The sequence below is a fragment of the Carya illinoinensis genome, chromosome 5, assembly GCF_018687715.1.
Source record: "Carya illinoinensis cultivar Pawnee chromosome 5, C.illinoinensisPawnee_v1, whole genome shotgun sequence".
NCBI classification, from domain to species: Eukaryota; Viridiplantae; Streptophyta; class Magnoliopsida; order Fagales; family Juglandaceae; genus Carya; species Carya illinoinensis.
This window is the reverse complement of record NC_056756.1, coordinates 34,217,616-34,289,704: the sequence shown is the minus strand read 5'-3', so window position 1 is coordinate 34,289,704 and position 72,089 is coordinate 34,217,616. Positions and strand designations below refer to the sequence as shown.

General features: G+C 37.0%; 2 protein-coding genes across 3 annotated transcripts; one reads left to right on the top strand and one right to left on the bottom strand.

The window, feature by feature from the left end:
* The first annotated feature begins 38,095 nt into the window (after positions 1 to 38,095).
* LOC122309877 (ankyrin repeat-containing protein At2g01680-like) lies at positions 38,096 to 42,437 on the top strand. The gene is made up of 3 exons (XM_043123618.1): positions 38,096 to 38,578; positions 39,631 to 40,040; positions 41,358 to 42,437. The coding sequence occupies exons 1-3, from the start codon at positions 38,269 to 38,271 to the stop codon at positions 42,234 to 42,236; spliced, it is 1,599 nt and encodes a 532-aa protein (XP_042979552.1). The 5' UTR covers positions 38,096 to 38,268; the 3' UTR covers positions 42,237 to 42,437.
* A 646-nt stretch (positions 42,438 to 43,083) lies between these two features.
* On the bottom strand, positions 43,084 to 71,002 carry LOC122309876 (protein VAC14 homolog). 2 transcript variants are annotated; one of them, XM_043123616.1, is made up of 20 exons: positions 70,590 to 71,001; positions 70,313 to 70,426; positions 70,099 to 70,164; positions 62,279 to 62,368; positions 62,066 to 62,185; positions 61,919 to 61,947; positions 61,644 to 61,786; positions 61,453 to 61,547; positions 61,109 to 61,195; positions 60,821 to 60,928; positions 60,555 to 60,646; positions 60,268 to 60,349; positions 53,942 to 54,007; positions 47,795 to 47,910; positions 47,548 to 47,668; positions 47,058 to 47,219; positions 46,761 to 46,889; positions 44,966 to 45,034; positions 44,025 to 44,400; positions 43,084 to 43,528 (listed from the first exon to the last, which is right to left on the bottom strand). In XM_043123616.1, the coding sequence occupies exons 1-20, from the start codon at positions 70,677 to 70,679 to the stop codon at positions 43,512 to 43,514; spliced, it is 2,172 nt and encodes a 723-aa protein (XP_042979550.1). In that variant the 5' UTR covers positions 70,680 to 71,001; the 3' UTR covers positions 43,084 to 43,511. The 2 variants fall into 2 exon arrangements, with proteins under 2 accessions (XP_042979550.1, XP_042979551.1); XM_043123617.1 differs by lacking the exon at positions 44,025 to 44,400 and having other exon boundaries at positions 70,590 to 71,002.
* Positions 71,003 to 72,089: the final 1,087 nt, after the last annotated feature.

The following is a 72,089-nucleotide window of genomic DNA, read 5'->3' as shown; positions in this document are numbered from 1 at the left end:
ACCCAACCAAAAGGTATTATGCAATGGTTGAGAAACATCTAATTCAACACATGTGCGCGTTGCCTCAGAACGAGTCACACACGCCATTGCATTGTCTCTCTGCAAGTAGTGCCCAAAACCATTGCCAATACTACGCAACATCGATTCCTAAAAATAATAAGGAGGCAATCCCGACAAAGTGAGCCGTACAGGAACCCAAGGGGAGTCCTTGTCTTCCATATATTCTGGAGACCAATGAGAAACCTGAAAAGGAACCCCAAGAACCTCTGAATTTCATCTCACCATCACACTAATAAAATCCTCCTCCTTTGCCATCCGAACCAACACATTACGCGGATTGCACAATTGACCAACCACTGTTACCGATTTCAAGCCCCATCGATTTTTTTATAAAACCACGTATATGATTGAGTGTAGGCCTATGATGAAGGAATTTTAGAACCACTGAGAATTGAAAAGGCTTTGTAGACTGTTGAATCTCAGCCTTCAAAAATAGGAAGAACATCTTTCCAACCTGAAAATGAGGTTCACACAGAGGTATGTCAACCTCTAGAAGCAGTTACAGTTTCGCAGCCACCACATCAGCGAAAACAAGCATAGACGACGCTCCTGCAATGTGCATAAGTAGTGTCTTAGTCCTCCCCTGCTCTGTTAGATTTGAAGTCATCTCTCCAGCGCCTTGCCCTACCGTCTGAGGCAAGGGGCCTATAGCTTGCGCAATGCAAGCCCTAGTTGCCACTCCAAAAGTTAAGAGAAAATTTCACCCATGCCATGTCCAAGTTATGAGTGGATTCAAAGCATGTTAGTATTTTTATAAAAATATTTTGCATGATTACAAAGTTTTGGAAACCGATTGGCTCAAAACAGTTTCTCTTTTGGCTTAGGTTGTGATTTTGGTTCTAAAAATTTGATCCTATGGCTTTGATTTTCATATATGTTGTTCTTGAGGCTTTGATATATGGATTAAGAGTTTAATTTTTGAGAGTTATGTTTTAGATCTTTATTAGAATGATGTTAAACATGCAAGATTTTGGTTTGAACTAATTCTAGAGGTGATCACGCCCAAAGAATAATGCGGTAGTTGTAGCACATCTTTGAGGTGTCGATTCCATAGAGAGATAAATTAAAAGAATAGTAGAAGGAACAAAGAAACTAAAAATTTAAGAAAAAAATCAAAGTAGCAATGTAAGACAAATTCTTTCTAAAAAGAAATAAACTGAAGAGCCAAAATGTAATAATGAAAATGTCTGACTAGAATTAATAGCAATGAAGCATTGGGAATCCCTTACTTGAACTTGATAATTCTATCCATATCAGATTCATTGGATGCTCAATTAGAGATCATAGCACCAGACTCTCTAATTGGAAAATGTATCTTTATAACCAATTTGTTCAAATGTAATTCTTAAAAACCACTCTTCTTTTGAAAGCATAGATTGCTATCCTATTAGACTTATATTCAAAGATGACAATATACTTAATAGCAATATTGCAGCAGAGAATCACACCAATAAGATCGACAACCAGATCATAAATACCTCAATAATCCCATAAAAAAAGCATGACTGAATATATGAAAAGTATTGGTAGTGAAATTATCCAAATATAAGGAAGACTAATAAGAGATGATAAATAAGAATTGTGTCAACAAGAAAGTTTATTAAATGAATTAGATAGAATTGAAATCATCATTATTCAAGCAAGTTCATTCCTAGCCTCACCAAAGAATTAGCTCCACATTCGAAAGAAGAAGAATTCTTTTTCTGGAAGATGAGTTTCTCCAAACCCTAGCATCCTGTCTCCCACAAACCAGAAGGAAACTTTTTTTCTGCCTCTTGTACCTCTCCTCATCCTCAATTTCATACTAATGATATACTTATATAGGATAGGAAAGAAACCATAATGTCTTCATGATTCCCGCATAAAAAAATCGCCTAAGATTTTGGACTAATCTTGGCAGCCACATACATATTTCAGGTGTTCGAATTTGAAAATCATTATTAGAGACAAATTTATAGCCCTTTAATATAGCTTTCCAACTCATCATGAATCTTATCAATCCAATATGTGAGTGGAAAGTTATTATTAAAATACTAAAATATGTTCAGACTATCTCCTAGCGAATTTCAGACTTGAACTTCTTGTAGTTTCTTTTTGTAATTTTTTTTTATTTATTTATCCAAATTACTCTCAAACTCCATGAAAGTACTCCTTTGAATTTGACTGGGCTTTGCCTTGCTCTTTTATAAACTCTGAAATTAAACATAAAAATCTGCTTAGGAGTATCCCAAAGTAAATAGAAACTCAATTTAAGAATACACACTAATTCCTATTATTTCTATTCATATTTTAGCACTTTAATCTAATAATAGGGTATTTAGAGTGCACTTTCAAGCACTCATCAAGAGGCTATTGAGTTTGATGATTTTTTTTTTTAATGAAATTGTTTCCATGACATGAAAGATTTAATACTTATATCAAGTTAGAACTTGAATGTGAGGTATATTATTTTTTTATTTGATGATTTATTGCATAAAAAATCAACAATCTAGTCACTTTATTTCAAGTCCAAAGAATGTTATACTTGATTTTATGGTTTTTTGTACAAACTGATTGTTATAAGTGTATTTGTTGATTTTTGATTGTCTATTCAAGCAAGATACTACTTAGGTTTGAATGGTGAACATCTTAGGAGGGTATTTATGGACTTTTGGAGTTCTTGGAGCTAATTTGAGAGTATTTGACCTTGTCTTGATGTTTTGGCATTTTTTATGATGTAGTGAGTTTAAGGTTTTATGAAATGTGTAAATTAGTGCCTTAGCATGATTTTAGAACTAAGGATTTGATTTTTAAGAGTTGCTAAAACTGGTTTAACTATGTTAGTATGTTAGAAGTCAAGTAGCAACAAAATCATGTTTTTGGCCTAATTTATGAATTGACCTAAGTATGTTTCTCATAGTTGTGATTAGTTTTAATTTTTTTTTTTTTTTAGGTCTTTTCTGGATTTAGAACAAAATTTACATTCCTAAATTTACATGAGGAATGTAAATTTTGATAAGTTTTGAAGTTTGTTTGCAAAATCTTTATTTTAGGGGTAAAGTTATAATTTCCCACAAGTTGAGGGGGTAACTTTGCAAATTTAGCCCTAAGATAGTAAGTTTTGTGTTTATAAGAACTTATTGTGAATTTTTAATCCTAGAAAATATCTCATTTTAGCTCACGCACTATTTACGCTCACTTTACGTTACGCTATATCACTGTAAGTTAGTCCTCTAACTTACTCTAGATATATTTATGTATGTATGGTGGTTAGACTGTGAATGTTTATATTTATTTCATTCTTGCTTATTGTAATTTTTATAATATACTATGCCATATCGCCAATTATTTGTTAGACATTTATATATTACACGAATGTCTATCTATTACTGTTGCACAATTATCTATTACATGTTTATCCATTACATGAATGCCATGTCACTGCCACATACCACGAATGCCAGTCATGTATTACATGTTTATCTATTATATGCTACGAATGCCATGTCATTTGTTACATGAGTATGCCATGAGTTACGTCTAAGTCATGCATAAGTCTTTACCGTATCACAACCCCAAGTGTAAGGACGGGTAATTATCCTAGTGGAATTCCCTTGTCCATGCTGTAGTGTTTAAATTTGATGTGAATCCCTTGGGTTGACAAAGTATAGTCAATAGATTTTAAATGAGACCTAACTAACTAGTTACTGGAGTGAAGTCAGACACCCAGCACTAGGGGTGCCAACTACACATTTAATAGTTTTATCAGATCTGCACAGTGCATGTAACACCCCGCTTAAAAATCATTTTAAGACATGAGTTTAGCACCTAAGATCCTAACTAGTTTAAGATGTGATTATTTTATTTTATTTTTTTAGAATTTAAGTTGGCATGAGATTCACGCATTGGGGTTTAGTTAGAATTATTGGAAGAATTTTGTATTTGTATTTTTATTTTTAGGGTAATTACCAACAGTGGTATGACACATGGCATATTGATGGGCTACTAAAAGGCTTAGTGTGGATGTATTTAGAAGTAGCCCAAGCATGTTTTATTTAGGGTCCTAATTCACTAAGAATGAGATAGGCTAAGAATAGGTACCATTAGCCCTAGACCCATTTTGAAATTATAATGTTCTAGGCCTTTCTTGAAGATAGGACAAAGAGCTGATGAAATCTGCTAGCCTTTGAAGACCCCTACCCGACGACATCTAGCATGACCTCACTTGCCTTCCATTTCATTTTGTTTTTATTTTTTGAACCATGGTAGCACCTGCAACCTTACACACAATGCAACATCTGAAAATATAGAAATGATGGGAGTTTGAACACTATTCATCTGCACAAAGATGTCCCAAACTGAATTTTTGCACTTCCACACTCCACCGCCCATTTCTACCAATCCCAAGTCTCTTCTTCATCCAAAAAAATTTCCTCTCTGCATAGAGGTTCTCTCCCCTGTCCCAGTGCAGGTTTTTTCTTTTGTCTCCTGTCTCAATGGCAAATGAGATTGAATCCTTATACCAACATTTGTCTCTATCTGAGAGAGAGAGAAGTGAAATTCATGTGGATCCTAATATTTTGGAACCAAATATTCTACGTGGTGATCGTTGTCTGGTGATGTCCTTGTTGTCGGATCGGTATTATAATCGTGAAGCCCTCAAGAGCATGATGAGGAAAGTATGGCAACCTGTTCATAAAGTGAGTTTCAAGGATTTGGGGCCCAAACTTATTCTGGTGGAGTTTGTGGACGAGCGTGATAAGCAACGTGTTCTTCATGAGGGACCTTGGTCGTTTGATCGAAACTTGGTTCTGTTGCAATGTCTGGAAGGTCATCGACAGGTAACAAAAATTAGAATTTCAAAAGCTTCTTTCTGGATTAGATTATATGAGATGCCGTTAAATGCTATGAATGAGGAGGTGGGACGCCTTATTGGTAACAAGATAGGAACTGTGGAGGAGGTTGATGGTGAATAAGGAGAGGCTGCATGGGGAGAATTCATGAGAATTAGAGTCAAGATGGATATATCACAGCCCCTTATGCGTGGTGTCAGAGTCAATCTGGGACAGTATGGCATATGCTGGATCCGTTTTGTCTATGAACGCTTGCCAAACTTTTGCTACTGGTGTGGCAAACTTGGCCATCAACTTAAAGACTATGAGGTTACTGGCCCTCAAGAGACACGGGTTGCTGATCAATTACCATTTGGGCCTTGGCTACGTGCTGGAGCATTGCAATGCAGAGGGAAGGAAAGTACCGAACCTCAGACTTCAGCTCATCGGAAGTCTACACCGAAAGTTTCATCAGGGAGTGAACGATAGGCCACTGGTGTCCAGCTGGGAGGTATGGAATCGACAGATAAGAGAGACGAAAACCAGGAGACGTTACAAGAGAATGAGTTATTTGATGTTTCTGTTATGCATGCATTACGGGAGGAGGAGTTAATGGGCGATAACGTAGCATGTCATAATATGGCTATGATGACTCCGGCTATTATAACTGATATGCCAACTCAGCAGGATTCCTCTAAGCATGACAGAGAGGAAAGGGTTCAGTATCCATCATATGAAGATACTAATATAGTGGATGAACAAATGATGATTAATACAAGTGCGCTTCAGCCCATTGGAGAGGAGGCTATGGTCGAAACACAACCAAAATCAAAGAGGGGCAGGCCTATTAGAAAGTGGGTCAGAATGTGTCATGCAGCTCATGAAGATACTGAAGTGTCTCTGGTAACAGAAGTGAAAGGTAAAAGGAAGGCTTCTTCTACTCAAAAACAAGGTAGGAGAGTAATGGTTGAAAGTGAGGATCTCAGCTTAAACCCAACAGTGGTGGCTGTTCAGCAGCCCCGCCGAGAACAATGAAAACTATAAGCTGGAACTCTCGTGGGCTTGGGAACCCACGAGGAGTTAGAACTCTCTATGACTTAGTCAGGAGAGAAGATCCTGTTGTTTTATTTTTAATGGAAACAAAGTTGACTAGTAGACAGATGGAAAGAGTTCGTGTGAGAGTTGGGTTTGAATGCTGTTTTGCAGTGGATAGTGATGGAAGGAAAGGTGGTGTGGCATTATTATGGAGGAAGGAAATAAAGTTATCTATAACAAGTTACTCTTTGTTTCACATTGATGCCAAAATTAGTGAGAATGATGGAGGGATGGCGTGGAAACTCACTGGTTTGTATGGACACCCAGAAACTGAAAAAAGAGAGGAAACATGGAGTTTACTTAGAACACTGACGGTAGAAGGAAATATACCATGGTTGGTATGTGGTGATTTTAATGAAGTACTCAGCCAACAAGAAAAGTTGGGGGGCAGGTCATGACCAGAGAGGTTAATGCAAGCTTTCAGAAGTGTTCTTGATGATTGCAATTTGATTGATTTGGGGTTTGAGGGCCAGAAATATACATGGTGTAACAGAAGATATGAAGATGGGGTGGTTAGTGAAATACTGGACAGGTTTATTGCTACTCCTTCTTGGAAAGCATGTTTTCCCCATTTTCGAGTTGTGCATGGTGTTGCTGCATCTTCTGACCATGTGCCTATCATTCTTATACCAAGCTCTGCTGAGAATGAATATAGACACAAGCTTTTTAGATTTGAGGCAATGTGGGTGGAGGATGATGAATGTGGAGATGTTATATCAAGATGTTGGCAAGGAATTCATGCAAATAGGCCTACTGGTTCTATCATTGACAGATTGAGCATATGTAGAAGGGGCTGGAGGCATGGAACAGACAGAAGTTTGGGCATGTGAAACAGCAGATCAAAAGGGCTCGAGAGTCTCTTCAAAGACTTCAGTTAGCTGCACCAAGTAGTATAACAAGAGATGAAATGAAGAAGGCTCAGGATCAACTTCAGGTTTGGTTAGAAAGAGAAGAGATACTGTGGAGCCAAAGAGCAAAAGCTTTATGGCTCAAAGGTGGTGACAGTAACTCTAAGTTCTTTCATCATAAAGCATCACAAAGAAAAAATAAAAACTGGATTACAAGCCTGAAAAATGAAGATGGGATTTGGCAGCATGGTGAGGACAAAAATCAACTAATTCTTTCCTACTTCCAAAACTTGTTTCAATCAGAGCAACAAAGTAGCAATTCGAATGAGGACCTGAATTTCCTAGCAGGGCTGAGAGGAAGAGTAACTGAGGATATGAATGTGGAGCTATTAAAAGATTTTACAAGAGAGGAAGTCAAAGCTGCCTTAAACCATATGCACCCTACAAAATCACCAGGACCTGATGGTATGCCACCACTTTTTTTCCAACACTACTGGCATATTGTAGGAAATGAAGTCACCTCTGCTGTTCTACAGGCCCTCAAAACTGGTACAATTCTCTCTTCTCTAAATCATACTTTTATAACCCTGATACCAAAGAAAAGCAAGCCTGAAATGATTTCTGAATTTAGGCCTATTAGCCTTTGTAATGTAGTGTATAAGTTGATTTCTAAAGTTCTAGCAAATAGGCTTAAACAAGTGCTGGATGTGGTTATTTCTACTTCACAATGTGCTTTTGTACCTGGCCGAATCATTTCAGATAATATTCTTATAGCCTATGAAGTTATGCATTACTTGAGACAAAAAAGAAAAGGAAAAGAGGGTTATATGTCCATTAAGTTGGATATGGGAAAAGCTTATGATAGAGTGGAATGGTCTTTTATTGAAAGTGTAATGTCTAGGATGGGTTTTAATACTCAATGGATTGATCTTGTGATGATGTGTGTCAAAACTGTATCTTTCTTAGTTTTGATTAATGGTGAGCCAAAAGGTCCTATCATTCCTTCTAGAGGACTTCGACAAGGGGACCCCCTATCCCCCTATTTGTTCCTTCTTTGCACAGAAGGTCTTGTATCTTTGCTCAAGCAGACAGAAAGGACTGGTGAGATCACACCTGTAAGAATATGCAGAGGTGCTCCTAGACTATCACACTTGCTTTTTGCTGATGATAGTATCTTATTTTGTAAGGCAAATGTGTATGAAAACCAGAGAATTCAACATCTTTTGCACTGTTATGAAATTGCCTCAGGTCAAATGATCAATAGAGTAAAAACAGGTATTATTTTCAGTACAAATGTTCTACCTGCAACAAGAAATGAAATCCTTGAGCTTTAGGGAGTGCAAAACAACCAGCAATTGGAGAAATATTTGGGGTTGCCACCTTTGGTTGGGAGAGCAAAATATAGGGCTTTTTCTGATATTAAGCATAAAGTTTGGAAGAAGTTACAAGGCTGGAAAGAGAAGATGCTCTCAGCTGGAGGGAAAGAAATACTTATAAAAGCTGTGGCATTGTCAATTCCAACCTATGCAATGAGTTGTTTTAAATTACCTTCCTCTTTGTGCTATGATCTTGAACAATTGATGGCAAAATTCTGGTGGGGTCAAAGAAAAGAAGAGCAAAAAATACATTGGATGAGTTGGGCTAAGATGTGTGATACAAAACAGAATGGGGGAATGGGATTTAAGGATTTAAGAGTGTTTAATGATGCTCTTTTGGCAAAAAATGGTTGGAGAATAATGCAGAATACAGATTCTTTACTTCACAAGATCTTCAAAGCTAGATATTTCCCCACAACACATTTTTTTGATGCTGCTTTGGGTCCTAATCCCTCTTTTGTATGGAGAGGTATTTGGGGAACAAAGAATAAAATGCAAGAGGGATGTCAGTGGAGGATTGGCTCGAGAAACAAAGTCAGGATATGGAAAGACTCATGGGTTCCTGGTTTTAAAACTGTTCTAAGACAGCAGAATAGGCCCTTCATAAGTGAGAATGCAGATGGGCTTAGTGAGGAGGATGCTACTGTCAATTCTTTATTTGTTGCTAATCAAAGAGTATGGGATGTGGGAAAGATTAATTCTTTGTTTACACCACCTATAGCTCTTCAAATCTTGAAGATTGTGCTTACTCAAGATGGGGAGGATCAAGTCTGTTGTAAGAATGAAGCTACTGGTATTTATACTGTCAAAAGTGCTTATAGGATGTTTCATTCTTTATATGCAAATAGATAGAATGGTGAATCCTCTAATGCTATGGTGTTGAGAAGGGTATGGAAATCTATATGGAATATGAAGCTCCCTTCAAAGGTGAGAATTTTTGCTTGGAAAGCTGCCAAAGGGATTCTACCAACTAAATCCAATTTACTGAAGAAGAAGGTGTTAACAGAGGAGGGTTGTGATTTCTGTAATGCAGAAACAGAAAATATAGTACATTCACTTTGTTCCTGCCCTTCCATCAAAGAGGTATGGTCTCTCTATTTCCCTTCACGGGTAGCTATAAGAGAGTATGATACTTTTCTTGACTTAGTTCAGAGACTGCAACTGAATATGGGACCTGATATGCTTGAGCTGTTTTTTCTGATATGCTGGAGCTGCTGGTATAAAAGAAATATGAAGAAGTTTGAGGCAAAGGATGTTAATGTCAAGACCATTGTTGGAAATGCATTAGCAATGCAAAAATCTTATAAGGAACTCAGAACTAAATCTGTTTCTGTAATTAGACAGCAGTGTAGATGGGAAGCCCCACCAGTTGGTGTGTTTAAACTCAATATAGATGGTGCTTTTTCTTCTACGGGTTCAATGGCTAGAATTGGAGCTATTGTCAGGGATTCAAAAGGTGAGGTAATAATGTCTGCTGCAAAGAAAGAAGTTTCTGTTATGACTACTGTTGAAGTGGAGGCTTTAGCTATTCTTAGAGGTTTACAGTTCTGCATTCATCTTGGTATTCAAAATCTTGTGATTGAAAGTGACTCATTGCTGGTGGTTAAAGAGTTCAATATGCAAGGATCTTCAAAGGCTACTTTTGGTAATGTTGTTAGAGAAGCTAAGGAGTTGATGACACGCTTTGGTACCTGTCAAGTACAACATGTTATTAGAAGCTGCAATTCAGCAGCACATTCACTTGCCAAGTTTGGTTTAAGTGTGCAGAATATTAGTTTATGGTGGGGAGCATATCACGATGTAATTTCTAATATTCTTTGGACTGATTCAAGTACTTTGTAAGTTTTTATTTAATGAAGCATGTTTTCCTATCAAAAAAAAAAAAAAGTCTCTTCTTCATCCAAACCCACGCCCCTCACCCTCCATGAAGCCATATAAATAACTCCTTCACCTCCTCATTTCCTTACACAACTCCTCAAAGCTTTCTCTTGAGTTCTTAAGAGCCATCCCCTCTTAGTGCGAAGAAAGAGTGAAACCAAGTGTGTTTGAGAGAGTTCTTGAAGAGAGGTTGTGTTGGGAGCTCAAGGGCCATGATTTTTGTAAGTAACCTTGCCCTATCCTTTATTTAGTGTTATCATAGAATGTTAGGCTTTAATTTATGGCATGAGAATGAAATTTTAGTTGAGTTTTATTGAGGATTACCATGCTAAATGCAAACCGGGTCAATGTGGGAATATTGAATGAATAAATTACTTTCGGTTGAATATTTAGCCATGGCATGACTTAATATGATTTTATATGATTCACTGATGTCTTGGAATAAATTTTGAAGGTTTAAATTTGAGGTTGAAAGCATGGCATGATAGGTTATAAATTCATATCATGTGTTGATCATCTAGCATGCATCTATTTTACTTGATTTAAGTTTAATTTGTGGAGTTTTGCTTAAATTTCCTAGGCTTGACTAATGAGAATTTAGAAAATCCTTGTGATTGGGATAAGAATGGAAATGCATGATTTAGTTAGGTTTTAAAAAATTTATTGGTAAAAAAAAAAAAAAAAAAAAAAGCAAAAACATCATGCATATGCTTAACGAATGATATAATGATGTTTCGGCCTTAATCAAGTGCTTAAGGGTTGGGATGAATTTGTATGACCCGAATCTAAGTTTTTAAGGTTAAAATCATGGTTTCCACTTGATAATTTGAACACATGCATCCGTAGAGGTTTTAAGCTTAAAATCACATATAGGCCTTAAGAGATACATGCCACAGGTTGGGTATGTTTGGCAGAGTTGTAACTTGTATCTTGCATTTCTAAGGGTATGGATGATTTTAGAAAATAGAAAATATGATATTTGTGAATTTTGGTCAAGTTTGGGACCGATTACAAATAGTGAGAATTCAGGGCTTTAATGGCAATTACGGAAAGTTTAAGGGTATTTTTATAAATTCCAATTTTTTGAACCATTTTGATTATGACCATCTTCTTTAGTGGTTCAAATCCTAATTTAGAATAACTTTGATTGCAGCCACATTTATTCTATAACTTCTGAAAATTTGTAAGTTAGCCTCTAACTTACACTTTGATAACTTATTTATGATTTATTAATAAATGCCAAATTCATGATATAAATGTCATTTTGAGAATGAAATATCATGTTATATGATACATTGAGTATTGGTTACTTACTTATATGACATTTAGAATTTCCACCATTTAAGCATGTCATATGAAATTGTCATTTTCACATAAAGCATACTTTACTTGTCATGAAAAACATTTTCAAGCATAGCATGGAAATATAAATTTTTGTCACAACTCCAAAGGCTAGGATGGAAAATTATTTTAATGAAACTCCTTTGTCTACTCTAGAGTGAGTAAAAATGGAGTGGTAACCATAGGTTGATGAAGAACAAACAATGAGCTTCGAGTGGATTTATTTTAAAGAAAACCGGAGTAAAGTCAAATTTATGGCATCTAAGGTTGGTGGGTGCATATATATGATGAAATGTTATGCTATCAATGCATTAAGAATGAGTCTACAGACAATGTAGTTTCAACATGAGTTGTACCATGGCCACTAATAGGTACTCACAATGCATTTGGGGAGTTGTGATGATATTGTACATTATGATGTTAATGTTAATGATCATGGCTTTAATGATGATAAAATTTTATATTTTTGACAGATGAATTGGAAAATATTCTCTGTCAGAAAATGTGCATCAAAATGTTTTTTGTATGACTTGAAAGAATTTTTGAGAAAAGTTGGATGGAAGAATAATACAGATTTCCCTTCGTGCATACATGTCATATTTATTATTTGTCATGCATAATTTATCTTTATACATGCTGGTTGTTAACTTACTGAGATTTCAAGAAATCTCATTGTAGTAGTCACACTAGTATTCCCCCTGGAATGGTAGAAGTTGTATCAGGACTGGAGGAGTACCTTAGAGCGTATGAAATAGTTGATCTAACTGTTGAGACTTGGTTTTAAGTACTTGTATTAAGGATGTGCTATCTTTAAGTGTGATGCCCTCGACTCCCATATACAGAAATGCGGGAATTGTGACATTGAGCTGCTGACAACACGAGTCACGCAACCCAACGACAAGTGCTAAGTATGTGCACATGCGACAAGTGTAAAACAAAAGTCGCAGCAGATAAATTAAATTTAGTCGACTAAGTACCAGAATTTTAAATACAAGTCTCCCAAAATAAAATGCTTTCAAAAGTTATATAGTAATCCAATAAAAATATAATACAAACCAAAAGTACATAGCAAAATAGGTAACAAATCTCCAAACCACGAAGAAGCAACCACAGGTCACTCCTCTGGCATAGCCAAAGCCTTAGGCTCGACATCCTCATCTGCATCAAAATCTATGGTACCATAAAACAGTACCACAGAGTATCAAATACCATGTGAGATTGTGAATCTTAGTAAGTAATCAACCAAATAACCCACGAGATAAAAACACATTTAAACAACCAACATGTATATATGCACATACTGAAATGTGTATGAGATCAAAAACATCATTTTTTGCAAAAATGATTATTTTTCAACACACACCAAAATCTCATTTGGTCCAAAACAAGTCCATTAAAAACAACCAACCACCATTTTCCCAGAAAACAACCAAATTATAAAACTACCATTTTCCCAGAAAATGGTCAACATATTCATTTATCAAAATTTTCCATTTTTTCAAAAAATGGCCCATTATCCAATTATTTAATATGTACCATGATCTCCCCTAAGAACCATCCATACACCCTGGCTCCCTTTGTCACACTACAAGTAAAACCCGAGCGTGTGACTTCGTAATGAGCGATGCCCAATTCTATGCCTAGCACGTTCATGGCCAAACATCCTTTAGCCCCCGCTAGTAGGGGGCCACGGAGTCGGCACAAGAGTGTTATCATCCCGTCTGATTTAGTTGTTGCCTGGTGACAACCCAGGGAACGTCATTCAGTATATTATGGTCCCGAGTGACTAGAGGAACTCTATCAAGATAATACCTCATCTCGGCTTGGGGTTGTTATACGCACGCACCCAAAAATCATTTCTCACATAAAAATCCAGTTTTCATTTTTAACAGATGAGCATGCATGTAATAATGCAATAAATAGCATGACACCAAACATAACATATAACAACGCAAACAAAATCCAAGTTCATAGACAAACCCGTCCTCCAATCTAATTAAACCCATGTACTCCTCAGACACAAGGCTTGACATAACCAACCAAACTGTAGAAAATTGTTAGTGTAAAAATATATTTAAATCTCAAAATTTTTTTGAAAAAATACTTACAATGATGAAAGGCAACTCTGGAAGTGAAAGGTCATGCCAAAACTAGCAGAGCAGTGGTGGACAATGTTTTCCAAGTAATAGTTGTGGGTCTCAAAATGGGAAATGGAGAGGAGAGCTTGGAGAAGCTTGGGTTAGGCAATGAGGAGCTAAGGGAGGCTGCTGGAGCTGGTGGTGGTGGTTGGAGGCCATGGATGGTGGTGTGGGCAGGGGAACTCATTTTAAGTTATGCTCGTGTGTGGGGGGGGGGGGGGGAGGGGGGGGACCTATTTTAGGTTATGCTCATATGAGGGGGGGACCCATTTTAGGTTATGCTAGTGTGGGGGGAAAGGGGCTGTCGTAAGGGGTTGGTGAAGGGGGAGGCAGTTGGCGGCATGAGGCTGCACCACGGCGGCGCTAGGAGTTGTGGAGAGAGAGAGAGAGAGAGAGAGGCATTTCTGGAAAGAAAGGGGAAGAGGGGAGCTATGGCGGCTGAGTCTTGTGAAGGGAAGGGTCACTGGCATGCTGGGGTAGTGTCGCAGTGGAGAATGGGGAAGAAGGCAGAGATCAGGGCTATGGGTTGGGTGCTGCGATGAGAGAGACGGAGAGGTCGCGAGGGAGGAGATCATTGGTGGGGGAAAGGTGACTAGAGTGAGGGTGAATCGGTGAGGTGGGTGGCGGCGAGGTTGGGCGGCACATGGCGGGGCAGTGTTGAGAGAAGGGTTTTGGTGACGAGAAGGGGGTCATGAGGGAGAAGCAGGGGAGGGGAGAAAAGGAAGCAAGAAAAGGAAAGAAGAAAAAGAAAGAAGGAAAAAGAAAAAGGAAAAGAAAAATGAAGCAAAAGAAAGGAAATCCAGTCTTTTCAACTCGAGGTCTCAAAACTGATATAACGAAAAGGATTTCAAAATAGCAATTTAAATAAAATAATTTAAACACAATAACTAAGTAAAATAAAATAGCAGAATCCAACAATAAAATAATTTAAAATAAAGAGCAATGTAAATAATGAACAATATTTAATAACAAGAAACACATGAAATTAAATTTCACAACTAGAAGTCATAACATAATACCACGTAAATCATCTAAATTTAAAACAAGAAAGTCCATAATCTTAACAAATGAAATGATTATTTAATTAAAAATATACGTAAATACGGGGTATCACATTAAGTTTGAACTTATGATGGTTATTAATGCAATTGTGATGTTTAGTTTATTTTGGCTTGAGTTTTATTTTAGTCACCCTTATTCTGTTGCGATTATTGCATACTATTAGTTGCATATTAGGATGCATTACATATTAATTGTCATGAACAGGGGTATGTAACCATGTGTTGCATGTCTTGCGCTCCAAGTCTCCTTTACATTCCAAGCAGTGACTCGGGGGCGTCACAAGGCATGAATATCAATATTTTATATTTCGTTCTAGTGATTATTTGAATTTAAGCACTGAAACTGTATATTTCAGTAATGGTGTGTTCTAATAAATTTTTTCTTGATTAGCTATATATATATCTATATATAAATATAGACTGATAATTAATAAGATAAATACATATATATGTATGTATCATGTATATATATGCGTTTGTGTGTGGTTGGTTGTATCTATATATATATTTGGAAGAATTGAAAATTTATAAAATAATTATATGTTGAAAAAATTAGAAAAATGTAGAGATATTGGTGTTAAAATATAATATCAAAAAAATAAAAATTGAATTGAGATACAAATAAAACAAAAGAAGAAAAATAAAAGAGTCGAGAAATTATTAAAAATAATGAGATTTTAAGAAAATAGAATGAGAGAACATATCTAAAAGCACAAAAAAAATGAAATCATTTAAATGCCTTTTAGATTTTAAAATCACATGAATGTTATTTAGATTTGGAATTTACAAGAATACTATCCAAACTCAAGAAAGTTACAAAATTGTAAGTTAAATAGTCCGAAACAAAATGTAGTTTGGAATAGCTAGAATCAAATGGAACTTGGAATGAAATGGAATGAGGATGTACTACCAGATACTACACTGAACAAAAACTCCTAGCCTGAACGAGACAGAATTCAAAATTATGATAAGTACAATATATACGGGTGAAGCTAAAATATGAAAATTGATCAAAAAGTGAAGGCACTTGTAATTATATATAAAATGCTATGTTCAAATTATTTCAATTGATTTTTTTTTTTTTTTGGAAACAGAAACTAGAATGGAGAGGGAACAAATGAAGCAAGCATCACGAAAATTTGATTCTCATTGATAAACCCAATTATACAAAGATCACTAATATATATCTTACAAAAAGAGAGCTTTTTGGCATAGTGAGATACCTGACACGGCGTAGGGCTTCTTTTCTCTCTATGGTTGGAGGTGATTAAGGATCCCCTATGGCTATAGCCGCTGACCTTTTGCCTCCCACGGCAGGGCTGGAGGTTGGAGAACCCATGGTCTAGGGGAGGACGTCTGGAACGCTGCAGTGTGTTGAATGTGCGCTTGGAGTTGGTGCAGCATTTGTGGACACGGTGGCTGTGAAGCCTCAGCTTTTGCCTGAGTTGCTTCTACCCCCTTAGGAATCTTGATTTCACGATGGAACAATGTTTTTCATGTTTTTGAAAGCGAAGATTCAGCAATCTGTATAGCCTTTTCGGTTCTTGGTGGTTCAGAAATTCCTTCGTTGACGACCGTCCCTAGATAATATTCGGGCATTTATAACAAATCGTTGGGGTTTGAAATCGATTCCGGTGGTTGGGCAATTGCGGAATCCACGGAATGTGTTGGTCGGATGGCACAAGAGCAAGATTTTATTAGTGTGATGGCGAGAGGGAACTCCAAGATACATGGTCTCTTGTTTTGGGTTTTTCATTGGAATACGGATTTTGTTGAAGACGAGGATTCCCTATGGGTTCCTGTTTGGATTACTTTACCGGGTTTGCCTCCTAACTATTTTCAAGAATCGATGTTACAGAGTATGGGGAATGGCATTGGTCGATATCTAAAGAGGGACAACGCTACAACGTGTGTAACTTGTCCAGAGGCTGCAAGAATTTGTGTTGAAGTAGATGTTTCATGGCCTCTGCGTAAATCAATTTGGTTGGGTCCCCAGGGCCTTACGACAAGCCATTTTCAAGAGGTCTTTTTTGAATTCACCCCAGCGTATTGTACTCTTTGTAGAAGACATGGGCATGTTGAAAGTCGATGCTCCAAGTGTGAACATCCTATGGAGGGGAAGAAGATTATCTCTAAAGGGTTGCTGCAGGAGGACGGGAAGAAAAAGGCTAAAATAAACATGTGGAAGGTAGTGGGTAATCGGAAGACTGATAATGTACTGGAAAAGTTGGTGGGTGAACCTTCGAAATCCAGAAGAGATGTCATTCTAGAGTCCATTAGGGCACGAAGGGAAGGGCTCCACAGATGGGTCTCTGGTGTCTGGTATGTATCGACGGAGGGGAAATTATTTGAGGAATGTGTGGAGTTGGACAGTGATAATTCGTCAAAGGCGTTAAATTTAGAGGCAGGGGCGATTAAGGCTACCGATGTCCTTTGATTGTGGAGGCAGGAGTGGAGCATGGTATTGAGCAGGGGATGCCATATAAGCACCTGGAAAATTGGTTTGAGATTACAGAGGTAGATTGTGAGGGGGAAGAACAGGAAACTCTGCAAAATCTAGAGCCAAGAAGTAATTCGTGACTAGTGGATGAAGCTTTGGAGTTTGAGTTAGGTGGGCTGGGCAAAAAGGATTTTTTGGAAGAGGAAGAGTTGATTCACGTGGACATTAGATCCAAGGCTGGGTCTGAAGGTGAATTTGAGGAGGAATTGAATGAGTTAGCCACAAAATCTTTTGATTCCGATTCGGACATGTATGTTCTGCTGAAAAAAGTAAAAGGGATACGAAAGGAAAAGTCGATTGTGGTCTTGGAGCATCGCACTAGCTCCAAAAAATTTCTTTAATTTTTTGATGCAGATACTTACATGGAATATTAGGGAAATTCTTTCGTCGAAGAGTAGACTTCAGCTTATTTTGAATAAAATTCGCCCTTCTGCGTTGGCCATTTTAGAACCTTTTTTAAATTGTAGTAAGTGCAGTACATGGGCATGTTTGATGAAGTTCCCATTTTGTTTGAATAATGTTGAGGTAGGGGGGGAATTTTGGATTTTTTGGGCTGCTGAGGTTGAGTTCGAATTGATTTCTTTGTCGAATCAAGCTATTAGTGGTTGGTTTGTTCATGGGAATTATTGTCGGGTGCTTGCAACCTTTGTTTATGATAGTTGTTTTCGGGCTAAAAGAGTGGAATTATGAGAGTTTCTAAAATCCCAAAATCCGTGTGGGCTTCCATGATTCATTGGGGGGGGGGGAGATTTCAATATTATTCGAGATGGTAGTAAAAAGGTGGGTGGTCTTTTTCAGGCCCCTCAGGCAAAGAGGGAGTTTAATGATTGTATCCAAGAGTATGTGCTTGTGGACCTGCCTTGTGAAGGTAATTGTTTGTTGTGGTGTAATGGTAGGCGAGGGAGTAGAAGAATTTGGGCTAGATTGGATTGAATTCTGGTGAATTTGCCCTTCTCAAATTATTTTGGCGATGTTACAGTTTCGTATCTACCCAGGACTTATTCGAATCATGTGACATTGTTGGTGCAGCAAAACAGAGAAAGGGTGGCTGTTTTGTAGCCTTTCAAGTTTCTTCGCATGTGGGCCCACATGAAAGCTTCCTTCCATTAGTACAAGCGGTGTGAACTGAGGCCCAGTTTGATTACACAGATGAGATGTTTTAAATAGTAATAAATAAAATATTGTTATAATATAATTTTTTAATATTAATTTTGTAGTGAGATTTGAAAAAGTTAAATTGTTTATTATATTTTGTATGGTGATTTGAAAAGGTTATAATGATGAGTTGAGATAAGATGAGATGAGATTTTTGGTTTTGTGTAACCAATTCGGGCCTAAAAGAGTAGAAGGGGTTGCCATGGTCCATATTAGTACAAGATTGAAAAGGCTGAAGCGTGCTTTACGGGGAGGTCTTTGGTCGGGTGGAGGTGGAGTAAAAATGGTAGAGGATCGCATCTTAGAATTGGAAGTACTGTTGTGTAATTCCTATTCGACTCAGATTGAGAATGACTGGTTGAATTGTAAACAAGATCATTTGCAGTGGGTTCATAGAGAGGAAGCGATGGCCTGCCAAAAGTCATGAATTAAGTGGTTGGCTGAAAGGGATGCTAACACAGGATTTTTTCATGCTTCCATGTGGCTCAAGAAACAGAGTGAAAGAATTGTCAAAATGTGGCTTGATGATGGACAGATGTTGGAAATAGAGGAGACGGTGCATGAAGAGGCAATCAAGTTCTTTCAAAATTTGCTTTCAGTGTCACCGATTGAGAGCAGCATGGATGAGTTGGGGCTAATTCAGCCAATAGTTACCATGGAGGACAATAAGGCCCTATGTGCTACACCGACATTGGATGAAATCAAGAGGTCTCTTTGGTCTATCCCGGTTGGTAGTAGTTCTGGTCTGGACGGTTTCTCGGTAGGTTTTTTCATTTTGGTTTGGGACATTGTGAAAGAGGATTTGTTGGAGATGGATGAGGATTTCTTTGCAGGACAGCTGCTTTCTACCTTCTTTGGGGCTACTAATTTAGTCCTCATTCCGAAGGTTGATGAGCCTTTGGGATTTGGTCAGTTTAGCCCAATAAGCCTTTGCTCTGTTGTCTATAAAATTATGTCAAAGATTATGGTCTTTTGACTTGCGCCTATTCTGGATAAAATAATCTCTCCTGAGCAGACAACATTCATTCTAGGTTGAAGCTTTTTTGAAAATATTTCATTGGCTCAGGAATTGGTTCAAGGTATTAATCGGAAGGTAAGGGGGGGGGGGGGGGGGGGCAATGTATTGTTAAAGATTGATATGGCCAAAGCTTACGATAGAGATAATTGGATTTTTCTTCTAGAGATTATTCAACGGTTGGGTTTCTCTAAAAAATGACGAAATATTGTTTTTAATGTTGTGTCCTCCCTTTTTTACTCAGTGATGCTAAATGGATGTTCCAAAGGTTTTTTCAAGCCATCGTGTGGACTACGCCAAGCTGATCCACTCTCTCCTTATCTATTTATTTTGTCGGAGGAGATCCTCTCTCGGATGCTTCAAAAATAATTTGGTTGGGGTCGGATTAAGCCTTTCCATCATGGGGGAGGTACTTTGATTTCTTATTTATTATACGCAGACGGCATTCTGATTTTTGCTAATGGGGGCAAGTCCACTATTCAAAATCTTATGGGAGTTTTGCAAAGGTATGAAGTGATGTCTGGTCAATTGCTTAATCCGAGCAAGTCGTCACTGTATTTTTCATCCTCTATTTCGGCTACCCGGAAAAATGAGTTGAAGAATATTTCGAAATTTGCGTAAGGTGGCTAGCCATGTACATATTTGGGTGTTCCATTAATTGTGAGATGAATGACCATCCGAGTTTTTGATTCGATGTTGATAAAAATTCAAAAGAAGTTGGTTGGCTGGAAGGGTAAGGTGCTTTCACTTGGAAGTAAAATTGTTATTCTCAAACATGTCTTGAATAGTATGCCTATACACATGCTTTTGGTCTTGAATTTACCAAAAGGTGTGATCTTGGGGATAAAGAGGATTTTCTCAAATTTGTTTATTGGGGTTCCTCATAGGAACACAAAAAAAGAAAATGGATTTCTTGGAGTAAAATTTGTATGTCGGTGGATAAGGGGGGACTGGGTATTCAGGATTTGCTCAGGTTCAAGCTTTTTTGCTTATGAAATTCTCGTGGAAGTTAATCAACAATAAGTCGATGTGGTTGCAGTTTTTCACTACCAAGTACGTTGGAAATTCTCATTTATGCTTAGTTATGCACCTTAAAAAAGGGTCTCGTTTTTGGAAAGGGATAATGGAGCTCATGCCACAGGTGTTAAATAACTCACGGTGGATCATTTGGGAACGTCATGTGAATTTTTGGATGGATAATTGGATAGGTGAGAGGCTATTAATTACTTACCTATCTGTTATTGGCAATTTGAACTAGCAGGTGGCGGACGTCGTCATGTGTACAGGGCTGATTATTCATGCAATGCGGGAAAGAGTTCCAGAACATGTTGTTCAGCTGATTTGTGATGCGGGCCTTAAGTTACATCTGGGGTTGGATAGGTGCGTTTGGAAACCAACGATTAATGGAGATTTCACTACCAAGTCTGCTTGGAACTTGACTCGATGGCATGGAGATATATGTTCTTGGAAAAAATGGCTATGGAAGACTTGGTAGCCAAATAAGTGGTCTTTTTTCGTTTGGTGAGCTAAGAGGAAGGCCATCCCGGTAGATAACATTATTCAGCAATTAGGCATTCCTATTGCCTCTAAGTGTGAGTGCTGTGTTCAACCTTAAATGGAGACTTTGAATCATATTTTATGTGATGGTGGAGGAGCTCAAAAAATCTGGAATTTTTTTGCGGATGCATGCCGAATGAGTGTTCCACATATTCGTAATTGGGAGGGGATGATGAGTTTCTGGTGGCAACGTGCTTCCATGTCCACGCAAGTGGGCTAGCTTCGGGGTTTGGGGGGGGGGTGCTTCCGATTGCTATTTCATGGGCGTTGTGGAGAGCTTGATGTGCGGCAAGAATGAAAGGTATGGTTTTTAATTCTGATGGTATTATTCGATCTATTAAAATTCTTATTAGAGATTTGTTGAGCAAGATAAAAGAATTTCGGTCCATCAGCACTCATGAGAGGTCAATCCTAGAGACTTTAGCATGCCCAATTATTCTGATTGTCCCTAAGAACCTAAAACTTATTGCTTGGCATCCACTGGTGAGAGGAAGAGTAAAATTGAATGTTGATGGTGGGTCTTGCGGTAACCTGGGCAGCTCAGGTGGAGGTGGTGTGATTCGAAATTCAAAAGGTGGAGTAGTGGTGGATTTTGCTCATTCATATGGGCATGCTACTAACACCATTGCATAATGTAGAGCGCTACTTGATGGGCTTCCGCTTTGTAAGCAATTGGGCTTGAGAGACATTTTGGTAGAGTCAGATTCCAAGTTCATAGTTGGATAGTTGGCTTTGTAAATATTGGTTTCTTTGAAATTTTTGGGAGGAAATTTTAGCTATTATTGGGAGTTAAATGTTTGTTTCTGCCACATATTCAAAGAAGCGAATATGATAGCTGATTTTTTAGCTAAACAGGGGACACAAGGGATTAATTTACAGTTGCAAAATGACACGTCCATTCAAGGCCCTATCCAGGGAATTATTCGTATGGACAAACTTAGCATACCTTATCTTAGATGTAGATGATGTTTTTGGCTTTGGGGGGTCTCTTGTTGGGTTTCTTGGGATTTTTTACCTATGGGATGCATGAACTCAAGGGATTTTTTTTTTTTTTTATGGTATTCCTCCACCATAAATGAACATTTTTATTAATAAAAATGGGAAGAGGTCACTCTTGTACATGTGACCTCGGCTCTTTAAAAAAAAAAAAATCTTACAAAAAGCCAAAAGTGAAAACTACTGAAACTAACTTTTTGATTTTGTATATAGTTACAAGCAACAATATACACTTTATGCACATCATGGTCTAAGCAGCTTTATACATCAAGTCCCTCATACTTCATTATGTGCAGCCATGTATTTCTTTAGCCGATACTCTTTTTTTTGTGCTACCTTATTTCTTCTTGATAAGTGCACAAAAGTGCACATTAAATTCTCTATTATTGGATTAAAATGCTAAAATATGAATAGAAATTATAGAAATTAATGTGTATTCTTGAATTGAATTTCTATTTACTTTGGGATACTCCGAAATAAATTTTTATGTTTAATTTTAGAGTTTATAAAAAAACAAGTCAAATTCAAAAGAGGAATTTCATGGGGTTTGAGAGCAATTTGGATAAAAAAAAAAAAAAGAAGAAAAAAAATTACAAAAGGAAACTGCAATAAGTCCAAGTCTGAAATTCGCTAGGAGACAGCCTGGACATACTTTAGTATTTATTGTAACTTTCCATTCACATATTGGATTGATGTGATTCTTGATGCATTGGAAAGCTATATCAAGGGATATAAATTAGAATCTAATAAGGATTTCTAAATTTGAAATCCTGAAGCATGTACGTGGTTGCCAAGATGAGTCCAAAAATTTATGCTATTTTTTTTATAAGGGAACTATGAAGACATTAGGGTTTCTTTCCTACCCTATATAAGTATATCATTAGCACGACGTTTAGGGGGATGAGAGGCACATGAGGATGGACTAAAGAATGAAGAGACAAAATTAATTCCCCTGGCTGCCGTTTCTTGATTTTTCTCTTGAGATTTTTGTTGTCTATTATATTTGTGGATAACTACATTCTCAAGTAGAGTTAGGGATGAACTTGCATATTAGATGGTATTTTTAATTTATTTATTTGATTTTCAATTACTAAAAGGCAAATATTCACCTTTGCACAAAAGGACAGTGAGACTTGGTATCAGTCTTGGGAGAGATTTAAAGAGCTGTTGAGTATGTGTCCTCACCATGGGTATGAGAATTGGCGCTTAGTGAGCTATTTTTATAAGGGACTTATACCTAGAAAGTGCCAATTAATGGAGATGATGTGTAAGGGTGAGTTCTTACAGAAAGATCATGATGAGGCCATAGAATACCTTAATAAGCTTGCTAAAAAAACTCACACTTGGACTGGACCTAGTGCTACTGAGAGTACAGATAGGTTACGGCCTGCTGGAATTTACCATCTTAGGAAAGAGGATAACCTAAAAGCTAAGGTTGAGATGCTTACTAGGGAATTAGAGGTGTTAAAAACTAAGGATTTAAAGCCAACACACATGGCTACTCGTGTAGAGTCCTTTGGGCCATGTTTTGTGTGGTGGGTAGATCACTTAGCTCATGAATACCCCATATTTGCTGAAATGAAGGGAATGTACGAGGAACAATGTAATGCCTTAGGTATGTACAAGAAGCCTTATGCACATTTCTCCAATACCTACAATCCTGGATGGCGTAATTACCCCCAATTTCAACTGAAAATCTGAAAACTAGCAGCCTGTACAGCCACCTAGAGATTATCCCGCACTGTATCATGCATCATCTTCTTCTAGGAGCCCCTTAGAAGATACTTTACATGTTTTTATTGAAGCACGAAGTAAAACTAATCAAAAGTTTGAATCTTTGATTTAGCAAGTTGTTGAAGAAAACAAGGAGATAAAGAGCCATGTATCCAAGATGATGAGCTACTTGAGTGTGAGCATGGCAAGTTCCCTTCTCAAGCTCAATCTACACTCCAAGGTCAACATATGGCACAAGAAAAATTGAAGGATGTCAATGCCATTATGACACAAAGTGGCAAATCCTTACACATCCCAATAACTGATAAGTTAGAGGAGGTTGAAGATGATCAAAGCAATAGTAGTGCAGAGCTACCCAAGAAAGCTGAGGTAATAAAGGACCCAATTAAGGTACCATTTCCTTAAGTTTTAAAACTGAATAAACAAACTTTAGATCCTAGCAATGAAATCTTGGAGAACCTCAAGCAGGTAAAATTTAACCTCCCTCTTTTGCATGTTATTAAGCAAGTTTATACTTATGCAAAAGTTCTTAAAGATCTGTGTACAGTTAAAAGGAAGCACCATGTTAAGAAGACAACATTTCTGACAAAGCAAGTTAGTGCTCTAATTGAGCAATGAATTCCTCCCAAGTATAAGGATCCTGGTTTTCCAATGATTGCATGTAATATTGAAAATCATGAGTTCGGCTAAGCCTTGCTAGATTTAGGTGCTAGTGTTAATGTGATACCTTATTCCATTTATTTGCAGCTTGATTTGGGTGAAATTAAGCCTGCTTATGTTGTGCTTCAATTGGCTAATTGTTCAGTTAAGAAATTGAGAAGGATAGTTGACGATGTTTTAATCCAAATTGACAAGTTTTATTATCCTATTGATTTCTTAATTTTGGACACTCAGTCGGTTGTTGAGTCTAACTCTAAGGTTCCTCTCATATTAGGTAAATCTTTTCTTGCCACGGCTAATGCACTTATAAATTGTAGGAATTGGTTGATAAAAATATCTTTTTGAAACATGACCATGGAAGTCAACATTTTTCATATTAGAAACAGCCAATAGATGAAGAGTGTCACCAAACTTACATGATTGACGCACTCATAGATAAGGGAGTTCACACAACTCATGGTTTTGATCTCCTTGAATATTCCCTTGTTAATTCTGAGTTTGATACTATTAGTGATTCATATGATGTTATTGATATTTGTCTTATTTTTTATAAAAATCAGGATTATGGAACACGGGCATGGCAACCGAAATTTGAGAAGTTGCCTAATGAAGGTGAAAAACAGATTCCTTTAAGTATGAGTCTAAAATCTATAAGGTTAAAATGAAAGTGTTTCATGATAAAAGTATTTTTAGCAAGATGTTTAAGCCTAATGACCGAGTACGCTTATATGATTCAAGACTCCATAAATACCCAAGAAAACTTCGGTCTAGGTGGACCGGCCCTTTTATAGTAAAGAATATTTTTGCAAATAGGATAGTAGAAATAGAGGATCCTAAGGATGGTTGGATCTTTAAAGTAAATGGTCAATGCCTTAAAGTATTAATTAATAGGTAAGTTTCGAAAGTGGAAGACATTCTACTTGTGGATCCAATCTATCAACCTTGACCACACACAGGTATATTTTTCTTTATTTGTTTTGTTTTGTTTTTATTTTCTCTTATTTTCTTCCTTTTCCTTTTTTTTTTTTTTTTTTTTGCTATTATTTTCTTTGTTTTTGTTTGCAAGTTAGTTTCATTTTGTCACTATAGGTTACCATCATTGGTGCTTAGCGAGCCACCCACGTCACTCATCAGGTGTATTTTATCCCTTTTAATTACTCCCCATTCAATTTTGATTCTTAAAAATTGAAGACAATGTTTCATTTAAATTGGGGGTGGTGGTGTAAATTCAGTATTTAAAATATTTGTTGGAACTCTGTGGCATATTTTTGTGTGTCAATTACTTTTTTTTTTTTTTTTAGATTTGCATCACACGTGCATCCTTTTCTGTACTCATTCTCATTCATAGCCATCTTCGTGAATTCACCAAACCCACCATAATTATTTTTTGCTAAAGCATTCACAGAACCCCTAATGCACTCATCCAAGCTTTGTGGTAAGATGGTGGTTTGACAAATGTAGGTAGATAACTCTTTTGCTTAAGTATTCATGTAAGTGTTGGAGAGGATTAAGAGCCTACAAATGTAATAAATTGTGATAAGCATTCATTGATCTGCTGAATTGGGCACTTTGTTTGAGAATATCATTATATGGTTTGTGGTAAGATGGTGGATATATTTGGGATATGATGAAGGTCAATTGAGGATCAACGTTTGAGCCTTTCAAGCTAACCCTTTCTATCATAGACTCCTAGTAGTCAACTTTGAGCCAATAAACACATGTAACTTTTTCTTTTCATATGCCCACATCATCCATGCCTTTCCACATTGGAGTATAGCATATATACTGATTTTTTTACCCTTTTTACTTCTAAGTGTATACTAGTTGTGGAATTTACATTTTTTTTCTTTTGTGTTGGGTTCTCGAAGAACAAAAGTCAAGGTTGGGTAGAAATGACAAGAATACCAAGGTGGCGTGTGTTTGTTCATCAAATTGTTGGAAAAAAAAAAAAGAGGGAGGAGAGGGAAAAGCATTATTATTCGATGATCTGAAAAGTTAAGAGTACATCAAGTGAGAAGTGTGGTCTATTGAGATATTTAATAAGATTTCCTTTGTATGTACTTGGAAGTTTTTGAATCATTTTCATCTTTTTCTTTTTTCATTTAGCCCCAAACCCAAGCCATATTACAACCTTTTGTGTTGACCGTTTTGATCCTAAGTAAGCTTCTGGAAAGAGTGGTGGAAGTCTCATTTGTTAGTGTTTCTATCATAAGATCAATGTTTGCTTGTTGCTTGTACATAATTGCCTAATTCCCTATGAGAGTGTGTGTACACCCATTGTCAACTCCTTAGAGAGAATCCTCACATAAAATACTTTTATATCCGTGAGTTATGGAGTTGAACCTTTCGCTTGAGATGTTCTTTATGTTGCATGTATCAGGACTTCTGGTTAGAGGGATATAGTTTGGAACACACACACTCTGTGGATTGCTTGTGATTGGGTTATTGAATTTCTAAGATTGCTTTGATATGTGAATCTGGAAAGTGTGACTTGGTGGCCTTTGTGTGTGATTTTCTTTGGTCTCTTTCGTTATTTTGGCATGAAAATTACTAGGGAATAGCAATGCTAAGTTGGGGATGTGATAAGTGAGCGAAAGTGCACTCTAAATACCCTATTATTGGATTAAAATGTTAAAATATGAATAGAAATTAATGTATATTATTGAATTGAGTTCCTATTTACTTTGTGATACTCCTAAGCATATTTCTATGTTTAATTTAAGAGTTTATAAAATAGCAAGTCAAAACCTAGTCAAATTCAAATGAGGACTTTCATTGGGTTTGAGAGCAATTTAGATCAAGAAAAAAAGAAAAAAAATCACAAAAGGAAATCCCAAGAAGTCTAAGTCTAAAATTCGCTAGGAGACAGCCTGGACATACTTTAGTATTTTAATCGTAACTTTCTATTCACATATTGGATTGATGCGATTCTTGATGCAAATCTATCTTAAAGGGATATAAATTAGTATCTTATGGATTTATAAATTCAAAATCCTGAAGCACGTACATGGCTGCCAAAATGAGTCCAAAAATTTAGGCGATTTTTTTTATAAGGGAATAATGAAAACATTAGGGTTTCTTTCCTACCCTATATAAGTATATCAATAGTACGAAATTGAGGGGGTGAAGAGGCATAAGAGGACGGACTAAATAACGAAGAGACAAAATTAATTCTCATGGCCGCCGTTTGTTTTATTTTTCTCTTGAGATTTTTTTTGTCCATTATATTTATGGGTAACTAAACTCTCAAGTAAGGATAGAGATGAACTTGGACATTAGATAGTATTTTTAGTTTCTGTATTTAATTTTTAATTACTAAATCTCTTTTATTTTATCATTCTCAATTCATTGTTGATGTTTTCATCACCGAATAATCATAGAATTTATTCTGTTTATAGATTCAGTCATGCTTTTTTTATTAAATGGATTATTTATTTGTTTATATTTGGATTAATTATTTATTTATATTAATTTAATTCTTTGCTGGAACATTGCTCTTTGAGTATGTCGTCATCATTGGATTTTCTTCATAGTGATAATAATTTATGTATTTTAAAAATAGTGAATAATTTTTCAAATGGTTATATTTGGTTTAATTTTGGCTTATAATTCTATACTTTCTGATTGAGAATTTTGTCAATTGAGTTCCCAATTGAGTTATTCAATAAATTAAGAATAATTAAAATACCAGATTTGTATAAGGGATTTCCGACGCTTTACTGTTTATCAAATTTGAGTACTTTTTCCATTAGTCACTTTTCTTTACTTTAATTTGTATTTAAAATTAATTTTTATTTTTCATTAATCATTTAATATTTTTCTTTAGTTTCATTATTCCTTCTTCTATTCTTTTAGTTTGTCTCTCTATGGAATGGACACCCCAAAGCTGTACCACAACTACCACATTATTCTTTGAGCGTAATCACTTATCTTTGTTATTGCTGCTGCTGTCTTCTTCTTTTCATGTGTTACAACATTCTTTGCTTGCTTTTGTTGTTGCATGCATTTCTTGAGTATAGCAGGGCTTTTTAGGCCTGCTTTGGCTGCGATCATTGTGTCCTTCTTGCTTGCAATTTATTTTTTTGCATTGCATTCTATAAGACTCCTCCTCAAGATGGTTATAGATATTAAAAATTCCCATCTTGGATAACAAAATATGAAATGTAGAAGTTGTTAAGGCTTTAGTAAAAATATCTGCCAGCTGGAGTTTTGAGAATATGTGCATGGGTGTGATAATACTAGCCTAGACTTTCTCTCTAACAAAATGGCAGCCTTGTTCTATATGCTTGGTTTACTCATGAAAAATTGTGTTCTTTGTAATATGGATGGTTGCGTGGTTATCACATAATCACAGCTTGTAGCAAACTGAGAAGCCACATGATCTCACAGCTTGTAGACTCTAGTGCCTTGTATTCTGCCTCAGCTAAAAACATAGAGACTATCACTTGTTTCTTAGATTTCGAGCTTATAAATGAGTCTCCAATGAATATACAAAAGCCTGTGACAGACCTTCTTGTCTTGGGCAAGCAGCCTAATAAGAGTCACTAGAGGCCTTTAGATGTAGAGATGATTTGGATGACTAAAAAATGCCTTGACCTATAGATCCTTTGATGTACTTGAGAATCCTATAGGTTGAGTGCAAGTGAGATTGTGAGGGTCTGTCCATGAATTGGCTTAGAACATTTACAGCATAGGTGATGTCTGGACTGGTGATGATTAAGTAAATTAACTTTCCAATGAGTCTTCTATAAGCTGTAGGGTCTTGGAAGATTTCATCTGTGATGTGGCTCGATTTATGATTTAGTTCAATAGGTGTAGAAGTTGTCTTTGTGCCAAGTAGACTTGAATCTTCTAATATCTTGAGGGTGTACTTCCTTTGAAAAAGGTTCATTCCAGATGAGAACCTAGCAACTTCCAATCCTAGGAAGTACTTGAGGGGTCCAAGGTCCTTGATTTTGAACTTGCTGTGAAGGTAAGATTTGAGTGAGTCAACTTCTTCTTGAGAGTTACTACCAACTATGATGTCATCTACATAGACTAAGAGTGCTATAAATCCACTGTGACTAACTTTAGTGAATAAGGAGTAGTCAGATTTTGATTGATGAAATCCAATGGCAGTGAGTGAATTTGAAAACTTTGAGAACCATTGCCTAGATGCTTGCTTAAGTCTATAGAGGTACTTATTTAATTTGCACACCAGTTTCTCCCCCTCAATCTACTCACTCTTGATGTGATATCGTGAAGGTAGTTGCATATAAATGCCCTTATCAAGGTTGCCATGTAGAAAAGCATTGTGAACATCGATTTGAGTTAGGGACTAGTTTTGAATGGCTGCTATGGCAAGGAAAACTTGAACTGTGATGAGCTTGGCAACTAGACTAAATGGCCGTTAGAAGTCAAAGCCTTCTTTTTTAGTGTATCTTTTTGTCACAAGTCTGGCTTTGTGCCTTTCAAAAGATCCATCTGATTTGAGTTTGACCTTATAAACATATTTGCAACTAATGGCAGTTTTGTTTGCGGGTAAGGTAGTGACAGTCCAAGTATTGTTTTCCTCTAAAGCATTGAGTTCAGCTTTCATTGTATCTTGCCAATGCTTAAATTTGACATCTTCATTATAGGACTGGGGTTCATAAAGTAATGATAGTGAAACAAAAAATTATTGGTGAGATTGAGAGAGATTCTTGTAAGTTATGTAATCATGAAGGGGGTAGATTGTGGAGGAGGGAGTGTGGGGTTGAGATGCTACAACTTGGCAATGGTATTGATGGAGATAAGTAGGTTGGTTCCTATTTTTTGTAGACCTTCGAAGAGGGAAAGGGTTAGGACCAAGTAAGGGGACAGGTGAGGGAAGTGTGGAAGCAGTAGGTGAGAGAAGTGTGGAGGAAGTAGCAAGTGAGGAAGGTTCTTTAGATTGTGAGGGAGTGAGAGTTTGAGCATTTTGGGGAAATGAAAATATGTCATCTGGTAGTGCAAGAGGTAGGACTAGATTATTTGGAAATGATGATAGATCATTGTCTGAAGGAGGACCAGAGTTGAAAGGGAAAGCAAATTCATGGAAAATGACATTTCGAGAAATGAAGGTGGACTGAGATTCAATGTCACAGAGCTTATAACCTTTGACAATAGCAAGGTATCCCAAGAAAAGGCAAGGTTTAGCTCTATGTTCAAATTTATTTCTATTTTGTTTGAGAGTGCTAGCATAAGATAGACAACCAAAGACCCTAAGGTAAAAATATAAAGGTGGTGATGAGAAAAGCATTTCATATGGGGATTTATTGGAAAGGAGAGGTATGGGAATTCTGTTAATGATATAGGCTGCAGTTAAGATAGAATCTCCCCAAAATTGGATTGGCAATAATGCTTTAAAAAGAAGGGCTCGGGCAACATTCAAGAGATGTTGGTGCTTCCTCTCAAAAACACCATTTTGTTGAGGGGTATATACATGATGTTTGGTGAATGATGCCATGTGCTTTGTAAAAATCAATCATAGCAAACTCAAGTTCATTATCAGTTCTAATTTAATTAATTTTTTTGTTGAATTGGGTTTGTATGAGATGAAAGAAAGACTACAGGAGAGATCTTGTGTCTGATTTCAATGTCATTAGGAAAACCCAAGTAACTCTAGAATAGTCATCAACAATAGTTAAAAAATAATGAAATCCTTGAAGGGAAGCTTGGGAGTATGGGCCCTAGATATCATAATGGATCAAATCAGTGGCTCTGTGTCCATGATCCATGGTGTGTTATGAACGACATCATGTTGATGTTGTGAAAAAGTAGTGAGTTTGTCATGACTTGTGACATTGAAAAGAGAGGGGGTTATGAACTTATGATAGATCTTAGAACTGGAAAAACAATGATGATTACTTGCTAAGTTGGAGTGAGATGTTGTTGGAAGAGCAGGTTCTGAGATAATTGGTGAGGGAGACACATGGGTAGGTAGGAGTGGTTTAGTGCGTCCCAAGGTCAGTTGAGGGAATTGAGCATTGACAAGAGCCATAAGGTGATGTGCTTGTGCTTGAGAGAGGGTCAACTGAGAAGCACTTGGCGCATAAGGTGCATATTCAGAAGCAACATTTTGATCCGCAAAAGAACTACCAAAAGCAACATGATTTGTAGATTAAGTTACAGCATGTATTCCACAACCATTTCCAAACTTAGATTTGGTGAATTTGAAAGTGGGTGGAAACTCTATTAGTTTGTAACACTTATCCTTTGTGTTTCCAACCTTTTTACAATGGCCATAAACTAAATTTGTTTACTCCTTTTTCTTTGAGAAGCTTTGATAAGCAAGTAAGACAGATGGTTCTGTGGTAGGTAAGGCCATGTTCGTGCTTGCCTTTGCCTTTCCTTTTGTAAAATCGGTGAAAAAGTCTTATCTAGAGAGGGTAAGGGACTCAACAAGATAATTTTCCCTTTGACAGCATCATAGCCATCATTTAAACCCATAAAAAACATGAACACATAATCCATTTGTTGAACTTCACCAACATTCTTTAAAGCATCACAGGTACATAAACCACAAGAGCAACAATTAACCACCCCATCAAAAGACTCTTTAAATAAGAGTTTTACATACGTTAGTTTTATGGTGTGTAGAGAAAGTGAACGTACAAACAAAGGCTCTCCTCTCTCTACAATTTCCTAGAGCAGTCATCTTATAGTCTTGATATTAAAGCTTGTAATCCTTTTGGGAGACTTTGATAGACTCCTAACTGATATAGAGGTAACATCACAACAATTTGACGTGAGTTGTAAGATGAGTAAATATCCAAACTTATGGAATTCCGCTTTGCTTGAGGTAAAAATTAACCTTATCTAACACAGTTTAACATTTGCTAAAATAACTATGGTATAGGTTTTTTTTTTTTGTCCTACCATCATTTTCCCCCGCCCTATGTTCTTTTTTCCCTTCTACCATCATTTTCTACGCTAGGTTCATTTTTTTGTTCTACCTTCATTATTTCATCCTACCATAATTTTTCCACTATATGATTATTTTTCCTTTTCTTTCTTTTTTTTTTTTTTGTTCATTTTCCTTCCTACCTATATATTTTTGCCCAGCTTCATTTTTTTGTCCTACATTCATTGTTCCTTCCTACAATAATTTTTCAACCATGTGTTCATTTTCTCTTCTTCCTTCATTTTTCTGTTCAAGTTTCATTTCTCCATCCTAGGTTAATTTTCCTTTCTACCTTCCATTTTACATCTTACCATCATTATCCTTCCTAACTTCATTTTTTAGTTGGAGATTTATTTTTCTGTCCTACCTTCATTCTTTCGTCCTACATTCACTTTCCATGGTGCCCTGCACAAGGATGGTGACCACTTTTGCTCAACATAGTCTGCTCCTAAACCTAGCACTTTTTTCACCATTTTGTTTGCTGGGGGGGGGGGGGGGGGAGATATGTTGCTTGGCTTGAAGTTCGAGCACTTTTGCTCCAGTTCCACAGTGCAGGTACTTCTGAGCGATGTTCTCCGACGAGGGGTACTCAGCCTGCCTTGGGGTGTAGACACACACATACTAGCACTCCTTGCTCACCCTGAATTCAAGCAGTTTTGCTCATACCATGATATGAGCATTGTTTGCTTGTCTCTTGGTCCGAGGACTTGTCTCTCTTTGTATATTGAAAATATTAATTCTTGTTATAAACTTATTTGTATGACCATCATTTAACCATCAATTAAGACTTAAACTATACCTACTCCTTTATACTCCTATATATATGTGTATCATTCATTTGTATATGATCAAGTTTTTGCATTAAATAACAACTCTTTCTCTTGCAATATCCTCTTTTTCTTACAATATCATTTCTCTTTTAGTTTCATAACACGTTATCAGCACGAGGTTCTGTTGATTCTAAAACTAGTGGTCTTCTATTTCAAGTAAGTTTTTCAATATATTATTTGCAATCCCCAAGGTGAGTATTAAAGATTATATTTCTTATTATTACTTGATAAAATTTTATATTTATTCACATAGTTTATATGCAAGTTCTATTTATTTTTTATACTTGTTATGAATTATTGATGATAAGATTCATTTTGGAATAGAAATTGAGTATCCCTGAAGGATCACTCTAAACCAATAATTTTATTGAGTATCTCATAATAAAAATCTATTGATTCTGTGAAATAGTTTAAATGAGTGATACGTGTACCAAAAGCTCATTATGATTACTGTACCTGAAGTTGCAGAATTGAAATTATATAAAGAAAAGCCACTAAAGAATATATGTTTAAAATGAATGCCTTGAATATGCTCTTAAAGTAGCAATATCGAGTGTAAAAATTCACAATATATTCTAAATTTATATCTGGTTTTCTAGTGGCTAAGCAAAATAATTAGTTTTTGTTAAGAAAGTATTAGTCACGTCCTACTAGTTCCACATTATTTCCTAAAATGAATGGTATTAGATTTATATCATTCTTAGAAGAGAATGGAGCATTTTTTTCAAAAAACCAAGAGCTCAGACGTGGTAATAAATATCTTTATAGTACTTCTATGATTTCGAGCCAGAATCTCGTATTGAAAAAACTACCAGCTTTCTCTTTGAGATGATATTATACAACTATTGAATCAAATATTATGATGCATCAAAAGTGATATGATTCAAAATATTTGTATGTTTTTCATGATTAACTTAATCATCCGAAATCAATTACGATAAGTCGAATAATTTTCATATGGATGTATATAAAAGAACCAGAAGATTCTTTTACTATAAGTCTTCCCACCATAAGCGAAAAGAAAAATTTGCTTGAAGCAAATAAAATAAAATAATTCGACGTTATCGTAATTATCATAGGTGAACTGGAAGTTTAAATAATAATTAATTTATGGATACAATAAGATAAAAATGTCTCATATTTTAGCTACTAAAATCCCAGCAAGGATTAAAATCCTCGTAGGACAATTAAGAAATTTAGCAGTCTAATGAATATAAGATATGTCTAAAAGTGTGAGAGACATTGAAACAAAAAATAAAACATCCCGAAAGAGAAAAGTACAAAAAAAATAAATAAATAAATAAATAAATTGGTGCTCTTGAAGAGGCCGTACCCACAAAATGAGAAATAAGATCCATCCAAACTTTTTGAACAAAATTCTCTCATAATAAAAACTCCTGAAGAGTATAATCCTCCTAAATAGTACCTCCTGAAGAGGTTTTTCATGAAATATCTTCCCTTAAAGAGATACAGGTACCTGAAAATACCGAGATCTTGATACATTTCATGAGTATTGGAAAAATTTTGGATAGAAATAAAACTTTTGTTGACAACGTATTTTCATATAAGATGGCACTTCACATTACCAGAAATAATGAAGAAAGTGAGCCAAGAACTGTCGAAGAATACCAATGTAAAAATATTGGCCAAAATAGAAAGAAACAATTCCTGCAGAATTGATATCACTAGTAAAATGTGATACATATGGACTTGTAGTCCAAGCACCTAAGAGGTGATGCTTGTTTAATATTAGTGGGTATTTGTATAAAGGAAATGAAAATGTGATAAATAAATCACGAGTCGGTTTCTCGTAAAAATAATATTGATATGCTTTTGAAGTTAATGAAATTATATTGGGGTTTTTATTAGTTTGATAGTTACCGAAAGTTTGGGTATACATGATTAACTCCATATTTATATGGATCACTAGATATGAAATGCATAAAGCATATAGTCCTGAAGTACTTATTCTATCAAGTTTAAAAAATCCTTATATGATCTAAAACAATCCAAACGCACGTGAAACAAGCTATTTTCCATATATTTTCAGTATCTAGATTAGCTTTTATTGCAGTTTATATAGATGATTTAAATATCATTGAGACTCCAAAAGAGCTCATGAAAAATGTTCATATTTGAAATATAAATCAGAAACCCTTTCAGCTTCGAGGGGGAGATGAATGAAATTATTAGTTCTAAAATATCATCTCTTAAATGCAATTAGTATTTCAGATTTATATTATGGTTTTGTAATAAATGTGCATTATTAAAGGAGAAATAAAATAGAGCATACAGAACATCTACCAGAATATAGAAATATAATATGAATATTTGTGAAATATTATTTTATTATCTTGAAACAAAATTACAGAAATTTGAGGCTCTTCGCCTCATTCTTTAAACGATCTTGCTCTTCAAAAAATTTGCATGACATCTTTATCTAAAAGAGTAGGCAATCGAAAAGAAGAGTCAAGCAAGAATTTTAAATTTCTATTCTCTTGTTTTATTACTCCTATCTTCATGTTAGACTCTAGAAAAAGTTGCTGAAAGATAGAAATTTTCTTGTTGAGTTTGTCAACCTCACAAGTTTTGGATTGTAATCGTTGAGAAAATGCGACAATGGTTGAGGAATATCGGGTACCAAGACTCACAAGCTCGTAAATGGCATCATCATCTAACTTATTAGTCAGATCATTACTGTATTGCATTATAGCACCTACAGTAGAAGTAGAAACAACTGGTGAATGAGGTGTAGAATACCTCATATATTGGTCACAAGAAGATTGCTGGGCCATTGCAGAGTAAGAATGCAGAAAGAGATTGCAGATTAAGAATGCAGACTAATTACAGAAAAGTGAAGAAGATGGGATGCGAATGAATATGAGCTAAATATTTCTTTTATAGAGAAAATTATGAAAGCATGAAAAAATTATATATATTGATAGAGAATACGCTAAACACAGATATCCTACAGTTATTTACTAGGCCGTAAAATTAAAAACAGCTTGCCCCTACTCTATTTGAAGTTGGACTTTTTCAGATATCCACGGCAAGATTAAATGCAGTTTGTCCTTATTCTCTAAGTATTTGTACTTCTTCAAATATCCGTTGCTGTTGATCCTGAAAATCACGGGCATACTGTTTTAGCACCTTATTCTCCTCCTTCAGTTTCTTGTTCTTACGACTCTTCACAGAGAGCTTCTAACGCAATTAAGATATTTGATTATTGAGTTGGTTGACCTCATTCACTTTAGCTGATAACCTCTAAAACATGGTCGTAACAGAGGCAGAATATTGAGCACTAAGAAATCTTAATTCTGAAATGACATCAGAATAACTCCTTCCAGAAAAAAGAATCTATACTCCTATCATAAGAGCAGCATCCTCGGGTGAGTAAAAGGAAGGACAAAACATCTCTATTGCTTCACAGCATCTCTCGTGAAGCATATCTCTACAAGGGACAAGAGATATAACATCATAGCCCTAAGGCATCTGACGGCTCCAGAAAAGCTATAAAATCTTGTGGTACTTGTCTGGTCTAAAAAGGTGGCCATCGTTTTTGTTGAATATAGAGGTTGGTGGCTTAATTTTGATAACTTCTCTACTAACTATGTTATTTACAATAATTTCAGAAGAACACAACTCTAGAATAGTAGTAAATTTAATGTTAAAACGATCTTGAATCAATATGGTGAATTTGTTTACTAAAACATTACCAACTGCATCATTTAAAGAGTTGGTACACAATATTGAGATGCATCAACGTAAAGACCTTTCACTATGAAGTCTTAAAGCAATTTTATATGGACAAAGTTCATCCCTTGAGTACTCCAATGGTTGCTCAATCATTTGATACACAAAAATATCCATTTCGTCCTTGTGAAGACGATGAAAAAATTCTTGGTCCTAAAGTACCTTATCTCAGTGCAGTTGAAACCCTGATGTATCTTGCAAATTGCACTCGGTCTGATATTACATTTTCAGTTAATTTACTTGCAAGATATAGTTTCACACCAACTCGAAGACATTGAAATGATATTAAACATGTCATTCGTTACATCCGAAGTACGATTGATATGTGATTATTTTATCAACATAGATCAAGTCCATAATTAGTTAGATATGCGGATGCAAGTTATCTTTCAGATCTACACAGAGAGATCATTGCAATTTATGAGGAGAAATGTGAAATTAATGTCAAGCAGATACGGTCAAGTGATAATCTGGTAGATTTATTCACTAAAATATTACCAACTGCAACATTTAAAAAGATTGTGCAGAACATTAGAATGCGGAAACTTGAAAACCTATTATCATGTACTTTTCAGGGAGAGTAATGTCTTGAAAACTTGTGTTGATTGTACTATTTTTCCTTCGCTAAGGTTTTATCCCACTGGGTTTTCCTTTGCAAGATTTTAATGAGACAATCTTAAAGCACTTAGCGATATACATAAATATTGTACTCTTTTTCCTTCGCCGTTAGTTTTTTCCCACTAGGTTTTTTCTTGGCAAGCTTTTAACGAGGCATATTTTTTATGTATGGTCATCCAAAGGGGGAGTGTTATAAACTTATTTGTATGACAATCATTTAACCATCAATTAAGACTAATCTTTAACTATTAATTAAGACCATTGAGCTATCAATTAAAACTTAAGCTATACATACTCATTTGTACTCCTATATATATGGATATCATTCACTTATATATAATCAAATTTTTGTATTGAATAATAATTCTTTCTCTTATAATATCTTCTTTCTCTTACAATATCATTTCTCTTTTAATTTCATAATTATTCTTGTTTTATTTTTCTTTAATTTCAAATAATTTTTATACGGGAAGCCACGCATGTGCCTTACATGTGGACTCCTACTAGTAATTAAAAGCATCTTACTTAATTATATAACATATTTAATTAACAAAAATAAATATTAAATACCAAATATTTAGTAGCTGAATTGGTACGGCCAGTCAATCCTTGACAAGCAGAGCGAGTAGGAGGTGGACAACATGGAAGCTGCATGTGATTGTGGGGCTGTATTCTAAAGAAGTCAATCGTTATCGTCTCTGCTCGGATTTCTCCACGTAGACACTTCCATTATTGCTTATTGAAAGAGACAGACCACGACTTCTTTCTCTGCGCACGCACGCACGCACACAAACACGCACTCTCCTCAGTCCTTCCGAATACATTAAACAGAACCTTCGGAGTTTTCACGATACCATCCATTTCCTCCAATTTATTTTCAATTGTTCCGTCTGTCAATGAAAAACTTGGGAACTTGATTTACTGCTTCTCTCTTACGAGATGGACTCCAAGTCTCTGCGCTTCATCACCCACCAGTCGTTCTTTTCTTCTGTCCGATCCGGCGACCTCGACTCTATCAAACAGCTCTTTGATAAGCTTACGGGAGGCGAGTCGTCCGATGGGTTCGCCGTCTCCGGTCTACTGGCTTTGCAAAACGACGCGGGCGAGACCGCCCTGTACGTGGCCGCAGACAATAATATGCCGGAGCTGTTCACCTACTTGCTCAGGTTCTCTGATCTTCAGACTCTAAAGATCAGGTCCAAGTCTGATATGGACGCCTTCCACGTTGCCGCTAAGCGCGGCCACTTGGGTATTGCTCACATAGTCATACCGTGCGCGCCTTTGCTTTGGTTTTCTTTTTTTTCTTTTTTTCTTTTTTTTTTGGGTAGCTAAAATTTTCTTTTTCTTTATATAATTTTTTATTTATTGATCATTATTTCTGGGGTTTACTGCTTTGGCTGCAAGGATGCTAACCTAATTGTTACTCATTGTTACTTTTAAAAGCTAATCTTGAGCTAATAAATTTTTGCTTTCATGTTAGAAGTTTGGAGATTGAAATCTGATTGATAGGATGCATAGCTCTATTATGAACATGGGTGCGAGGAAGTACCTACTGCAGTAACAGGCTTTTCTTCTCCAGGGAAGAGATTAATATTTTGTTTCGTATGAATGAATGTATTGAACCTTCGATCGTCAAACTCATCATGAAATGATTGCATTTATCTAGCTCCAATGAAAAACTGTGGAATCAAATTTTTTATTGCAGCAGAATGCTTTTATCTGCCATTTTGGCAATCTTCATGCCGTTCTAGAGGGAATGCATATTATGATTTTATTTCAGCCTTGAGAGAGAGAGAGAGAGTCTGATTTTAATGATTCTGAAAAGCCTTATGCTGAGCGCTTTTTGGACTCTGAAGGTTGAGACAAAAAATGGTTCTGAAAGATCATAATAGGTGATCATGTAAGTGAAGGCCTGTAGTCCTCCAAAATTATGCATGGATAACAACAGGTGTAGCTGCTAGCAAGCAACAATCGTGAATGGTTGTTTAATTGAAAATCATTTTTTTCTTACTTTGTTATAGAAACGCTGAAGCAACCACAGGTCCACAAGCAGCTACAATAAATCATAGAGATTTATAAGATCCTAGTGGGAAGTGACAAAATGTTGACCATTAACATTTAACATATGCATCTAGGACTTTACCATAGGTAACCTACTAGTCCATCTTGCTCAAGTTATTTTACATTTATCAAGTAGTGTTGGAAGGATTTTACTTTACAGCCTTGGAAGTATTTTCATCTGTTAAAAGAAAGAAAGGATTTCCTTTTTGGGAGTATGGTATTGACTATTATTTTCATTAGGTATTGTGAGGGAACTTTTGGCTATTTGGCCTGAGCTTTGCAAGTCATGTGACTCCTCAAACACTAGCCCCCTTTATTCAGCTGCTGTTAAGGATCATTTGGATGTGGTGAGTGCCATCTTGGATGTTGATGCCACCTCGGTTAGGATGGTAAGGAAAAATGGAAAGACTGCATTGCATACGGCTGCCAGGTATGGCCTCCTTCGTATTGTAAAAGCACTTATTGAGCGTGATTCAGGAATTATCACAATCAAAGATAAGAAGGGCCAAACAGCACTTCATATGGCTGTAAAAGGTCAGTGCCCTTCAGTCGTAGAGGAGTTATTGCTTGCCAATTTTTCTATACTGAATGAACATGACAAGAAGGGTAATGTAGCTGTGCATATAGCAACAAGAAAAGGTCGTTCACAGGTATTCTTCTACTAGTTCTAAGAAAAATATCTAATTGCATTTGTTTTCTTATCAGATTTGTTTACTCAAGAAAGTTTACTTCCATTTTCTCAGCTAATATTGATACTTGGTTTATTAAGATTAGGAGCTTGCCATTTCAATATTGTAAGGACTCACCTTGCAGTATCAGTAGCATTCTCCTGCACTATTTCACCACTGACCTAACAGAATTTTTTAATCACCTCTTATACAAATGTATATTGCCCTGTTAGTAATTTAAGATGAGGAAGAGGGTTAAGAGAACGAATAATATAATCACTTCCTTGACATGTCACGTTGCTTGATGGCAGGATGTGACAATTGGCGAGGCATTAAGTCATAAGTGAAAAGACTACCTCTTACATTTGTTAGCATTTACCATTTTCCTACTTATTAAAAAAAAAAAAAAAAACGAATTTAACATTAACCATGAAAGTGGATATAAATCCGTAGATGTACCATGTGCAGTCTTGTTGGGTGCTTATCGTCTTTTGTCATTGCCTGTTCTTCTTCTGGCTGTTATCGTGGCTGCAGTTGAAGAGATTGGAAACACTTTTCTCTTATTATATCAATGAAAGAAAATGACATCAAAATTATGACAAAAACTGTTAGCAATTCTAATGGATCTCATCCTGTGGGTTTTCACACCAACTAGTCCACACGCATGCTCTATCTGCAGGAAAAACTCCCTAAATTCGTAATAAGAAAAGAAAAAATAAAAAGATTTTGACTTTTGTGGTACATACGATTGCAGTAGAACCGGAAGGATCTTATGGGAAGTGAAAATTGAAAGGTTCCATGGGAATTGAAAATAGAAGAATCGTTTATGCAACAAATGATCATTTAAATGGTAGAGAAGTGTTAGAGATGGATAAGTGAATAATCAGAATGGGTGAAGTGGAAAGTTTAGTGTTGTAATTAAGACTAATAAAATTAAGGAACCACTAAATAGTAAAAAAAAAAAAAGGTAATTAGGAAAATGCTGAGATGGCCCAAGAAGAGTGAAGGAAATGATGTAGAAATTATATAGGAAATAAATAAATATAGGTGTATCATACATGATACATGTATTGCCAAATTGCTTTTCTAAATTTACTCTAATTATACTTTAATATGTAACTATGATTACACTACCATGTTTATGCATCTTGCTTTTATGCTAGAAGCGCCATATCATATCCTCTTAATTTGTGCGATCACATTTCTTAGACTAAGCTTAACTGAAAATTTGATGCCTCTGCTTGTGTTTGTTTATTTCCCTGTTGGTTGTTGTAATGAATACTATTCAAAAATTTTCAGATAGTGAGCCTTTTGCTTAGCTACAAGTCTGTTGATGTCAACGCAATTAACAATCAGCATGAGACCGCAATGGATTTGGCAGATAAGCTGCCATATGGAGAATTGGCATTTGAAATTAAGGATTCTCTGGTGGAAGCTGGTGCCAAGCATGCCAGACATGTAGGCCAAGAGGATGAAGCAATGGAACTCAAAAGGACTGTCAGTGATATAAAGCACGAGGTGCACTCACAACTCAAAGAAAATGAGCAAACCCGGCGTCGAGTTTCTGGTATTGCTAAAGAATTAAAGAAACTTCACAGAGAAGCTGTTCAAAACACCACAAATTCGATAACAGTTGTCGCTGTTCTTTTTGCCTCAATAGCTTTCTTGGCTATATTTAACTTGCCTGGCCAGTATGTTACTGACCAACCAAATACAGGGAAGGCTAAAATAGCTGACAGTGTTGGTTTCAAAGTGTTCTACCTTTTAAATGCTACATCTCTCTTCATTTCTCTCGCAGTTGTTGTGGTTCAGATTACTTTGGTGGCGTGGGACACTAGGGCTCAGAAGCAGGTTGTATCAGTTGTTAACAAGCTAATGTGGGCTGCCTGTGCATGCACTTGTGGGGCTTTTCTGTCGATAGCTTTTGTAGTTGTTGGAAAGGGAAGCTCCTGGATGGCTATTACTATAACCCTTACGGGAGCACCGATTCTTGTGGGGACTCTTGCTAGTTTGTGCTACTTTGTTTTCCGACAACATTTTGGGATTTTCCGCGGCGACTCCCAGAGACGCATCAGAAGGGCAAGCGGGAGCAAGTCTTTCTCATGGTCGGTTTACTCTGCAAATATATCAGATCTTGATGACTATAACTCAGACCTCGAGAAAATATATGCTCTGTAGACAAAGTCTTTAGAACTATGAGTTAGCTGCACAACATCTTCATATGCATAGTGTTTATCTGAATGTAAGTAGTTGCTCGTGCAATGTAAGGATAAGCAATTTCTATTTCTGAGTTTGTGCAAGGGAAAATTGGTGTATCATGGTTGACAAACAAAAAATGTTGTATATTTTATGCATGAGGAAGTATATTATTAAGTGCAATCTAGATGAGCATTTTATATGTTTTGTTTGATTGGGCCAAATAATCTATAATAAGCATTTAGGTAAAATACTGGTAGGAACCTTTGGGAAAAGATCAGGATCATGGGTTGAATATCTGTGGTTGGCTATCTATTTAATCTACACACACACCAAGCTGAGTTTCTCAGATTTCTAAGCGCCTGTAAACTGTCAGTTAAGGAGCAAGATGAGATCAATCGATAACATAACGAATGTTTACAGAGAAGAGATCAACTGCTTTTACCAAGCACTACAAAAAAGAAAGAGATTAGGTGAAGCAAGAAAAGGGCGTTTGTCTGCCAGAGACACTGATACCAAGTTAGCTGGAAAAGTTGACGTCTGTCATGACCATTAGAACCAATTTTAGGTTCACACCATCAACCAGTGATTTTTTTTTTTTTTTCCCTTGTTTGAGCACTCAGCCTGGGAAGAGAACCAGTTTGAGATCACGGACCTTTCAGCGTTTCTGGTACAATAACATAGACGAATAATTCTCTCTCTATCTTAGACCCTGGGAATTGCAACCGAAGGTGCTATCCAAGAAAGCATGTGTGCGCACGTGCCCCAGCAACATTCCGGTGGGTGGAACATGAAAAAATGAATTAAAAAAAACAACAAAATACATGCATATCTTCGAATTTGTGCACATAAATTAGATGACTTCTTATTTTTTATAAGGTTTCTGTAATAGATGCACATAATGAAACAAGCTGCATCTTCAAACAATGTTTCCCTCTAGCCCACGTGGTTTATGATTAAAAAAATACAACAGAACCACATGGGTATATCTTGTCTACAAAGTGTAAAAAAGAATAGCTTAGCTTATCTTACATTGAAACCCTGTTCATCGTCCCAATTTCCATGACAACAAAACAAATAACTACGATATACAATTTTGCAAATTATACCAGATCTTCGCCATGGCACATGCCGAGACGAGTGTACACCTTTATTAGAGGCAGGAAGCAGCAAAATCATAGTGGTAATTGCCCTCACCCTCTCCTTGATCTTGACAGAGGCCCACTCATGTTCCATGAAGCAGGGTCTGGAGGTTCTTCAGGTCTTTGCACCTCCTGTAAACACAGCAATAGTGTGATTGAAAAAATATCAAGAGCATTCTTAAATGGAAATTAAGAGTGAAAACTTAAAAAACAAAAAAAACAAAGAACAAAGGTGCAGATTAGATATAACGGTGTGTTTTACGACATTCTGAGGCAGGCAACAGAAAGTTTAGCTTCTCTGTAAATCCGACCCCACACAACCATACCAGTCGGAAAGGAGAAACAAGCATGTAATCTTGCTCATGATGTCTTGAATTCTGACTTCAGCCCCTAAAACTCACGTTTTGTGATTGCCATCAAAGTGGAAAGGGAGATCCCTTTCTGATGGACCTGGGATCTGTTTTCTTTCCTTTTTTGAACCAAAAAATAGAAGGTGCTCTCCCTCCAGAGCTTAGTGAACTATTTCTATTTCTCCATATTTTTCTTCTTTTATTTTTTATGTATGAATAAGAATATTGCACCTCATTGATTGTCAAAATTGTCATTCCACTTCCTTGAATTAACTCACCTGAATCACTGTCACCTAAAAAATTCTCATTCAGATGTTTATCAAGCTCATTGGTGCTGAGAATATCACAGAGAAGCTCAACGGATAATGAAGTGGTAGAATTGTTGCGTGATAGTGCCTGCACTTTTGTGTGCATATGATGCTGCCGCTGCATTTGCTCAAACTGTTGTAGCATTGAAGCAAAGTTAATTCCATTATGTGAATTTGCACCATCCTGGATCCCATCTCCATTCTCAGAGATTTGCGATCCGCTTGGCACGTGATGTATAATTTGATAGGGGTTCCCTGATGATGTTCGCCTAACTTGCTCACCATTAAAGGAATATGAAGGCACGGTTTTTAAACGGGTTCGCAGTATCTTAAATGCCGCACTTTGCTGCATTCAAGTGTCAAATTCGAGGTAAAAATGAATGAATGAATAACACAACTAAAGCACAAAATTCTATTCCATTTTGGAGTAAAAACTACCCAAGCAACTAGCATTAGAGCAAGATTAATCTCCTCAGAATTTATGGAGCATCATACTAATTGAATGAACTAATCACATACATTTTGACAACTCCTGTTTTCAGTCTCTTAATTTATCAAGTTCCAGCTGAGGGTTACCAGATTTTCCTATTCATCTCACAAACCACAAACAGATCATGCATCTTAATTCATGAAACTACAAGTTCCAATTCCCCAAATTTGATGATCCGCAATGATTTGTTGAATGTGTTATGAAAGATGGGGTAAGATAAGGGGGGAACAAAAGTAAATCAAGACCTGTGATCTGTTTATTTTATGTGCATTACGTACATAATTAAGTGCGCATACCCACTTACATAATTCCGTGTATCAGTGGGTTTCTAAACAGGGAATATTTTTACCATTAACAAAAAGCTATATGAAAAATAAATAAAAAAAAATAAAAAGAAAAAAAAAACCTTTGGGAACCATACCTGGGGAAGCAACATCAAAAGGCCGTACAAGGCTTTTAACAACCATATATATCTTCCAGGTTCAAGAAGCTGCAAGAACCACGTAATGGGTCAGGTACAGAACACACAAACTCTAACTTGGGGTGACATGCAGGAAAAATGAAGCAAAGATATCCATTTACTTCAATAAGAATTGAACCACCTACTTTGTACAAGAGTAACATGATAATTCAGGACTGCAAAACTCCCACTTTAATCCAAACGCAAAGAACAGTGCTTGCAAAATGCTCATATGTCGCACAATGTTCAACTAGCAATACATCAAAAGCATAACATATACTTACAAAAAAACACATCAACGGCATAAAATAATATTTTCCACGCATATGGGTTTGTTTGCAAGACAAAAAAAGGATAATAATTTTATTTCAATAAGGCATCCTACCCTTTTAGCTAAAAAGAAAAAAGACACTTCCATCAGGTCGTGTGTGATAGTGCCTGCACTAGTAATATTGCCTATAAAAAAAAAAAAAAAAAAAAAAGAGGTTGCCTCTGCAACAATTCTCCCCTTTCTTTCAAAAAAAACTTTTTTTTTTTTCATCAGAAGCTAACACTATGAATAAAGTAACAAAATTATCCTCAATTTCATTAGAGTCCGTGAGGGGGCATAACCTAAACACAAGAAGTATACATATAACACCCTTCTCCAAAAGGGGAAAAAAGAGATGCAAACCAGACCCTAAAGTTCGACTGGTCAATAAACTCAAAAAAAGAAAGCCAAAAGGATAATAGAGGAATCACATTTTTTATCTCACAAAAGAAGAGTTCCTTTAAATAAAATCCCAACTAAATATTCCACATCAAGACAGGGAGGTGCTACACTCCAAACAGCTAAACACCTTCCACCAGTAATCAAAGAAGCCAGAATGTTAATCCAGTGCACCCAAAAAGAGGAAAAAACCGTCATCGAAAGCACCTATTCCACCAACAATGATTAGAAAATGGTCTATTGCTTACTCGCCCTGTTTCCACACTTAACATCAATTGAAAATGGAATTGTTCAAATTCCAAGAAACTCTTCTAAAGCTACATGGGATACAACTTTAGTGGGAGCGCTACACACCAAGTACAATTGACTGTATTATTGAACAGCACAAAGTACACACTTCCAACTCCTCACCTTGGACGTGTGACTCCTATAAGGTTTCCATCAGATCACACTTTTGGCAACCCACCACTCAGCTCAACTTAGGAATTTGGATAGTGAAACTGTTTCATCTCATCTCATTTCATCTCTTCTCATCTCATCATTACAACTTTTCCAAATTCATATACAAAATATAATAAACAATTCAACTTTTTCAAATCTCAAAATAACAATAATATTAAAAAATAATATTTTAACAATATTTTATTCAACTTTTAACTTTCATCTAAAATCATACCATCTCATCTCACTATCCAAACCACACCTTAATGTTTCCCAATTGTCAATATGCCAATCCCAATTGTCAATATCACAAAAAATGCTTAAATTCCAATGCATCCCACTCCCTGATTATCCTATGGAGTTAGCCGCATAAACATTGATGAATGATAAATAATTCTTTCATGACACCTCTCCCCACCAGAAGTACTAAGAAAAAAAGCATCTTTCTCACCACATTTTCAAAGGAAAGACATCAGTAGTAGTAATAAGCAAAGATTGGAGCCTTTTCAGTAATAATGCCAATAGGAAATATTTTGTTGAACATTCCAAGAGAAACAGAATAACAAGTAGTGAGGCAGGTTAAAGCTTCATATTTCACTTATGCACCTGCAGTCTAAGATAAGCAAAGATTGGAGTTTCCAGCAAGCGAATCAATTTATCCAGCTGGACCAAAAACTTGACATTGATATCTTCCTCCACCAGGGACTGAATCACAGCATTTGCATGCTGGTACGTCTGCCAAGCACAATAAAATATGATCCCTAAGTGGAACGAAAACCTAAAGGTCATACAAACAAGATTGCTTAATGCTGCAAGAATGTTTGAAGATAAAAGAGGACAAGAGAGTAGAGAGAGAGAGAGGTTAAAAAATAAATGGTTTACATGGAAATTCAAAATACTCACCTGTGCTAATAAGCAAAGACTTATAATTGCCATGGGCGAATGACACCATGAAGCATACAAAGAAACAAACAAGTCCTTCCCGGCCGGACTCACCAGTGAATTTTTCAAAAGATCCCGGACCTCAGACAATTCGGACGATGTAAGTAAAATTAAGTTCAAAGTCTGAAATGAACAAAAAAGAACAAAAGGATAAACAAAAGTTCAACTTACATAATTGCTAGATATTTGATGTATGGAAAAGGAAAGAATCTAAAAAACGACGACATAAATAGGAAAAAAAAGACAATTTGAAGGAAATATGATCTGTTTTATGACATCCTTGTTATACGGAAACTTCTTATCTCTAGGCATAATCTTAAGATGTTGCTTATTTTATTTCAGAAAACTGTAGCAACTCAAATCATCTTGTCCTTTGGTAACTACAACACTAAAGGTTTATACAATTATCAGATATGTTTTTTACACATAATAATCACAAAATTGACAGAACCTGAACCAAAATAGATGCAAAATCCAGGTCAGATTCTCCTTCTAGTATTGTTGAAAGTTCACGGTAGACCCTTTCAGGATCTAAAAGTACACAAAGCCGGCGGATTATTAGAGCACCACGCCTGAATAGCAAACATAAAAATAATAAATGAAATGAGAGAAACAATATATTCAAGCTAATGTTCATAACAAATCAGTAAGTAGACTAGGATTACTTTAGCAAGAATGAGATCAGGTAAGAAACTCACTTCACCAGAAGAGAAATATCCATCCGGAAATTATGAACAAGGAAAACAACAAGTTGGCGGAAATGTGGAGGATCTTCTGCTATGCAGGCATGAACCTCAAGAACAAGGAGCACAACCTTTAACAGAAGGAAAACAATTTGATGCCATTTAGCCATTTAGTACTCTTTACATGAAAGGTTTATCCATATACTTTAAATCAAAATTTGTCATTCGTATGTTTATATGGTTAAAGATTTTAGTTCAAAGGAATACCGTTACAAGAAAATGACAACTCCACAGAAAGAGATCTAGGGTGGAAAGAAAAAGTGAAGGGGCTTACCTTTTCAGCAAGTGCTTTTTCAAATGGATATCCATAGCTTACACCTGCGTAAAAGGGGTTTACCCACCCCAAGGGAAAACAAGCTGTCTTGAAAAAGCACTTGCTGAAGACTCCACAAGAGCAAACAAGCTTTCTTGAAACAAATCCCTTCATCTAGTCACGAAATCTACCACTGAACTAAACATATAATGGTCCCAAATATATGTTCCTTTTTTTATGAGTAAAATAAAAATTTTATTAAGCTGAAGAAAGAGTATTACCCCATTATACAAGAAGTATACAATAGATCCACGAAACTAGAAAAAGGGAAAAGGCGAGAAGATCTTGATAGGAAGAAACAGAAAAGGCTACATTGTTTTGGATCACTATCCAATGAAAAAGGGTATTAAGAAATAATGACAAGCTCCAACATCGACTTTTTGCACTCTTCAAAGCTATGCTCATTTCTCATTTCTTTCTCGCCAAAGACTCCACAATAAGCAAGAAGGGAGGGATCATTCTCTGCACTAAAGTGCATTGATGGCTACCAAATTGTCCATTCCAACATCTTAGAATATCCAACACTCGGCAAGCATAACCTAATCAATCCCAACTATGCCAAAAACCATATTGCACAAAGCACTAGCAAACTTACAATGCAAAAGAAACTGATCCAAAATTCCATTCTTCTTCCCTACACAACACCAATTAATCACTACGATGTCCCGTTTACTCACGTTATCCAGGGTAAGAATCTTCCCTAAAGCCACAGTCCAAGTCAAGAAGTTCGCTCTAAGGGGAGTCATATTCCTTCAGATAAGCTTCCATGAGGAAGGGGCCATAACATGGGCACGCAACACAATGAATATGACTATACCTAGAACCTTCCTTTATTGGATGGGCCCCTGACAATTTTATCTTCACCATTGCATCCCACCCGCCTCGAATACAACTGATCAAGCACTATGAGAAGAGACCCACCACCCAATATAATAAGCCTCCCTGACAAAATTGACATACTGAAATGATTCAAGAGAGAGTTGATAGTGCCCACCACATAAGCATCCTTTGGAGCAAGAGGTTCTGGATGCTTTCTGAATAACTTTGGGAAAGGATGTTTTAGAGATTGGTCACCCTACATCATGAATGAAGCAGATCTTGGACCCATCACCAAAAAAATTCCAGAAAACCTCCCCCCCCCCCCCCCCCCCCCCACCCAAAAAAAAAAAAAAAACAAAACCCTCCTGTTTATCTAATGACCAACCCTGTTAGGCCCATTTACTTCATGGGAATACCAACCACCACGCAAGCTCCCATACCCTCCTAAGGCTCTCTCTTTCTTGAGTATAGCATCATAGTTATTTTGCCAGAAAGAGTAAGGTTAAAGAGAAATATATTTCTAATCTCTATTCCACCTAAATTGGAGAACATACATTTTGTTCACTTCAAGAGATGGGGCTTGGGCTCTACCACCATTCCTCTCCACAAGAAATCTCAATGCAGCTTCTCCAATTGGTTAGCAATTTTCAAAAGTGGGGTAAGAGAAACATATAATTGGTAGGCAATTTGGATAGCATACTCTCCATCAATGTGCCTCTACCACCTTTAGACAAATACAACTACTTTCATCCCACTAATCAGCACTGTTTTCTATATAATACCATACCAAAATTGCTTTGGCTTTGAAGGAGCTCCTAAAGGAAGACCAAGATAAGTGACGGGCAAGTTAAAGATCTTATACCCAAGAATTTCCATCAGAGTAGCTACATTCTCAACCCTACCAATCAGAAGCAATTCAGACTTAGACAACTTAATCTTCAAACCAAAGATGGCTTCAAAGCAAAGGAATAAGCAGCACAAGAAACAAAAATGATCTTCGCTTGCCTCACATAACACCAAGGTATCATTTGCAATCCTAGATGAGAGCTATTGAGCCCAAATCCATTTCACCGTTAAGAATACCCTCCACACCGTAGTAGATATCATCCTGCACAAAGCTTCCACATAACCACAAAATCGAAGGGGATACCATTCACCAATACTAAAAAATGCACAGAAGATATGCACCACCTCTCATCAACAGATAAATTAGAAAACCCCAATTCACATGATCATTGATCTTTTCAATGTCCAAATCACACAACATCCACGACTCTCTTGATCTCAATCTACTATCAATGCACCCACTGGCCAGTCAAGAACTTGACTTCCAGCAACAACCATTTTAAGAACTATAGACAACCTAAGGAAATGTTGGATTGGGGTTGCATGTGTAAGAAAGAAGAATAGGGAAACGATAGCTCACTTGCTTCTGTTCTGCAAGGTACCAGAACCGTGTGAAACAATTTTTTTTTTTTTGTGGGAATAGGTTTAGCTTGGGTCATGCCTAGAGAAGGTTGGTGTATTTCCTAGCAAGTTGGAGTGGTCTGTAAGACAATCCACAAGTGACTGAAATCTGGAAGGTGGTTCCTATAAGTATCTGCTGGTGTATTTGAAGGGAGAGAAACAATAGAAGTTTTGAAGTGAAAGGAGAGTGGATGAGTTGAAAGCTTGCTTTTTAGGACTTTGTTCCTTTGAGATGGGGTGACAGATTTTAATGGGTTTAATGTCCATGAACCTTCTTTTTTTGGTTGTAAATCCTAGTCAGGTATTACTCATGTGTAAGTCCTGTGTACTTGGCTATGCCTTTTATTATGAATAAAACTTCTTGATAACCTATCAAAAAAAGTATTTTAAGAGTTGAATATGACCTTCGAAAACCAACTTCACAACACCTAAAGAGAGAGAGGTCACCAATCTCCTCTAGCAGATACAAATATCATGGTCAAGATTAGCCAATCAAGCCACTTACTATAGTATATAAGGGAAAATTTTGTCAATGACCATAATACCAAATAAGCATTTCTGATGCATGATACTCATGCCAACAAATATCATTATAGCCAAGGCAAACTCTAAACACAACCAGATGCAACTTTTAGGTACCGATAGAAATAACTCAAACAAGGATTAACAAAGGCTGCAGATGGTATAAGTACCAGCATCTGATCTAGCTTCATCAAAATACTTCCAAGCATACTATTTGCAGATTCGTCTCATACAACTTAAAGCATATATCTATTTTTTTTTCTTGTTTTGGATAAGCAAAAGTAAAGCTTCAGACTATTGGTAATGTTCGTAACATCAAACAGTTGGCTAACACTATTGGATGTAAAGTCTCCTCTCTTCCCATAAATTACCTTGGTCTTCCCTTGGGGACAACCTCAAGGGCAGGCTAAACCAGTTTGGGATACAATGATTGAGAAGATTGAACGTAGACTAGCAGGTTGGAAGAGATTGTACTTGTCGAAAGGTGGCAAGATCACCTTAATCAAAAGCACTCTGTCTAATTTACCAATGTATTTCTTACCTATATTCCCAATTCCAGCAAGTGTGACGACTCGTATTGAGAAACTTCATCACAATTTCCTTTGGAGCGGTTTAGGGAATGATTTCAAATTCATCTGGTTAAGTGAGATAAGGTATGCTCCCCAATCTCTTATGGTGGATTGGGAATTAGAAATATGAGGATTTTCAATTGGGCCTTACTTGGGAAATGGTTGTGGCGATATAATATGGAACTAGAAGCCTTATGGAAGTTGGTGATTGACTACAAAAATGGAGGTTTGTTTTGGGTAATGGTTGTGGCGATATAATATGGAACTAGAAGCCTTATGGAAGTTGGTGATTGACTACAAAAATGGAGGTTTGTTTTGGGTAATGGTTGTGGCGATATAATATGGAACTAGAAGCCTTATGGAAGTTGGTAATTGACTACAAAAATGGAGGTTTGTTTTGGGTTTTTTTTTGTGGGGGGGGGGGGGGGGGGGGGGAGTTGGTGGTGGTAAGGGGGGTGGAGTACTAGGGAGGTACATAAGGTTTATGGAGTGGGTGTTTGGAAGCACATTAGACGAGGGTGGGGAGTTTTTGCTCGTCGCACTAGACTTGTGTTGGAAGATGGCTCTAGAATCAACTTATGGTGTGGAGATAACACCCTTAAGGATTCCTTCCCTTCAGTTTTCAGGATTGCATGTGAGAAAGAAGTTTCAATGGCTGATTTTATGGAAATATCTAGGGACCTAGTCCAATGGAATGTAAACTTCATTAGGGCGGCCCAAGATTGGGAAGTAGGCAGCTTTAAGGATTTCTTTAGTCTGAGACCAAGCACTCAAGGACCTAACACGTTGTGGTGGGTACTTGCAGGAAAAGGTACATTCTTGATTAGCTCATTCTATAAGTCTCACACAATCATAAAATAATCATTTTCCATGGAGAAGGATCTGGCGTAATAAGGAGCCTCCCAAAGTGGCAATTTTTGCTTGGACAACTTCTCTAGATAAGATTTTGACGATGGATAGCTTACAGAAACACATGGTGATTATAGTGGATTGGTGTTATATGTGTAAGAAAAGTGTGGAGACTGTGGATTATCTTCCATTGCATTGTGAGGTTGCTAGAGCATTATGGGATGATGTCTTCAACAAGTTAGAGCTAGCTTGGGTTATACCTGCCACAGTGGTTGGACAAATTTAGGAGGTATTCCACAAATCACAGCTGTGTGGAAGTTGGTTCCTATTTATATCCTATGGTGCTTATGGCAGAAGTGTAATGATCGAACGTTCGAAGACGAGGACTGCTCATTAGAGGCACTTAGATTACTTTTTGCTAGAACTTTATTTCTATGAGCCATAACTGTAGATTTTAATGGCCTTGATTTTCATGATTTTCTTGTTTCCATTTCTTCTCCCTAAATAGGTGTTACTTCCTGTATACCATCTTGTGCACTTCGGCTCTACCCATTCTTATTAAAAAAATTCTACTTAGCATCCCACACACCACACCTTTTTTAATTTTTTTTTTTCTTTTTTTCCTTTTTCGTATAACAAGTGGTATATGGATAATGAGCAGAACAACTCAATTAGTTTAGTAAGAATAAAATTAAATTAAAAATTAAAAAAAAAAATAAAATAGATAAGGTGTGTGGTGTGGGATGATGAGTAGCATCCCTCTTCTTATTATTACAATCGTTTACTTATAAAAATAAAATAAAACCTCATTAATAGAAAAGGGCATAGCCAAAGTACACAGAAAATATTTTTTTTTATAAGCAAATGTCTGAGTGAAATATTGTAAGGGGAAAACACACTTTCCACCCTTTATCTAATATGCATTTCACACTATACACCCTGACTACCAAAACTGACGCATTACATCCTCCAACTACCAAAAATTAACACCCTTCTTCAATTTTTCTGTTACGATAGATGCAAAAAGGCAAGTGATACAATCTTAACAGTCATATCTTAACAAAGGGGGCACATTGCAACTTTTTGGTAGGAGTCATTTTCCATATTAATCTTTGTATCCATATTACTGAAAGTTTGCAAAGAGGTTACCTTGCACATGAATTATGTCAATTCCCTTATTGGCAACTGCAAATTCCATACATTCCCTTTTTTATTTGCTCATTTTTTCACAACATTTTCGCTTAAAGATCACAAACTTGCACATTATCAAGTCTGGCCACTAATAGGGGGAAAAATTGCCATTGACTTTACCTAGATAATACTCCAGTGTATGGCATTCCCACAATCAGAACATGCATTCTAGCCTCATCTTCAACATTTTCAACTACTATCTTTGCGGAATCACCTCACTCTAAACTAATAGCTAATCCCAGAGACCCAAGCAAAGAAAAAGAGACATTAGTAAAAATAAGGAGAAGGACAACAGTGCTACAAATTCTGTAGAAAAATCAACTTGATAAAACAATACAAAACAAAAATGTACAATCTGGATGAATGGATTACCTCATCAGAAGGATCTGACAGTGCTTTCAGAAGGGTGTCAAATATGTCAACAAGGGAGCTTAAGACCTGTTGCAGGTAGAAAAACAAATTATAACCCTATAGAAACCAAAACATAAGGGTCAACGGATAATTATAGAAACCAAAACATAAGGGTCAACGGATAATTATAAACAGAAATTCTGAGCAAAAGAAGTAAACTAGGAGAAAAGGTTCAGTAATTAATTGGAAAAGCTAGGTTGTTACAAACTTTCGCCTCATCCTTTGATTTGATCCATCACTTATTTTTTCCATCCTTTCTAGGTAATATAAACCAGAAATGGCAATTAATAAAGTATATATAACCAGGTTGGGAGGTTTCATGTATTTTTCTTAAGAATGACTTAGCCAGAGGCCATGTTGCATATTTACCACATATGCCACTCATATCTCTCCCTGTAACATATTCCAACAGGTGCAAATGAACTAAGCACAGTTTTATTATAAGTAAATAAATTATAGTATCAAAGAATAGGCAAAAGCACGATACAATGTTTAGTTGCCATAGCTAGGTATGATCAATGGATATAGGAAATCATGTAACTCTAAACCATTGAAATCAACCGCCATGGTCCAAGTACAAAGAGTTCTAAAAATTAAAGCTTTCAATTTCTCCATCAATCTCTCTTTGTCCTCAAACGTTCTGTCATTGCGCTCTCGCCATAAACACCACATAATACATGTAGGGATCATCTTCCACGCCGCCTTTATTTGTTGATTGCCTCTCAGATTTGTCCAACTGGCCAAAACCCCTACCACCGTCTCCGGCATAACCCAAGCCAATTCCACTCTGCCAAGAACCTCATTCCATAACCCTCTCACTACCTCACAGTGTATTAAGAGATGGTTCACCGATTCACCTCCCTTCCTACACATGCAGCACCAATCTGCAATGATCACCCTACGCTTCCTCAGATTATCAGTTGTGAGAATCTTACCCAATGATGTTGTCCACACAAAGAATGCTGCTTTGGGTGTTGCCTTATGTCTCCATATCTTTCACCATGGAAACTGGATAGGTGTCTCTTGGGTAAGAGACTTAAAAAAAGAGCGCACTGAAAAGGTGCCTTTAGCTGTAAGTATCCACCATAAACCATCCTGTGAGTTACCCGGTTCAGTAGAATACAAAAGACTGCAAAAGGCTTCAATACTGCTCATCTCCCAACCTTGTGCCGCCCTACTGAAGTTGATGTTCCATTGAACTTGCTCCCCTGATCTTGCCAATACATCTACTACTGAAGCATCAATATCTCTTGCAACTCTGAATAAAGAAGGAAAAGATTCCTTTAGAACCACATTACCGCACCAAGTGTCGTACCAAAACTTAATACGGGTTCCTCTTCCTAAACGAAATCGGGTATAGCAAGTGAAGACCTCCCACCCTTTTCTTATATGTTTCCACAATCCCATTCCATACGCTCATCTCACTTCTTTTGTACACCAACCCCATACGTCCCCATATTTGCTCTCAATTACCGTCTTCCTCAGGGTTTTAGGTTCCTTATGGTACCTCCACAACCATTACCCAGTAATGCCCGACTGAAGGTTGTCATATTTCTAATGCCCAAGCCCCCATTCGAGACAAGGCTACATACCTTTTGCCACTTAACAAGGTGAAATTTTTGTTCCTCACCCAATCCACCCCACAAGAAATCCCTTTGAAGTTTCTCCAATCAAAGTGCATCCTTTGCTAGAATAGGAAACAATGACAAAAAATAGGTGGGTAGATTAGATAGATTACTCTTGATTAGTGTGATCCGACCACCTTTTGACAAGTATAATCTCTTCCATCCGACTAGCTGACATTCCACTTTCTCAATAACTGAGTCCCATAATGAAGCCGCTCTCGAGGCCACCCCCAGGTGTAGTCCCAAATAGGCATGGGTAAAAATGCTGTCGTGCATCCCAAAATACTAGCCAACTGTCTAATATGTCGGACACCTCCAATAGGCACCATCTCGGATTTTTCCAAATTGACCTTCAGTCCGGACGTTACTTCAAAGCAAAGGAGAAGGGCCTTCAAAACTCGGATCTGGTTAGGATCTACTTCGCAAAAGAAAAGATTATCATCTGCAAACAACAAATGAGATATATTAACAAGTCCCCTATTCGGAGAGCCAATCTTACAACCAGCGAGAAATCCATTTGTAACCAAGGCTGAGGACATTCTGCTCAGTGCCTCTATCACAATAACAAAGAGTAATGGGGATAACGGGTCTCCTTGCCTTAAGCCTTGTGTGCTACAAAAGAACCTAGTTGGGCTTCCATTTATCGGAGAACTTCACCGTTGATATACACCACCTAATCCACGAGCACCATCTCTCTCCAAAACCACATTTTCCCAAAAGATCTAGAAAGAACTTCCAGTTGACATGATCATACGCCTTCTCCATATCTAGCTTACAAATAATCCCTGCCTCGCCAATTTTCAACCGACCGTCTATGCATTCATTCGCAATAAGAACCACATCTAGGATTTGTCTATCCTTGACAAAAGCATTTTGGGGTTTCGAAATAAGCTTCCCCACTACCCCACTCAAACGGTTCGCTAACACCTTGGATACTATCTGTATACCCCATTTACTAAACTAATAGACCGAAACTCCTTAATTTCTTCGGCCCCCACCTTCTTTGGAATTAGTGCAAGAAAAGTAGCATTAAGGCTTTTTTCAAACTTTCCTGCTGAGTACAACTCCTAGAACACCTTCATGAGGTCATCTTTTAATACAGCCCAGCAAGTTTGAAAGAAACCCATTGAGAAACCATCAGGACCCAGCGCCTTGTCTTTAACCATTTTCCTCACAACTTCAAAAACCTCCAACTCCTCAAAAGGCCTCTCCAGTCGGTCTACATTATTGTGTTCAATGGAATCAAAACCAAGCCCTTCAAGTTTAGGCCGCCAACCCACCTGCTCAGAAAGTAATTGCTCAAAGAAGTCAACTACATGGTTTTTTATCACTAACTCATCCCAACACTCAATTCCTTCTATTTCAGCATCTCAATATTGTTGTATCTTCTATGTGAGTTAGCTATTCTGTGGAAGAACTTGGTGCTTCAGTCTCCTTCCTTCAACCATAATGCTCTTGACTTTTGACGCCATGATGTCTCTTCAAAGACTACAATTCTTTCCAGATCTACTTCCAGCCCCCTTTTTAAAGCTATTTCTTCTTGTGTTAAGGGCCGGTGTTCTTGTATTCTTTTCAAATCTTGGATCTCCAATTCCTTTTTTTTTTGTGCTCCCATATATCTCCAAAAGACTATATGTTCCACAGCTTTAGATCTTTTTTTAGAGCTTTCAATTTACCCGTAAATATAAAACTATAGGTTCCTTGTATCTGATATGAAGTCCACCATTGCCTGACCCTTTCCTCAAAGCCATCCTCCTTCAACCACATATTTTCAAATTTGTAGGACCTACGCCGCCTTTTGACCCCTCCACAATCCAACATAATGGGCCAATGATCCAAACACAAACGAAGCAATCTTTTTTTCCACACATCCAGGAAATGATATTCCCACTCCAGTGAGATTAGAAATCTGTCTAGTCTAGACCATGTCTGGTTATTAGACCAAGTACATGCACCCCCCACTAGTGGTAAGTCCACTAGATTCAACTCGAAGATGCACTCTGAAAATTCTGTCATAGCTGGCCTCATTCTTCTATTCCCAAAACTCTCAGTTGGAAATCTACTTACATTGAAGTCTCCACCTATACACCGTGGAAGGTCCCACCAGCTATGTACTCCAGCCAGTTCTTCCCATAACAATCTTCTCTCATGGTCTAGGTTAGGATCATATACACCTACAAAAGCCCACATAAAATCATCTGCCACGCTTCTAAATGAGCAAGCCACTGAATATACCCCTATAAACTCCTCTATTTTCTCCACCACTCTTTTATCCCACATCACTAGAATACCACACGATGCCCCTTTGGCTGCCAAGTACACCCAATCTATATATGTGCAGCTCCATATACTTCGCACCAAGTTTCTATTAATAAGTTTCAGCTTTGTCTCATGTAAACACACTATGTCCGCCTTCCACTCGCGCAGCAAGTGTCTTATTTGTAGATGCTTACTGTCCTTGTTTAACCCACAGACATTCCACGATACAATTTTTTGTTGCACTTGGAATATGCCAAACCCTTCCCTTCGGTCCTGTCCTTACTTGCACTTCCCTCTGAGTTCATGGTCCAATTCAACCTCCTCAGCTCTCTCTGCTTTTTTGACTCTGCTTTTCTATGTTGTTGATGGCCTATTTCAATTACTGTAAGTAAAGCCACAAACTGCTCATAGCCTTCACACTTCAATCCCACCAAATGCCAAATATCCTTTACCGTGTTAAAGACCCAATCTGAAATCCTAGGCTGCACTGGACTCATGAAGTTAAAGGAACTGGCTCACTCTCTTCAGCCTGCTCTGCCACCAGTTCCTCGTCTGAATGTACAGGAACCATGCAATTCAGGACTGTTTCCAGTTGCTCAGCTCACCACTTCCACCAATTGACCTAAGAGAACTAAGCACAGTTGCTAATGAGCTGAGCCAATTAATAAGAAAAAGGAGCTTCACTCCACACAAGCCATTAAATATAAGCTCAAGTTTGGCTTGGTGAAACCAAAGAAGTTTCTGGCAATAATAATTTTGAGCAAACATCTAATCACGGTGTGGTAAGAAACAAACTTCAAAGCACCTCCTCAAACTTTAAAGCTAAAATTCATAATTAGTCGCCAGATACTGACAAGTCCATGATAGGCCCTCAGCTCCACAAAAGTCCAAGCAAGATGAAAGATGACAAAGGCAATTTATCACTTATGGACCACACACTACATCAATTGTAGTCTATTCCAATGTCAGATACATCGTCATGTTGCCTACTAAAAGCTAAAGGAAGCATGAAATCCCAGATTTGCATTTGAAAAGTATAATCTTTACAAGCCTCTTTCCCTAAATTGGCACAAAGCTAAGCTTCCAAGCCAAATTGCATTATGGTCAAGTTCTGCTTCTTTTCTATAACAAGCCTCATAGTAATACTGGGGCTCGATTTGTTTAATAAGAATACATAATGTCTCAATAGGTGCTCTTGAAATAAAATTTGTAGAGTAGCCTCCCCACAACTGCTCCTTTTTTTTTTTTTTTTTGCAACGATGTGTGACACCCAGGCAGGCGTGCCATGATCCCAATTCTCAATATTTTATTTAATGAGAAGTGTCATCATATGCCTTGGTATCTATCCCACTCCCTGATCCTTATACATATAATGCAAAGAAGATTGGACATTAAATAATATAAAGGAAAGCATAGGAAAATCCAAACAGCAACCCATATGACCGACCATCATCAAACACCCATGTTAGGGCTGTCAATCGGATCATGTGGATTTCAGGTAAGGTCATTCAGGTTTGGGTCATTTCTGAGTTGATGTGAACTTCAACCAATAATTAAAAGGGTCAATCACCCGAACCTGAACATTTGTTCACAGGTTGACCGATACCACCATTTGACCCATTTATGTAGTCGGGTTTGAACTATTGAAAAAAGAAAAAGAAAAAATATGCACAAAAACTTGCTCCCTCATACTATTGAATAATAACAAAAGAAATACAAGAAAATTTTAAAAAAATATTTAAATAGTGCTACATTTTTCAATCCACAACTAAATTCTAGCAAAAACTCACATGGCAGGTCACTTAGGGCATAAGTTGACCTGAGTGCCTTTTTTTGCTAGTCAGGTCAATTGGGTCAACCCTATGAACTTGTTTGCAGGTTGTGTAAAAAATGTAAGCCCTACACCTAACCCTGAATCAACTTGAGAAGTACTAGGTCTACAAAGAGATCTCACAAAATAAAGTTTACAAATTGATCTACTTTAATGTGATGTAATATTTACCTATAGTAAAAAAAAAAAAAAATCTAATGTACCATACCAAATCACATCTGTCTATAAACTTTTGTAAAATTTCTTTGTAGACCAAGCATTTTCCATCAAACTAACCAAGTGTCTTGCACAAAACTAACATACTACCCCCAATAAATAGCAAGGGAACTAAGCCATATGATGAGAGAATGACAAGAAGCTAAGATGGGCAATTAGGAAAACAAAAAAGGCATAGAATAGATTTAGGTCATTCTTAAGTCCCAAGAGACAAGGAGTCAATTGTGATTAGAAACCAATTGAAAAAGCTTAAATGTCACATCCCTCAACAGAGCATAACCGTCCAAATTTATGTCAAAAGACAGGAAAACATGAACACAGCCTGATATACACATTATTCACAGCTGGGAAGTTACCTCCATGCGATGTCTCTCTAAAAGAGTTGAAATCCAGTGCAATGCTTCAATTCGAGTAGCCTCCCATTCACTAGACAATTGCCTGATCGGTCAAAATAGCCAGTGATCATCATAAATCATTCCATACAGTAATCCTTTTAACCATCATAATCAAGTTAAATAAGGGACAATTGTAAACACTTCTGTTATGGCTCCACATGACGAAACATGACACATAGTGCCCATAGTAATACAAATCTCTAGTTACATTTCAAGCCCAGATTTTTCCCAGGTTTCAAAAACTACACCTCCTTGCAATAGTGAGGATTGCTCCTACTTCAAATCCTTCAGCTGGATCAGCCTTGATTGAACGAAGCTCTTCATTGGTTTCACGAGCAACCTTATACAAATATGGTGTATTTAGTGGAACAGGGAAAATAAAGACTTTGTTTCTAAACTAGTTAGCAACTTTTCATAATTAAGGAATAAAATAATGAAAATGAAATGACTCCCCCCTCCCCCCCAACTAAAAAAGAAATGAAAAACGAAAAAGGGAAAGCTCAAAACAACCAACCACTCTAATTTTCTCCTCTTCATCAGATATGCAGGGCAAAATAGCTCCAAGAATATCAGCATCATAAGGAACAAGCTGGTCCCCACCAAGTTTTACAAACTCGTTTATCTGCACAACAAAAAGTATATATAAATGCAATCAAAATGAAATAAAATTGCAATAAAGCAGAGTACTGTGTGGAAATTTAGAAAAGATACCGATACTTGATCTACAATTAGAGACAACTATATCAGTTAGTTGTAGTGATTAAACCATAGCAGAATGACTTCGTAATGTGTTTCCACTCACCCATGTAATAGCTGTTAACCGAGTAAATTCATCTTGTGAAGCTGCCCTCTGCACCAGTATTTTAGCCATGCGACCGTAATCTACAGACTTCAAGAGTAGCACTGCTCGAGTCAGAAAATTACAAATGAACAAATATTGTCTCAGACAAAATATTTGGCACTGATGCATTATAAAAAAATATTTGTTCGAACCCCAAGTCAAAATTCAACAATCTTAGGGCTCAAACAGTATCAGAGGAAAACAAAAAACATAATGCCACACACAAGAAATCCAGTGGCAAGTTACCCAATCATGGAAAATTACAGACAGAAAGATTAGGGATTCAACATTAGCAGAAGCCTTACTGGGGAGTTCTTGATCTCTTGTAGAAATTCCGAAAGAGCTGAATCAGCTTGTTGTCTTATTTCATGGCTAGAATCACTTAACATGTTAAACAGACCTGAGATTATCGAGGATGTGATAAGTCCAATATGCATTTCAAGAAAAGAGGAGATATAAAAAATAATTATCAGCTACATTATAATGGAACAAATACCATCGAGAAAATCAGGAAGGAAACCCAGCATGTCAAACTCTGGAACACTGTCCAATACAGTGATCCATCCTACTAAAAACTGCCGGACATAGGGATTTAGGACATTCATTCTTTCCCTCAACAACGGTATAAATTCTTCAATGCTGAGGAAAAAGAACATTGTAAAGCTGGGTAAGTTACAATGTTAAAGCAGTTAACAAGCTCTTCAAAAGATGTATGGAATCTTATAAAACAAGAGATAACAGGTATAAAACAGGAATAAGAAGATGGCACACCTGAATTGATCACTTACAGTAACAATGTCCTGTTTCATTATAGTAAAATCTGAGAATTGATTTGACAAAAAAGAAAGCCTATTTTCAGACAACTACAGGGAAAAATCCAAAAGATGAGAGAGGGAGGATACTTGAATAATTGTTTACCTTCACAAGCCGATCCAAAAGATGAGCAGCACTCTGTACATTTGCATCTGAGTCTGCTGAAAGCTTACACAACGCATCAAAAATCTGATTAAAGAATATGATGAAGTCCTCTCTTACAACCTGTGCATCAGGCCATCAGCAAAAGATAACGTATAAGGCCCAAGACACATCCAGAGGAACAATCTCATTATAATTCTATAGATCCAACCTCACCTTTGCAATATTATACAGTGCTTCGCAAGCGTAATACCGAACTCTGCTATCTTGGTCAGAAAAAGAATTAAGCACAGGCAACACAATTTGCTGGAAAAATGGATCACAAGTGAAAGCATGATTATGGATATTATGCCAATGAGAGAGAAACAATGAAGAAGGAAGAATTATATGTTCAGTGAAATTTTTGATCAAATATACCACAGTTGTGTCATTAAAAACTCTAACACCACTAGGGAAAATGAATAACAGTAGATTGGTCCTCTTCAGTATTTTAACCACAAAAAATAAAAAACAGTTCAACTTTTCAAATCCCAAAACAAAAATAATATTTATTCTAACAATATTTTACTTTATAATTTTTTTATTCAGCTTTTTCTCTCTCGTTTCCCAAAACTCCATAAAACATCTTAACTCAAACTATTTCACTACAATTCACATACTATTTTACTATTATTCACAGATTTCTTATCTCATCTCATCTCAACATCCAAACGAGGCCTAAATCTAAACAGAGCAAGTTCAATCTTCTTCTACTTCATTGTAGCATAGTTAGGTATTTATGGATATATATATTGAGTATGAGTAGTTCATGCCCCCAACAATTGAAGTTATTGGATTTTTAGTTAAAATCTTCTGAACATCATAGAAATTAGAAGCTTAGAGGATGGCCCCTCTATGCTTAATATAATATATTTAGTAGGAACATAATGCCTGAAACTTTGAAGATTATGAGTTGACAGTCAGAGGTAAAAGCCATAATATTAAATGCCCTTTATGTTTGGATGGTTGCTCATAACAACTCCCACTTAACTAGTTTTCTACCAAAAGCTAACACTTTGCACCCTCCATTAGGATCCAACCATCAAGATTGTGACACAATACCCATTTTATATCCATCTTAACCATCAGAATTGGACAAGGGCACATGGTGACATCACTATTGAGTACATTAGCTAATCCAACATTTTATAAATAAAAATAGGAATCCAAATTATAAAATAAAATAAAATCCAAAGTAACTTCCAAAATAATCCATCTCACAAGAACTCCAACATTCTGAAGGAAGGAGAGAGAGAGAGAGAGAGAGAGAGAGAGAGAGAGAGAGAGAGAGAGAGATACCCTATATAATAAGGATAATGGTAAGTGGTGTATGGGACCCACATTGTTTAGAAATGAAAAGTTATTGCTCTTCATAATGTTCCAATGGGCTCCAATTATATCATTGACTAGTCCTTTTGGAGTATAGGCCATACAGTTTAAACATTTCATTGAAGCGTTACATAGAGAGAGATCATATATCTCATTCCTCCAAGCTACCAAACAATTTTTCTTTTAGATGAAATGGGCTATTTGATATCTCTTTGGGTTGCTCTTTCTTTTGCACATGGTGGTCACCATTATTGAGTACATTAGTTAGCACATGATAATTGTTGTTTTTTAGTACTCTTTCTCTCTCCAAATTTTTTTCTCTCCGTACAACCAAAACCCTGAGGATGAAAAGTTTTACTATTCCATTATGGTGAAGCTTTGGTGATTGTAGAGGAGAGTTAGTAGAATAGTGGAGTTATGAGGAAGCGGGTGGTGATTGAATCTAAGATTTTTGAGGTAGTAAGGGAGGCAAGTTGGGTTCATCTTACTGAAAAAGGTTGGAAGGTGGTGAAAAAGGTTAGCCTGAGGTTAGGCACGGGAAGGTGGTTCTTAAAAACTCTAGAGGATTGCTTGAAGGCTGGTAGGAAGGAGTTTTTTTCTGGGCATAGAGAAGGTGATAGGGGGTATGTTGCACAGAAACGTACTAACTCTAGAGGATGTTTTTTAGAGCTGATGGAATATGGGGGGGGTGGATATCGGAATTTCTTGTTTATTCCAGAGGATAGGGAAGGAAGGGGGTGGAGGAAAATGGTGGAGGCAATGAGGGAAGCTGGCTGTACTGGTGGTGCAGCTTCACAGCCACCACAAAGCTCTTCCTACAGGTCTTACAAGGAGGTGCTCCAAGCTAGAAGTAATGTCAGGGGTTCACATCACTTTGAGGCTTTGGCAGGCGCTAGAGGAGGGGTAGGTCTGCTAAGGGATGGGTTGCAGGCTAAGGGGGAAGCTAGTAGAGCTATTGCTGGTCTGAATGAGGAAAGTGTGTTGAGTGCTTTGCAGGAGATGAACTTTCAGGTTGATGCATTGCAAGTCAATATAAGTTGGCTGTTACGGTGTGCTGAGGAGAATAAAGGGGTTGTAGTGGAGTTAGGCCAAATAGTGGGCTATGGCCCACGGGCTGGAAAGCAGGGACAGAATGAGATTGGGGCTGGAAAACAGATACAAGTGGGCCAGGGAGGAGAGGAGGATCCAAAGGGCAAAGGTGTGGTTCACGGGCTGAGCCTGGGCAAGGGTGTGCACGGGTTGGGCCTGAGTAAAAACCCAGGCCTGAACTGGCGTGCAAAAGCCCCGAAACAATGTGTTTCGGGTCTGCATATTGAAGCCAATACTATACCTTTAGGGCCGAGTCCTAGGGTGGCTCTGGCACAGAACCGGCCGACGGTGGGAGGTGGTTCAGGCGAGGTCCTGCCGGTGGTCGTACAGTTGCCGGAAAGGGAGGAGATTGAGGGTTTGATTGGGGAGCCCAATACTGTACCTTTAGGGCCGAGTCTTGGGGTGGTTCTGGCACAGAACAGGTCTGCCAGAACCGGTCGACCACGAGCGGCGGCTCAGGCGAGGCCCCGCCGGTGGTAGTACAGTCGCCGGAAAAGGAGGTGGAGGCTTTAAGCAACGGGATTGAGCCCAATCTCTCCAGCAAGGGTTCGGGAGCTGCCCAGGGAGGGTCTTCTTCGAGTGGGTCTTCACAAAGTATTCCGGTGACTTGTTCTGAGCCATTAGAGCAGGTGACTTCACCTTTAGTTCAGTCTTAAGAGAAGCAAGAGGGCTTTGGGGTGCCGTGTGAGGGGATACAAGACAAAACAGTGGAAGAGGTGGAGGGAGGGTGTTCTTCAGCTAAGAAGGAAGGTATGTTGATGTTGTATGATCCTACTAGTATTCTAACAGAGGAGGAGGAGGCTGTAGGAGAGGATCCCACACCTTTAAACGTGGTTCCCCCTAATATTTCCAATGACTGGCTTTTAAAAAAGGTTGAGGACCTTTAAAGCTGTCTGGGGATATCATGTGAGGGGTATGAAGAGCAATTTAAAGCTTTGATTACAGCCATTGCAGCAGGACATCAGGGAGTAGGGTCAAAAAGAGATAGGGAGCTGAAACGCTTGACGTGGTCCATAAATTACGAAGGAAAGGAGGGAAGTGCGAGTAGGGGTAGAAATAAGGGAAGGGCTGGAGCAGTTTGTTAATGAAGCCAAAAATTCTGAGTTGGAACGTTAGGGGGTTGAATGAGTCGAATAAACGTCTTCGTATAAGAGTTTTGTTAAGGCAATGGAAGGCGGACGTCATTTGTTTGCAGGAAACAAAGCTGAAAATCATTAGTAGAAGAATTATTAGAAGCATTTGGAGTTGCCAATATGTAGGGTGGATATATTTACCATCGAAAGGGGCCTCGGGAGGTATATTGGTTATGTGGGATAAGAGGGTTGTGGAGTGTACTGATGAGTTTATGGGGGAGTATGCAGTGGGGTGTTCCTTCAAAAATTTGGAAGATGGGTTTGTATGGGCGTTCGCTAGGGTATATGGGCCTAATTTGGATAGGGAGAGGAAAAGGATGTGGGATGAGCTGGCTGGACTTTATTCTTGGTGGGAGGTCCCATGGTGCATTGGCGGGGATTTTAATGTAACAAGATTCCCTACTGAAAGATCCCCGGGGGGGGGGGACATCAAAATTCAGCAATGGTGGAGTTCTCGGACTTTATCTTTGAGCTAGGCTTTAATGGGAGGGGAGTACACTTGGTCAAGATTGGACAGGTTTCTTATCTCGCCTTCGTGGGAGCTGCAATTTCCAGATCTGACCCAGAAGAGGCTCCAGAGGTTATGTTCTGACCATTTTCCTGTATTACTAGATGGGGGTGGTGTGCAAGGGGGTAAGAGGCCTTTTAAGTTTGAAAATATGTGGCTAAAAAAGGAGGGGTTTGTGGATTTGGTTAGAAATTGGTGGAATTCTTATGTATTTGAGGGTAATCCAAGTAAGGTGTTGGCTGGAAAATTGAAAGCTTTGAAAAAGGATTTGAAGACATGGAATGAGCAGGAGTTTGGTGAGATAACTAACCAGAAAAATTGCTTACTGCAAGAATTACAAAGTTTGGAGGGAGTAGATGACGAGATCAACCGAAAAGAGCAAGTAGTAACTGAACTCGAAAGACTGACCTTATTGGAGGAGATTTCATAGAGGCAAAAGTCAAGGGCTTTATGGCTTCGGGAGGGGGATAAATGCACTAAGTTTTTCCATCGCATAGCTAATGCACATAGGAGGTTCAATACCATCGAGTCTCTGAATATTGATGGTATTACCTCGTCAGATCAGGCGGAAATGAAGGAATATGTAGCTGAACATTTTGAAAACTTATTGTCAGAACCTATTGCATGGAGACCTAAGGTGGATGGCCTAACTTTTGAGAGTATTGACCAAGTTAGTATGGTGTGGTTGGAGAGACCTTTTGAAGAGGAAGAGGTACATAAAGTTCTTAGGAAAATGAATAAAGATAAAGCTCCAGGCCCGGATGGTTTCAACATGGCTTTTTTCCAAACTTGTTGGGAGGTGGTGAGAGAAGATGTTATGCTGGTTTTCCAGGAATTTTTCACTCATGGAAAATTTGAAAAAAGCCTAAATGCTACCTTTATCGCCTTAGTCCCTAAAAAGGCTGGTGCAATAGAGGTACAAGATTTCAGACCGATCAGTCTTGTAGGCAGTGTATATAAGATATTGTCGAAGGTGTTGGCAAATAGAATGAGCACAGTAATGGAAAAGATTATCTCTAAATCGCAAAATGCCTTTATAAGGGGGAGACAAATACTAGATTCGATTCTCATTGCCAATGAATGTTTGGACAGCAGAATCAGGTCAGGAATTCCAGGTATTCTTTGTAAGCTAGACATGGAAAAGGCATACGATTATGTTAACTGGGACTTTCTGATGTACATGTTGAGTAGATGTGGGTTTGGGGAAAGATGGAGAAAGTGGATAGGGCATTGTGTGTCAACGGCACGTTTCTCGGTCTTGGTAAATGGAGAACCTGTGGGCTTCTTTATCAGTTCGTGAGGGCTACGACAAGCAGATCCATTATCACCACTTTTATTTGTAGTAGTCATGGAGGCTTTGAGTCAAATGGTGACGGCGGCAGTAGGAGGAGGGCTTTTCTCTGGCTTCTCTGTGGGAGATTCACATAGCCAAACTACTATTTCTCACCTTTTATTTGCAGATGATACCTTGCTGTTGTGTGAGGCAAATGCAGGACATATTCAATCATTGAAGGCCATTCTACTTTGTTTTGAAGCTATTTCCGGATTGAAAATTAATCTTGATAAGACAGAAATGGTCGCAGTAGGGGATGTAAGTAACATGAGCAGATTGGCTAACATATTAGGATGCGTGGTCTCTTCCTTGCCGATGAAGTATCTTGGGCTCCCATTGGGGGCTTCTTTCAAAGCTAAGTCTATTTGGGATGGGGTTTTGGAAAAATTTGAGCGTAGGTTGGCTGGTTGGAAAAGGTTATATTTATCCAAAGGGGGGCGGCTCACTCTTATTAAGAGCACTTTCTCAAATCTTCCCACATACTATTTGTCTCTGTTCCCTCTTCCTGCTAGCATTGCATGTAGAATGGAAAAACTTCAACGTGACTTTTATGGAGTGGAATAGGAGAGGAGTTTAAGTTTCATTTAGTGGGCTGGGATAAGGTGTGCAATTCCTTGAGAGACGGCGGACTGGGGGTTAGGAATGTGAGGATTCTTAACAGGTCTTTACTAGGAAAATGGCTATGGCGATATAACAATGAGAGCGGAGCTTTATGGAAAGGGGTGATAGATTTGAAATATGGTCGTGAAATGGGGAGTTGGTGTTCAAAAGAGGGAAGGGGGTCCTATGGAGTGGGGTTGTGGAAGTTCATACGGAAAGGATGGGATTCTTTTGCTAGTAATACTCGATTGAGCTTGGGGGATGGAAGAAGGATACGCTTTTGGAAGGATTGTTGGGTGGGTGACACAGTGTTGCTGGAGGCTTATCCCGCTATTTACAGTATTGCAAGGGATCCAGATGCCATGGTGGCTGATTTGAGGGTAACTATACAAGGTTCACAAGAGTGGAATATCAGCCTAAATCGGGAGGTACATGACTGGGAAGTGAACATGCTGGTGGATTTTTTTAACTTGCTGTATAACATTCCTGTTGCTGCCACAACTGAAGATGTGATGATTTGGAGACCTTCTAGGAAAGGAAAATTCACAGTACGCTCGTTTTATAACTCTATTACTGGGCAACAAGGACATTCTTTCCCTTGGAAGAACATTTGGAGGACTAAAGCACCAACAAAGGCTGCCTTTTTTGTGTGGACAGCAGCCTTAGGCAAGATACTGACTAATGATAATCTGAGGAGAAGGGGCCTTGTTATCACGGACTGGTGTTGTATTTGTCAGAAGAGTAGGGAAATGGTGGATCATCTACTTTTACACTGTGAGTTTGCTAGAGACATGTGGAACTACTTTTTCAGCAAGATAGAAATAGCATGGGTGATGCCAGGCCGGGTGGTTGATCTTCTGGCATGCTGGAGAGGTATTACTGGGACACCACAGATTGCAGCTGTTTGGAAAATGGCCCCTATTTGTATTCTTTGGTGTATTTGGAGTGAACGTAACGAGAGACTTTTTGAGGACCATGAACGTTCCTTGGAAGAGTTTAGGAGTTTCTTTTGGAAGACTCTATTTATGTGGGCTATTGGGTTGGATTTAAATGGGCTTAGTTTTCATGATTTTCTTGTAACTGTTACTAGTTCTTAAAAAGGTGTATGCTTTTTTATACCTCTAGTGTACTTGGGCTATGCCTATCCTTTTATCAATGAAATATCATATTACTTATCAAAAAAAAAAAGTTATTCCAACTTCTAGTGGCAACATTAGGTGTGTAAATCGGTCTAGTCCAGTCCAAGGGGTGATGGGCCAAAATTTTCGGTCCATCATTTTCCCCGGACAGAATATCCATAGGGACCAAACCAGACCGATAGTTATCAGTCTAGCCCAATTATTTTTTTTCTTTTTTTCTTTTTTTTTCAAATAAATGAATAAAAAATTTTATTTAAATTACTAAATTAAAATTAAGTGAATTATTAATGTGAATTATGTAACTAACTTATTAACCAAACACATAAGAGTCTCATCATGCACATACGTGGACTTTGTCATTCATTGCCAAAATAAACATTTCATAATCCCAGAAGCAATTCAGTAAATGGAACCATCACACCTCTTCCAATTTATGATACTAAGGTATAGGACCACACATCATTTCCACCTACTGGACAAGTAATAATATTATCCGCAGGTCAAAAACTCAGTATTCCAGTAATCCAGAATCACTGTTTTGCACATGTCCATGCCTCTCACTGGATGAGATTAACAACATTCAACTTAAATCGTGTTTAATTCTAAGGAAAGACTGCTACAGAAAGCTCGTTTCTACAGAGATTAGACTCATTTAGTTGTAGTTTGGATAGTGAGATAAGATGAGATGGTTTTAGATGAAAGTTGAATAAAATATTATTATAATATTATTATTGTTTTGAGATTTGAAAAAATTGAATTAATTATTATATTTTGTATGGTAATTTGAAAAAGTTGTAATGATAAAATAAGATGAAACATTTTTTGTATTCAAACAGGGCCTTAGAAATTTGTTTCCAACCCCTTACCTCAAGATGTTGAGCCGCTTCACTAGTCAGCCCAACTGTTGCAGCAGCTAAGCCTATCAATCCCCCCTACAACAAAGACAATAATGCACAAAATTTCAAATTTCATTGAGTGCAAATCAAAATCCAAAAACCTAAATGCAAACCCCATAGCATTTAAACGAAAATTCCAAACAAGTTCACCAATTCAATTACTCATTCTAATTCATTGAAATACCTTCCGGTGATTCGCTTGCTGCGAAACTGTAAATTCCGTGATCAACAGATTGATCACCGCCGTAATCCTGTCGTGATCTCCAGCCACTGCAAGCTGCTTCACAATTCCCTCAACCTAATACATGCATACACACATACATATATATATATATATATATCCAACAGAAAAATATGTTACCCATATAAGAGTCGTCCAAGATCCAACAAAACCACCCAAAACCCTAGAAACAAAGACTAACCAAATTGGAAAGAAAAAACACAGAGAGAGGGGGGAGGACCTCAAGAGCGGCATTTTTGCGCTTCTCATAAAGCTTGTCGGAGAGATTGCGCAGCACAGAGGCGGGAATCATAGAGAACGCGTCGGTCATAGTAAACCCCACCCCTTCGAAGTCTCTCCAATTGAATTTTCCCCCAGTATTCAAACTCAAACTCGTTTTCGTGTCTTCTCCTGCTCAAATCGGAACATCTCAAGGATTTTTTTTCTTTCCTTGTTTTTCCAAATATCACGGACCGATGAAATTGATAATGGAATCGCAATTGTTACTTGGAAACTGAACTAAGTTTGACTGTTTCAGATCTAGGAAAACGGGTAGATGCAATCGGGAAAATTTTCCGTTCGTAAAACGTGTCTTTGTCAACTATCAAGTCTGGTCTGAGTTTTCCTTTTTAGCTCTTTTCTCGCCGAGAGATAGTACTTTATATTTATAATATAAACTGTTTTTTTTTTTTTTTTTTTTTTTTTTGTTATTTTTCAAGATGGTTCATATTTATTTAATTAAGAGAATGTTTTGGTAACGAGATAAAATAAAAAATTTTATAAATAATAATAAAAATATTTATAAATAGTAGTGAAATAGTTTAAGTTAATTATTTTTTAAATATTAAGAAATGAAAGGAAAAATGAATAAAAAATATTATAAAGTTAAAATATTATTTTTTAATATTATTTCTGTTTTAGAATTTGATAAAGTTAAATTATTTTTTGTTTTTTGTTTGAAAAATTTTGAAAGTGTTTTCTAGTTTATTTTCACATATGAAATCACATGAGTTAAAATAAAAGTTGAAAGTTAAATAAAATATTTTTAGAATATTTTTTTTAATATTTTTTTATTTTAGAAATTGAATTGTTTATTTTATTTTACGTAAAAATTTGAGAAAACAGTAATGATTATATAAAATAAGATGAAAAGTTTTATGAAAATGAACGAGATCTGATTAGTTTAAAAATATTTATATTTAAGTGATGTTTAAAAATAAAATAAAATAAGATAAAATGAAATGAAACAAAATAAAAACATTCTAAAACTTGCCCTAAATGTATGGGCCACATAATAGAATATGTTTAAATTATTTAATAAATAAATTATGTTTGTTTATTTCAATATCATTCATTTCAACTCGTTTCAATTTTATAATAATTATATATATATTCACACAAATTTTGACAAAATATATTTGATAATTGATGTCCAAAGAGTAACTAATAAATATAAAATATCCGATCAAAATAATCTTATAGTATGATAAAATCATAAATGAACACTTAAAAGGGATCGGCATTAGTAGTTATTTACCTAAAAAAAACATTAGTAGTTATTAATACTACTTATTACCGTGCTCTTAGTTATATTTTCAAATTGTTGAAAAGTAATTTAATTATATAATTACGTGGGCAGAGCAATTGAAGCAAAATATATTCGTTTATTAATCTCATTTAATGGTATTAACTTGGAGTGACATGCATCTTATTACAATTCTAACTCTCTAATTTCATGCCG

Excerpts from the sequence above, each read along its gene's own strand:
- LOC122309877 (XM_043123618.1), top strand. The coding sequence starts at position 38,269 with ATGGACTCCAAGTCTCTGCGCTTCATCACCCACCAGTCGTTCTTTTCT. Across the intron at positions 38,579-39,630 it reads CGCTAAGCGCGGCCACTTGG|GTATTGTGAGGGAACTTTTG; the intron begins GTATTGCTCACA and ends TATTTTCATTAG. Across the intron at positions 40,041-41,357 it reads CAAGAAAAGGTCGTTCACAG|ATAGTGAGCCTTTTGCTTAG; the intron begins GTATTCTTCTAC and ends AAAAATTTTCAG.
- LOC122309876 (XM_043123616.1), bottom strand. The coding sequence starts at position 70,679 with ATGACCGACGCGTTCTCTATGATTCCCGCCTCTGTGCTGCGCAATCTC. Across the intron at positions 61,948-62,065 it reads TTTTGGATCGGCTTGTGAAG|GACATTGTTACTGTAAGTGA; the intron begins GTAAACAATTAT and ends ATAATGAAACAG. Across the intron at positions 60,929-61,108 it reads GGTTAACAGCTATTACATGG|ATAAACGAGTTTGTAAAACT; the intron begins GTGAGTGGAAAC and ends TTTGTTGTGCAG.